Raw genomic sequence first — 65,114 nt, 5'->3', positions numbered from 1 at the left:
GGACGAAGGGAGCCTCATAAAGCTATAACCACAAAGGGAGATTTGGAGACTCGGCGTCATCCTCCAGCTGGAGAGTAAAAGGATACAACACTCAAGATCGGGATCGTTCTCAATTCCATGATCGAGACCGGAGCAGGGAACAACTCAGAGACCATTATGATAGCAGAAACAGGAAAGACCTGGCTGTGCGATCAGACCAAGTATCACCGGATTCACATCGAACAGTCTCGGATGCTCATAGATATCGTAGAAATGAACAGATGGAGAGAAGTTTAAGCAAACAACCAAGACAGGATGCAAGAATGGAGTCAAGAATGGAGTGGCACCCCGTCCGATCAGTAGAAGGGATCAGTGGGGATCAAGGCCGACCAACCTCTGAGAGAGAAACTGAGGAAGAAAGAAGACGTAAAATCATGGGGAAAGCAGTTGTGACGGAGAAAATGGTGCCGGAGAAGCCTCCGGCTCTCAAATATGGTGCTGGTGGGACTCTCAAAATCACTGAACCATGTCCAAGTGTCCATGTTAATCAGGTGTGTTCAGAACCTAGCAGAAGTACTATCACCCCTTCAGGAGATCAGCAAAGGCAGCAGCAGGGAAAAGAGTTGGATCGCCCCTCCATCGTTAGAGAGATGAACCCAAGGAAACCTGAGCTGGAATCTCAAAAAACTAGACCATATGAGCCAACAGCTACAGAGGCAGAAGAGGATGATATAGAGCTCCTGTCTGAGGAAGAGATAAATAAAATTGCTGAACAGTATGCTAGTGTTGATTTTGAAATGGATGAAGAGATGATGGAAGAAGATGATCTGCTGGATGAAAACATGGAGGATGAAACTCAAGTCCTTGATACTCAGGTGATGGTCGAACAAAACAACACAGACCTCCGGCCAACGGAGACTCTGAGATGCAACGAAGGGGAAAGAGACAAGAACGGGAAGCAAGGATCAGAAGAGGCACAAGATTTGGTGAAGCCCCAAAACAAGAGGAACAGAAAGGAAGCAAAAGAGAAGCTACAGCTACCTACCAATGGAAAACGCAGAGGCGCTACCAGCCCTGACGCTAAAGGAAATGAAGCCTCGAAGAAACTTGCTCTCAGGGGCCGTGCATCACCAAAAGGCAAACTAGTCAGGCACAGTCGTATCAATTCTTTGAGAGCTCAAGGCTCATTGGTGATTCCTCGTACTGAGGTGTATCCTTCGGTAGTAAAAGGCCGAAAATCTTCAGCTGTTTCAGGTTCGGTGGGGTCCCAGAAACCACCCAGGAAGATTATATGAGTGCCATCGCCTGGAATTGTCAGGGAGCAGGAGCCTTCCTGACAAAGCAACACCTGAGGGAGTTGCATCGCTGCTTTCATCCTTCTTTTCTTTTTCTTTCGGAAACTAAAAACAATTTTTCTTTTATGCAAGACTTTCAAATTGAGTTTGGTTATGATAATTTATACACCGTGGATCCTGTTGGTAGGAGCGGTGGACTTGCTTTGTTTTACATGAACGCTTCCGATGTGGTTATTAATTTCTCTAATACTCGTATGATTGACGTTGAAGCGCAGATCGAAGGACATAAAGTGTATATCACTTTCATGTATGGTGATCCGGTGGTGGAATACCATGAAAACGTATGGGAAAGATTACTACGAATGAGTGCTACTAGAACCGGATCTTGGCTTCTAATGGGTGACTTTAATGAGATCACAAGCAACGTAGAAAAGAATGGCGGGAAGAGAAGAACATAAGCCTCTTTCCTCCCTTTCAAAAACATGTTGGCAGGATGCGGCATGATTGAATTCCCTTCAAAGGGGAACACGTTTTCATGGTCCGGGAGAACGAGAGCTGGGCGCGTACAATGTAGACTGGACCGGGCGGTTGGAAATGAAGACTGGCACAACCTTTTTTCCCACACTTTTGTGGAGTATCTCTTGCGATGGGGGTCCGATCATCGACCCATTTTAGGGCGCTTCCTAACCAGAGATAAACAAGGAAGAAGAAACTTTAGATTTAACCATAATTGGTTTGGCAAAGAAGGTTTCGTTGACGCTGTTAAAGAAGAGTGGGAAGCGTTGAGAGGAGAACCGGATTTGGATCTCTTTGATAAAGTATGCAGGACCCGGAAGTCTATCTCGCGATGGAAGAAGCATCATCCCACGAATAGCGCTAAACTTATTGAGAGTTGAAAACAACAGTTGGATTCCGTCCAGAATGACGAGACTACATCCAGTGAGGAAGAATTAGAGCTTAAATGGAAACTCTGTGCGGCATATCGAGAGGAAGAGCTGTATTGGAAACAAAAAAGTCGGGTCTTGTGGTTACGGGCAGGAGATCGCAATACCAAATATTTCCATGCGAAGACGAAGCAGAGACGAGCTCGTAACAGAATTACTCGACTAAAAAATTCTATGAATCAATGGGTATACAAGGAAGAAGACATCGAGGCGGTGGCGTCTGACTACTTCCAGTAGCTGTTCACATCATCAAATCCTGAAACAATTGAAGAAACACTCCGGTATATTACCGCGTCGGTTAGTGATAAGATGAACCAGAGATTACTATGTATCCCTCTCGATGAAGAGATTAAGGAGGCTACTTTTGCCATAAACCCGGAGAAAGCCGCGGGCCCTGATGGCATGACTAGTCTCTTCTACCAACGGTTCTGGACCACAGTCGGTAATGACGTATGTGCCATGGTTCGAAACTTCTTTGAGACGGGGGAGCTAGACGAGCGTCTGAATAGGACCAACATCTGCCTTATACCTAAAACGGACAGACCAGAGTCAATGACAGAATTCCGTCCTATCAGCCTCTGCAACGTTGGATATAAGATCATTTCAAAGATCTTCTCTATCTAGACTGAAACATATACTGCCTAAGATCATCTCGAAGACGCAATCAGCCTTCATCACAGAGAGACTTATTACTGATAATATCTTGGTGGCACAAGAGATGTTTCATGCGCTGCGCACTAACCCGAGCTGCAAAGAGAAATTTGTGGCAATCAAAACTGATATGAGTAAAGCATACGATCGAGTAGAGTGGAGTTTTATGGAGGCTTTACGTCTGAAGTTTGGTTTCGATCAACAAAGGGTGGCGAGGATCATGACTTGTATAACTTCAGTGTCATACCAGGTTCTGATAAACGGAGAAGCTAAAGGACACATAACACCAACTCGGGGCCTGCGACAAGGCGACCCACTCTCTCCCTTTCTATTCATACTGGGTACTGAAGTCTTGATATCCCATATAAAATAGGCTGAGAGGAATCAAACCATCACGGGTATCAAGATTGCGAGGGCGATCCCTGCCATCTCCCACCTATTATTTGCTGATGATAGCCTCTTTTTCTGCAAAACGGAGAAATCCCAATGCGAAGAATTGGTTCGTATCATCGATGTCTATGATGAAGCCTCAGGACAACAACTGAATAAATCAAAATATTCAGTTCTGTTCGGTTCTAAGGTCATAGCGTCCACAAAAATCGATCTGGAAAGATCACTCGGAATAAACAAAGAAGGGGGAATGGGGATCAGGGGATGTATTTGGGTATGCCAGAGAAGATTTGTGGATCAAAGAAACAGGTTTTCTCCTTTGTTCAAGAGAGGATAAACGGGAGGATAAACTCTTGGTCGGGGAAACTTCTTTCAAAAGGAGGCAAGGAGGTCCAGATAGCTGTTCCAACTTATGTTATGTCCTGTTATTTGCTACCACAAGACACTTGCAAAAAACTTTCCGCCGCAGTGGCGCGCTTCTGGTGGAGTACGGACAGTAAAAATAGGGGTTTACACTGGGTGGCATGGGATAAGATTTGTGTACCAGAAGAAGAGGGAGGACTGGGTTTCTGAGACTTTCGAGATTTTAATCTGGCATTGCTTGCCAAGCAAGTGTGGCGTCTACTGACCTACCCAAATTCTCTTATAGCACGAGTCCTCAAAGGACGGAACTACAGACACTCGAATCCGTTGCGAACATGGAAAGCTAACGCGCCATCTTTCGGTTGGAGCAGTCTTATGGCGGCTAGATCAGTTCTAGTCAATGGGATAAGAAGAATGGTGGGAACAGGGGCATAAACAAATGTATGGGACGATGTTTGGATCCCCACGGAACCTGCACGAGCGGAGAAACCAAGGGCTGCGAGCTTTGATAAAGAACTGAAGGTGCATCATCTCATTGATTTCGATAAGAAAGAATGGAATACAGATTTTATAAAGGAAATCATAGCAGAGGAAGATGTTCCCAGAATCCTCTCTCAGTAGGGATCAGTAAGACAGGTCGTAGCGACGGATATAGCTGGAACCACACATCCTTGGGTCGATATACAGTGAAGTCAGGTTATGCTATCGCAGTGGAACAGCGAAGAAATCTGCAGAAGGAAATGCTCTTGGAACCGAGCTGTAACAACCTAAAGAAAAAAGTATGGAAACTGAAGGCCCCAAGGAAAATAAAGCACTTCCTTTGGCAAGCTCTGTCCGGATTTGTGGCTTCAGCGAGTAAACTAAAAGAGCGGCGTTGTGGCTCTGAGACTGTCTGTCAACGATGTGGTTCAAAACCATCAACCATATTCTCTTCGAGTGCCCACCGGCAGTCCAATGTTGGGCTCTGTCGATGATCCCATAGTCTCCGGGGTTCTTCCCGTGTACCTCTATTTATGTCAATTTTGATATACTGCTACAATTGGGACAAAGCTTAGCCAACCAAGACTTGGATACCTCAATGTTCCCTTGGATAATCTGGTATTTATGGAAGGCAAGGAATGATAAATGCTTCAATAACAAGGACACATCTCCATTGGATACCCTGCTTCTGGCGTGTCATGAGGCGGAGGCTTGGAAAATGGCACAGATTGATCCAGAATTGAATGGTGTAGAAGAAGAAATTGAAGGAAGGCAGCAAGAGAACGACGCCCAAGTCTTGAATGGAAGGTGGAGATGTCAAAAAGATGCGTCATGGGTAGAGCAAGCAGACGGGACGGGTCTGGGGTTCATCCTCTTTGATGGCGCTGTCGAGGTTGCTAGGGGCTAGAGAAAAATCAGACAGACGAGTTCACCTCTACACGAGGAGAATGAGGGCCTGGCCTGGGCAATGGAGGAATTACGGGGTCATGGATTCAAGCACGTAAGCTTTGAATCAGACTGCCAACAACTAGTGCAAATTTTACACTCCTCTAAGTCATGGCCGGCCTTGGAACCAGAACTGGATGACATTGAATCGCTCCGAATATCTTTTATTTTTTTTCTCTTTAAGCTTCATTCCAAGATCTTTGAACATCCGTGCGGATACTCTTGCAAAAGAGGCCCGATCACGAGAACTAAGCTTTGAGTTTGTAGACGTTTTGGCTTCTCAACAGCTAGCTCCCGAAGCTAGTATGTTAGGACCAGTTTGAGTTTTTGAATGAAGCTTTTGATGACAAAAAAAAAATTTAGATTTTCTAAAACTGATTATAATCCTGAGATGGCTAAGATTTAGAACTTCTTTTAAAAATTATGTCATTTTATTTCTGTTATAGTTATTAACAGTGTTAGTGTTGAAGTAAGATGGAAGTTTTTTTTATAGTTACTAGGGCCGGTATGCGCTACGCGCGGGATGCGATGTATTGTTTTAAGATACAAATTTTTGGTTAAGATTTTTTGTATGTTCATTTAGTTGACGATGTAATAATTTTATCGATTAGTCTTGTTTACAGCCATCAAACCATATATTAATTTGTAACAAATATGTTTGATACAACATGTAGAATGCATGAAACATTGATGTTGTTGTTGCATTTTAAGGTCGGATCGGTAACATCATTTCAAAGGATGGTTATGAATTTCTTAACTTGCTTGGAATAGAAGCAAAGGTTGCACTTGTTATCCATGACATAACAGGTTGTTGATGGTTTGAACTTCCGCATATTGTTTTAGTACAGACTCATGAAGACGATGTTGAATGGCCGTAGTGCTAGTCTACATTTTGTTATATATAATAATATATATTTTGTTTATACTATAAAAACAAAATTATACATTTTTACTCTTGTATTTATTGTTTTATTTTTTTATCTTATTTTATTTTGTTTTCTAACTATTATTTTGTGAACAAAATTGTATTATCTAAGATTTTGATTTTGTAACAATATCTTATCACTTAACTTGATTATCTTGATTAAAACAAAAAAAACGTCTGATCAACATTTTTTCCGTTTATATTGGTCTGATCAAAATTGTCGAAAATATCATTAATGAATTATGGCACTATTTTATGAGATTTCACTATATATTTATTTTTATGAAATTTCACAACATATTTTTAAAAGTTATGTATTTTTAAGTTATATTATTTATTTTTGGTAAATGAAATTTTTTATTTGGCTAACATGTTTGTTTTTTTTTTACTATTTTTCTAAATATATGTTTTGATTATGTATTAAATTCTTTATTTCTCAATTTTTTTTTTCATTTTCCTCTTAAGTTTAAATTTGATAACCAATTACGAACTAAATTTCAATAAGGATAAACATTGCGATATCTTATCTTACCAATCAGAAATAAAGTCCACTAAGCTAATGCGATACACAACACAAAACCTTAAGTATACAGAACCTAAATGAGTCCATGTACCAAAAAAATGGCGATTATTTTGTTAGGTTCAGTTAGTGCCGACGCCCATACTCAGAGGGACCTATTTAAAGATTTTTATAATTCAAATTAAGTAATGCTCATAACAAATAACCAAAGAAAGATTAAATAATAACATTTTGCTTCTAATTAAAGTACGTGGACTACAACATTATTGCAGAAAAAAAATAGAGCTTTGAAACAAAAAAATGGAACTCGATTGTATTTTGTGAGTTCCAAGTCTCCACAGTTGGAGTTATCAGTGTTTGCGAGCTTTCTTTGGACTGGGGTCTTTTCATCATCAATGGGAGTCTCGGTAGAGGTTATGACTGAATCAATATGTGTAGGCTCTGGTTCTGTGCTGGCTAGACGTCCTTCAATACCTGGAACAGCATCATATGCCCGTTTGTGTGATCCGAACACTGCAATTCATCACTGTATCTGGGACCACAAATTTTTTTACAATTACAGCTCCAGCTATATCATCAGAAACTCCACAGTTGCTATAACTTTTCTAATGTGAAGCTTAGAAAATGAGTTAATGCAGAAAGCAAGTAACAACAAATCTCTTATTTAGTTATTGTTAAATAAGAGACTTTTTAATAAGTTAATTGAGCGCAACATGAAAAGGGGAGACAATGCAAACAACACATGTATTTGGTCATGTTATTAGAGTGATCCTTATTCAGTGAATGTACCTGAGGGATGAATTGAGATAGTAGTTCTGTTTTGCATGTCGGAACCATGGCTCTTTCCATTTTAGACAGAGAATGAATGAAGTGAGAGAGAATGTCATTTACAGTAACAGGAATGCATCAGGTTTCGTGCTCTCTTAATCTGTCTGTGCAGGTCGTTTATTCCTCAATGCCACATCAGTGACACACTTCCCACATTATAGACACCAAATGCAGGCTCCAAGATAATATCGCAATGTTTATCCTTATTGAAATTTAGTTCGTAATTGTAGTGTGCATGAAGAGTAAAGCTTTGGTTAATGGGATTGAATCAATTCGATTTGTAACAGACGGACACGATATGAACAGTCAACGACTCGAAATTTGCAGACGAAACGACGAACCACGTACCGTTTCAGAACCGCCATTGATGGCTCACAGAATCAGACCTTTGCAGCGATGGCTAACCCTAAATTCGTGTGTTAGGAAGAAAGGATGGAATAACACGCAAATTTATTGAACGAATCAAATAGAGATAGCAAAGCAATATAGTTAACTTTTGTAGCCTACCCTGTCTGAGAGCCTATCCACCTTCCCTGTGAAAGCTTGAACTGCAGCAATTGCCTTTGCTATCTTTCGTTACACTCTCTTGTCGTTTGTTCCAAGGATGTCCATCTCGTCGCTTGTCTCGCCGCTTGCTCAACGCTCGTGACATGCTGCACACATACGCGTCACGAAGAGGAGAGACGAACGTCGTTTCTTCGCTTCAGTTAGGTTTAGACATTCATCTCAGCGGGCCAGATTCAGAGCCCAATCCCACAAAACACGATCGAAGTCCACGACGATAGAGTTAAATGATACTGTGTGTTTTGGCTCAGATGGACACGTGTCAGCTCCTGGTCGCCTGACTTTCCTACGTGGAATCTGACGTGGAATCTTAATTATATATTTTGTATGTATATTTTAGCATATAAATATTATAAACATTAGATATTTAATAAAAACCAAAACTCTCGAGAATTTCAAGCGGTTGGTAGCGGAAAACTCTGGAGCCAGCTTTTGAATTTATGAAATTCGGAACGGTTTGAAACGGTTTAAAGCGATTTGAGTGATTGTTGCAAACCGCCGACAACCGCTACCAACCACAAAAGCTGCGTTTGTAAGTCTATTTATAGTTTTTTTACCTGCGTCCAGCGTAGGGAAGAACTCTCCCTTTTTGAAATCTGCCATCATCTCATCAAGCTTGATTTTGAAGATCCGACATTCTAGGTCAGGTCGGCTATTAGCGGAATCACCTCCATACCATACGCATCAAGATGGTTACTGAGTTCCACCCAATTAGGATTAGCAGTGACAGTGATAAAGAGATGAGGATTCCCATACCAACGGCATATAGCCATTGCATCCTGATACTTTTCAGACATGTACCGGGGTCCAGCAGTGAAGGACGAAGGGAGGATGATCTTCTTACCAACTTGTGTAGCATCCGCATCGCCAGTTTCAACGGCGTCACATACATTGTTATACAGGTCTGCTCGGAGTTTTTTCTGATTTAGACTCAAAAATAGCGGAAAAACCAGTCGTCCTTAAAAGACATAAAAATTTAGAAGCATACTTTGAGTTTACTAAGTAAATGGTTTTTCAATGGCAAAAAAAAAGCTTGAGGAGGAATAATAGAAAATGATAAACAGTGAATGTGATACTGCAATGTTTTACAGTAGGAAAACGCTGTTACACTACAACAATCTGATCATTGAGGTGGTGAATTAAGAGAATCGCTTTTGACCTTTTATAAAAAGTCATTTCTTTGATTTTTCCACATCTGCTTTCTACATTTGCCCAGAGTTCTCCTCAGTTTCGTATCAACATATTTGAACCTGTTGAAAGACAAAAATTTAAAGTATGATAAAAAAAAGTTTGGAAGAGGAAACACACAGAGAGGAAGCTGTGTGTTCTTCAAGGGATGGATCGAGGAGAGAACAATAAGTTTTCCTCACAACAATGGGACCTTTACCTCGACGCTTAACAGAGGCTGTGCTGTTGATGGTGATATCATCTGAGCTCTGCATTGCTTCCCTGCCGGATATATTACTATCTCGATAATCTTTTGTTGACGTTGTCGCTGAGTCGGACAAAACTTCGAGAGGAGAAATGTATCACGGACCAGTACTAAACGTGCAGCGTGAACCCTTCTGGTAGCATGTATCTCATGGGAGGAAATAGCCAACTCTCACTGCAAGTATATACCAGTAAAAGTCAAGTGCCCATTTGTTTTTTGTTTCAATAAAAGCAAATCAAAGGGTAAGTATTTAACTTACTTCTAACTTCTCCCTACTGACCATCCGCTCTTACATACGGCGTAACCTCTCAAGTTCAACCTGAGAGAGATATAGCAAAATGTCCAAAAGTCAAAAAAAAAAAAAAATTGCGAGAGAAAGCAAAACATGCTTAATGCAGCAATGGTAAAAACATGTATCCTTCTCTAAGAACTCTTACCCTATTATGATTGAGACTTTTCAGTTCCTCTGCCCCCTGCTCTGCCTCCATGTTTCTGAGATTTAGCCTGCCAACAGTCAGACATCTATAAGCAAACGAACTTCAATTGTGGTGCTACAGCAACCGATTCTTACTCTGAAAAATTTATTTGCTTGATATGATTGTGAGTAAGAAAGTGATGATTTTGACGGATGGAAACTCACCTATATATAGAGCTTCAGATGCACCGACTTTAAGGAAACTGAACGTGAAATTGTCAAAGATCGGAAAACCTACGTATATCATTTTTTCATGATTTAATTAAGCAAGAGTTTCAAATGTATGAGTTTAAAATTTATGAATGTGGAGGCCGTAAAACTATTAAAAACAAAAGATATAAGATCAAGAAACCTGCATATATCTAACGTAAACAGTTCGAAGTTTATGAATGTCAAGGCCGGAAAACTTAGAAAAAAAACTTGAGATTTAATATCGGGAAAACTAAAACTTCAAAAAAAAAAGAAAGAAAGAGATTTAAGATCAGAAAACCTTGGCATAAGGAGAAGCATTTCCACCCCATCAACTCCCCACCACGTTTGAAGGTTCTAGCTTCCAAAAATCTCAGAAGCCTCACTTCGACGATAGGAGAACGGTGGCCACCTTTAGATCACGAAGAAGAACAGATGGATTAGCCATATAACTGAAAATAAGTTTTGGGGATTATCACGAAATGAGAGATGTTCAAAGGTTGAAATATTACATAAAATCTCTTCGAGATGATTCGGCTGAGACGGCATAGTATATCTCTTTTGCTGGTTATGGTCCGAGCAGATCGAAGAAGATGATGGAACCCCTAATTCCGTAAGCCGCCTCTATGTTGTATCTCGCTATGGGCCTTGCTAATCTATATTCGCATTTTTAAATGAAGGCCAAGTAAAGCCCGTTCAGAAACAAATCAAAACAAAACTCGTAACTATTAGGACACTTAAATGAAACGCAGAGTTTAGTATTAGATGGGACACGTGTCAAACATGAAGAGAGGGAATTGTTGTGCTGGCATCCCATGTGGCATAGCTGGGAAGGATTGAAACCTTTTTTTATATATAAAGATATATATACTCATAGATATTGAATTTGTATATATTTATTATTTGAAAATTAATTTTGTAATTTTAATATTGTTATCAATAAAATACTATCATTTTTAGGGATTTTTAATCTTAATGTTTTATGTTAAAAACTGGGTTTTGTACATGAACCACTTAAATATTGCCATAGATATATTTTCCTATATTGTTATCTATAATATATTGTTATCTATAATATATTTCCTAATACAATATATTGTATTAAGATTGTTTTAAGAGAAATTTCCTAGGATATACCTAAAAATATTTTTGTCACAAATATAGATCTTAAAAATAAAAATGATCAAAATAGACTTAAATGTTTTATGAAAAGAAGTAAATATACACTTATACCCATAAGGTTAATTAATCTAGACATTAGGGTTTAGAGTTAATGGTGGGGTTTAGAGTTTATGATTTATGGTTTAAAGTTTAAGGTTTCAGGTTTAAGGTTTAAGGTTTAGGGTTTAGAGTTTAGGGTTTAGAGCTGAGGAGTGGGGTTTAGAGGATAAAATTTCAAATTTTAAAAATAAAAAAATTTAAAATTTTCAAAATAAAATTTGAGATCTATTTTTGTGATAAAAACTTTAAAAGATCTATTCGAAAAAATTGCCTTTGTTTTAATATTGGATTGTATTATAAAAGCTTTATTTGGTGACTATTCCGTAGAAAAAAAATCATGTTGAATTTGCTGTTCCTCGAGATTAATACCAACTGAGTTGAATATTTGTCAAACTAGTATTAGTTAATGGGTCGCACTTCCTCTCTTTTCTTTCTATATGGATGAACCAATGAACAAATATTTTATTCTCTTAAAACCGATGAAGAACTAGTGGAAACAATAATTAAGTTTTAAAAAATAAAGAAAAACAATATAAAATTTTCATATTCCAAAAAGTGGTGCATAACTAACATCCTATTCACTCAACATCTATTATTAATCTAACCTCATCATGTACAAATAAAAAGAAACAAAGAAGGTTAAACTCAACTCTTCAACTCAAGAAGTTAAAATTTTATGCTTTATATTTTCCTTAAAAATTTGCTTCAGATTTTCTTTTAGGAAAAATGAACTTTTGGTAGTTTGAACAACATCAGAGATATACCCATAGAGTTAATTTGTATTATAAGTTTAAAGCTTAATAGTTTCATTGTATATATGTTTGGGTGCTAATTTATATTAAATAAATTCTGAAAACATTTGTTCATCTTTTTGTTTACCATTTATGTTTACTATTTGTTCAATTCTTTTTTTTTTTTGCATTTGTTCCTCTTTATTCAATTTTCTTTTTCAGTTCAATTCCTTAAATAAAATTTGTTCAACTTTTTTCCATTCATTTTATTCATCAACTGGTCACCAATTAAAGCCAATTTTTTTAAGGAAAAAAATTCTAAACAATAAAAATTAAAAAAAAAAACAAATGTAGAAAAGTATACTAGTAGAGATCTTAAGTAAACGAACATATTTACTTTTACTATAAAAGTAAAAGTATTTAATTTCTTTTAAATAATTGAATCTCTAAGAAGATAATCTTTATATTAATCCAAAAACACTACGTTTTATACTGAATTGATAATGATTACCCCTCTCTTTTTATTGCTCCGGTATGAGCCACATAAACAAGATAACTCTTTATATTGTTCTACTGATAATAACATAATCAAAGACACCATTCCAAATAATTGATTAGTTAGAATTTCATATTGCCTTTCAAAGTTACTATAATTTACAACAAGAACTCAGTCACTATCAAATGAAGAACCATCAACGATTGAAGCCGGAAACAACCGTCGCCATCATCTGTTTCTAGATATGTCAATTACATTTTCTAAACAGAAAGTACACAAAAACAGTTAGATAGTTTATCATATTTAAAATAAATTAGCGATCAAACAAATCAAATGATCAGTAGCAAAAAAAGAAAAGTATAGCAAACGAATCAAATAAACTGATGTCACAACCAATCAACGGCTTGAAACTACAAAAAGATCTCCGGCTTTGTTTTTTTTGACAAAAGTATATGCTATTTTTATATTGTACTAGGGATCTTCAACCCCGCGCTTGCGCGGGGTGCTTTTGCTTTTTGTTCCGATTTGGTTAGTCAGCATTATCCATCTCCTTTTTTAAATTGATTTTTATCATTTATTTATATAAGTTAGTCTATCAAACATGTTGGTTTTGTGTAAAACGAAAGTGATATAACGAAAGATCCCAAGCTCGAAGACGCCTTCATCTGCCATGACCATTGGTTTTGCATATAACGAAAGTGAACGTGTGAATGGTAAAATTTGACAGTCTCCCAGTGTCACCCCACCACCTACTTGAATTCTACTTTCATGCATTTCTTGATTCTCTGAGAGGTTTGGGATGAAGCGTCTTCATAGTGAAAAAAAACTTGGTATTTTCTTCTGAAGGTTCTAACGCTCTCCCACTTTTTAAACATTTCTCTTCTTGTGATCATTGATGGTGTTTGAGTGTTTTGTTCACAATCTTCATTCTTCTTCTAAGTTTTATATTCCTTTTGCTCTCATTTCTCTGCATGACTTAATACATCCGCTAAATACTGAAATAAAAATATTTCAAACATTGTTTATGTGAAAAATAAAATAAAATACTTTGCATTTAAAATTCTGCTTCTATTGTTCTTAATTTAGTACATAATTGCTAGGATTCTGAAGCAAGGATATGACAACGTCATAGGCAAGACCATAGACTGAATCTTTTGCCGCATACAATCATGCACAATAAGTGAATTATAGAAAAAATGTTACCTACTATCAATAAGAAAGTTGACAATCAGTACATGCTGTAATGATCACCCCGAAATCCGAATTTATATTATAATATGAGACTTTCGTTGACCCATGGAAGGAAAGAGCTAAGCTACGACTCCAACAACAGTTGTTCCACCCGTTTCAGCTACTCCGCCACCAGCATCTCCGACTACACCTCCACCAGCAGTTACACCAACCGTCTCACCACCACAGCTCCAAAGGTTGCACCAGTTATCAGCCCAGCAGCTAGCCTCCACAACCACCACAAAGCCCGCCTGTGCCAGCTCCAACCGTCTCACCACCGCTTGCTCCGGCCTCTCCCCCACAGGCATCACCTTCTGCACCACCAGCTTCACCGCCTCTAGCGCTTACACCAATAACTCTAACACCAGCATCAGCTCCTGCCAAGCACAAGAAAAAGCACAAACACAAGAGGCATTACCATGCCCCACCTCCAGCACCAACTCCTCCAAGCCTTCCATCTCGTCCAGTTCTAACAGATTCCCAGGACACGTCTACAGCACCATCACCATTTCAGAATGCGGTAACACTCTCTTACTAAAATACAATCTTTAAAAAGAAATGCACTATCACCACACTGAATTATATAACAATCTTTAATTTCTGATTTTACAGAACGGAGGAAATGCCTTGAACCAGCTAGAAGGAAGAGTAGCAATGTGGCTCAGCACTGTACTGGGAACTCTCCTCCTGCTGGCTATCACAGCCTAAAATCTCTAGCTTTCTTCTCACTATATCACCTATGTATCAACTCCAAAAGCTACATTTTTCCCCATTGTATACCAAACACATTTGATTAAAAAATATTACATTTTTTATCGGAAGTCATATCAAATTTGATCAGTACTTGAATCCTTGGAGGTTTCTTTGCGGAAGTCCTACTCAACAATGACCAAGATTGTCAACCAGCTTATGATGCTTAAGACATCCACCACACTGCCAAAACAAAACAAAAAACTCTTTAAAGACTATCATATAACATGTCTCTTCAGGACAATTAAGCAAACCAAAGACTGGTATACCTGGACAAAGACAATGCCACGTTCATAAGCCAAACGGTTGATAAGCCGTTTAGTTATCTCTCCGCATGAGTTGCAACTGAACTCCACTTGCAAACTCCTTCTTCTTGGTAGTTTAATATCTACAGAAGCAACCTGTTACCTGTCCCTGCATGCAATTAACCAAAAAAATCATCAGCGAGAGAAAGGCACAAAACACCAGCATCAAAGAGCAAACTTCTCATTGAGTTAACCTCTGAGGAGTCCTTTGATTCTTCTTCTTCTGGATCAGTGAGAGACCCTAAAACAGAAAACAACTGATTCCTTTGCTCGCGTGGTCCCTCCTCTATCATAGGAACAGTTCTTCACCTGGAGAAACATCAAAAGTATGAGACTTTTGTTGACCCATGAAAGGAAAGACCTAAGCTTTGGGACCTGTGATGAAGAGCTGGTGTAGGAAACAGCTAAGCTATGATTATCATCCTTCTACATGAGACAATAAAAAGATGATAATCAGAAACAATTAAATATAAAAGAGCCAGATTAACAGATTCGAAAAAGAGTCTCTTCTGTTCGAGGAATGGGAAACAAAAGGCATGAGAAATCCATGGAGATGTGGTTCTCTACCAGATTACCGATTACTAGCTTCAGTTTCAGCTTGCGACAGCCATGGAGTTTCAGCATTCAAATATCTCAACTTTTTTTTTCCTATATGCGCTTCATTTTTCTTTATTTCATGACGAGACTTTGAGAGTACTCAAAACAGAGTCACATATCTTGTAAATCAGGTTTCGTCTTGAATCTATTTATATTTAAAAAGATAAAAGAGATAGTCAAATAACTGTTTAGATAATCGCTTAAGTATTTACCATGGAATATTTAAGTAGATGATTTAGCCATTGGATGATCTTAACCTGAAAAAAAGATGAAGAATTAACCAAACTTGTCAACATCAAAGACATTTTAAAAAAAAATCAAGCAATAGTGAAAATCAACTCAGCCTTTTGATTAACAAACATCATTCAGAAAAATAAATCCCAATTGACAAATCTAGAGTGAATCTGTCAAAATCCAGAGATCAAGTAACTAAATTCAAGCACTCATGTGTATATCAGCACGAATCTTATTTTACGTAACAGAAACATGAACTCATTAAATCGACAAAGAGGAAACATATCTCATGATTACCTCCAGAAGAACCTTGCTTATCCATCACTTGTTGACACTCCTTTGTAGGGAAGACACTCGATCGACTCCTATTTTTTCGAGACAATATATTATTGGAGTTCATAAGAAAATTGAACTCTAGTGGAAGAGGAAGCGCCCTCAAACGAAGGATCTCGAAGGAGACGGTAACCCTAATCAACTAAAGGCGACACATAAGAGGACGGTAGCGGGCCGGAGAAACCCAAAACACGGATCAAAAATAATAGAGGTGGGTCATTGATTGTTGAAGTAAGGATAGAGATAACAGTAATTACAGAGGAAAGGATCGGCGGAGAGGAAGTGGAAGAGACAGAGTTCTACGACGTTCCAGACTACAATACGTGTATTATGTTTAAACTGGGCCATAGAAAATTTTTAAAGCCTACACGAAAAGGCCAGTTCTACTCTTTAAGTTAGAAGCAATGGCGAAATGTCGAAAGAGAACCCCCTCATTGGCTGAATTTAAAGATGACGTGGATAACTTATATGATGAGTATATCTCCTTTTTAGTATAGTATAGATTAGGATTTAAACAAAGATATATTGTATTAGGATTTATTTCCTTAGACTATTATCCATGATGTAACTTTTTCAATGAAACCGACTATGGATTACTTGCACTAAAAGTAATCTTTTAAGTTGAGTTTAACATATAAAATAATACCACGATGGAATTAATATATGAAAAAGATATGAAATTTATCACATGCCATACGCTTACGCGTTTCGTACTGCTTACAACTCGAAAAAGAAAAATTCCTTTATTTATTTTTTTGTTTAATTGCCATATAAAAGTTGCAAGAGAATCTGCCTTTTTTAGTAATGTTTCTTCTATAACACTGTCACTCATAGTCATAATATGGAAATACGAAAAGAAGTTAACTTTTTACTATTACTAGATTGAGTTTAGTATAGAATATTTCGGGATTTAAAGAAAATCTATTTACTTTTTTGAGAGCTCACTTTCCATATTCCGTTTACTTCTAGTAACGATAACAATGGACAAGTTACACCGACTGAAATTTCTTCTACTATATATATTTTAGTTATACACTAAACCGACACTAACAAATCACTCGGAAGATTCTTTCTTAACGATAAATACGGAATTATGGATCTACTATTATTTGAAGCTCTGATGCAACTTCCACCATCAACAAGAGCCACCGTTGTAAAAGTGCTGGATCATGCAAGCCAAAACCATCCTACTGATCATGATGAAGATTCTCAAAAAAGAAGATGCTTACAAAGAGAAGAAGAAGAAGAAGAAGAGTGTGCGACAGGCACAGTTTGTGTTGAGCCAAGATTAGAAAGCAGTGACCAGTCAATTGATGATGAATATTCTTCTTCTCGCTCTTCTAAGACGGTGACACAAGAAGAGTGTGAAGAGTGTTCAAGGGACGATGATGATGAGACAACTTCTCCTTCTTCTTCAGAGACGGTGGAACAAAGAATGATACTGTTCAAGCCACAACAAGAAGAGTATGAAGACGACGTCGTTTCGACCGAGCTTACGTTGGGAAGTAGTAGCGCAAAGCCATCACGGCAACAAGAAGAACCTTCCTGTTCTTCACCGTCTGAAGATGATACATCTGCTCTCTTACTCGTCGAGCTATGCCGCATTAGGCCTATGCAACTTCAAACACAAACTCAGACGCCACAGAAGTTTGATTCGTACAAATGTGATGTATGTGGAAAAGAGTTTACTTCGTACCAAGCCTTAGGTGGACACAAGGCTAGTCACCGAGTTAAGCTACAACAACCACTTGTTGATAACGCAAACGCAGAAGCTGGGGGACAAACGCGGCCGAGGATGGCCCCATCCGGTAAAATACACAAGTGTTCTATATGTCACGTTGTGTTTCCGACGGGACAAGCTCTAGGTGGACATAAACGCCGTCACTACGAAGGTGTTCTAAGCGGTAACAAACGTAGTCACGACGAGGTTATAGCGGGGGACAAGTCCAGTCCCAATCATGAGAGTGTTGAAACAAAAACGTCGTCGGGTCCAATGCAGAGTATTGTAGGCGATCACAAACGTAGTCACGACGAGGTTATAGCGGGAGACAAGTCGAGTCCCAATCATGAGAGTGATGTAACAAACATGTCGGGTCGGAAGCAGAGTTTTGTAGGCGATCACAAACGTAGTCACGACGAGGTTATAGCGGGAGACAAGTCGAGTCCCAATCATGAGAGTGATGTAACAAAAAATCCAGGTCGAAGTTTTGTAGGGTTGTTCGATCTTAATGAACCTCCGTTGCAAGAGTTTGATGATAACAACAGGCAAGAAGTTGATAAGTTTGAAAGTGCATTTGTAGCGAACAAGACGTTACAATTAATAAACAAGATTTAAAGTGTTGATTTTTTGGGTTCGTTCTTTTGTTGACCAACCTAACATATGATATTTGTAGTTTAGGATTTTTCACATTTTTTTAACTGTTTTGTTTTGTAGTGAATGTTATTTTAACTGAGTTGATTACTCTTTAGACCACTTTTCGATTTATCTTTACATTCAGAGCCACTTCTTACATGTGAGACATTTTGTTGTGGGCCAGCAATAAACTGTGGACAACTTTGCCCTTAATAGACATTTGATGCGTGGACGGATGATGTGTGGACGGGTGATGCATGGACGTAGATGCGTGGACGGAGATGAGTGTAAAAATTCCAGAAGTTTCATCAGAGCAAACTCCACAATAGCTGAGATTAATGACACAACCCCAACAACAATGTTTGTCTGTGGACATGAAAGAAGATTTTGATTATGTTGTGGATATGAACACTAACATAACCATGAATAAAAAACAAGAGAGATCTATTAAATTTGTGGATAGAAAATTGAAGCTTGATGTGGTGGATAGAGTAGTAACTCAAACACTAAACATTGATTAAAAAAATGTAACATATTGAAAGGCTATGATATGGATGTCAATGTGTCCACAATATCAAAGATGAACAAATTAATAACTTCAAACCAATTATGACCACATGCATGTCTAGGGAAAAAAAAACAAGCTTGAGTGATGAAAAAAAAGCTAAACAAACCAAAAAGTTAAAACGAGTCAGCTCCTCCTCCAAAACCATCGGTCAAAACGAGTCAGTTCCTCTTCCCGGTGAGCCACACCATGATTCCGAGTTCAACATCGTCGTGGATGAGCTTGGTGAAGGTGCATTGGTTCGAGCTCGTCACAATCCTCCACCATGAGATATGTAGTATGCTAAATTATGATTTTTAATCATAATTTTACTCATCCATAAATAGTCGTCTATATTTACTCATTCATGCTTACCCGTCCACACTATCTTCCCACACTCATCCACATGTGTCTTTCCATGCTTATATTCTACATGTAGTTATCCACGGTCTTCAAACATCCACGTATCATTCATCCATAACACAATCATTGAATACGTGTACAAGTAGATATTTTAAAATATAATAAAAAAATATATCAAAGTGGATATCAAATTATAGAGAATAAAAAAACATAATTTATTATATCAACAAAATTTGTCATATGTATTTTTAATTTAAAACTAAGCAAAAACAAAATATTAAAAAGTACATTAAATAATAATAAAGAAACACACTTTATCTTTTCTCTAGTCTAAAAAAGATCTAATTTTCTTTTTATTAAGAGCAAATCTGTATAATCTCTCTGTAGGTCCCATGAAAAAGTGTCTTACAAATGCATTGTGCCTTTGGATATAATTGAAAAGTGATAAAGTGTCTCTTGATGTAAAAAATTATAAAATTAATCGAAAACTGCATTGATTTTATAAATAATTTTATTTATCTCAAATACTATTGGTTAGAGAGGTATAATTAATATGTATTAAAAATGTTAAAATAATACTTATTTAGAAACGAAATGAATATAAAATAAAGAAAATAAATTGGTTCGTTAGTCTCACTTTCTTGCTGTACTTAATCGTATGCACTTTGGTTCTCTGGCACACATTCTACATTCTCTTTTACATGTACTGCTGTACTTTGCTATCGACAAACAGACAACGGGGCGTTTATGATGGCACGGGAAACTAGAAACGACAAGACATCTTAACATAAATAAAAAAACGGTAATAAGTCTAGAACTAAAAAGGCAGACGAGATCAGTGAGAGTGATACAACTGCTACATCTTTATTTGTACACAAACCAAAGAACCATTAGAATATAAAACTTTTTGTATACAAATCTAAAGCTTACTTACTTTTTAGAGGCATTACTACTTGCAATCTTACAATAAAAAAACACAAACGTAGAACTACCGGAAACAAGAGAGAGCAATAAGGATGATGATGATAAACCGCGAATCTCACCTTAATCTTGGTTTGAAAACGATAAGGACAGTGATTCGGAGGAATGAAAAGGCACACCGTGTTAGCAAATCTGTTCTTGTTGAGAATAGTTGGTTGTTGTCGTTGTAGTCAAAAAGAACAAATCTGTTCTGTTGAGGAAGATCAGTTTTTTCTTTCTACAGTTGTTGTTGTGAAGTCAAGCTGCTTGTGATTGGTCTTAATTGTATTATGTGCGTCTTCATGCTACAATCTGTAACCTGTTTGAGAATGGAGTAGTAGACATGGCAGATTAAAATATCTAAACCCGGAATAAACAAGAAGGTAATGATGAAGAAGATTGGTTACCTGCATAGCTGCTACTCTTGATAAGAAGCCTTGACATCTTTCAAGCAAAACCTTTTCCTTTGCAGTTACATTCACCGCTTCCACCATCACAGAATTCATTTCATCAACCTAGCCATGATCACCATCGACATAAATAACCTTTATTCATATAACCCAAAAGACATGTGCTTCTTAACTCGAGAGAGAGACAGAGCATTTTACCTTCAATGTAAGTGAGAATATGGAAGACGACATAGCTTGCATTACATCGACCGCTGAACTAATAGCATGCTTAAGATCTTGAATATCAACCTAAACAATTCGAGAAGCACCAAAGGTTCAAAATTTAAAGCCAAAACAATCATCTAAGTTCTGTAATGTCAGAGAGGTACTACTTACCACGGTTTTTCCAAGAATTGGTAGACGAAGCGTGCTGGCTTTCAAAGCTTCTGTTGCTCCCGACAAAGAACTTGAATGATCTCTGTCCCGGAGAGACCATTCTTCTAGGTATCCCATCTACAGTTTTAACAGATACACAAGCAAGTTTGTTACTATGTATACTAAAATCAATAAGGATGTGCTAGTATTATGGTTTTCAATTTGAAATAAATAAAAATCTCATGTTTCCTTGTCAAAGATTCAGAATATTAGGGGATGAATCTAAGCAAATAAGTCTACCAACCTTTAGAGGTGGATTTAACAGTTTTACCTACCATACATAAATAATCAACTAGAGTCCAGATTCATTTGCTTAACCAGTTACAGTACAATTTCCATTATGCACTAAACTGAGTTATATCCAAAACTTTCTTTTCTTGCTACAGCAAAGAATGAATCACTAAAGCCAAATTACACAAAAATTATCTGTCTTCTAGCTCAAAAATAGAAAGAAACAAATCTTAATCAAGACATTGGCACTAAGTATCACATTCTTACCTGTCCCCTGAGAATAGAAGTCAGTTTCAGTTTCTGCCTTAGCAAAAGCAACTTGATCCGCTTTAAAGTGACGCTGTGGCGCAGTTCTGAGATTGATACCCATGCATTCCACAGGTTTTTCTGGCAAAAGAGAAACAAAAAAGTGAATTTATAATCCATGTTATTGCCAGAAACCGATTTTAGTTTTATACTTAAACCATGTTCTTGAAAGATCTCAACCAACTATACTTAATAGACTACTCTTCCACTATTCTACTTCGGTAAGATTTCACATTCATGCTAATGTCAAAAATTATCTTAAATGATGGCACCTAGAATGAGCCTAAACTATGAGTTTCCACACATGTTGCATCATCAAGATCCGAAGTATAGGATGAACAAATCTGCAGCAGTAGCTAAAAGTCTATTCAATCCAGAAGGGACGGGACTAAAAAAGCCATACCTCTGCATTCAATCTTTGCACCATCAAAGTATACTCAGTCCTCGCATTGACAAACCTCCACTGAAGATAACGGTTATACAGAAGCCTCAACAAATGTGCATCCATAACACGATCTTCCCCGATCTTCCCTCTCCTTACATCAGCAGAGAAGCTAAGAATCGAAGGCGTGTTGTTGTTGCGGTTATAAGCGTTCATCTGAGCAGAAACCTCGTTCCTCACTCGAGAAGGGCTCGAAAGCGCCCTAGCTGGAGATGAAGTAGTCGTCGCCCAAAGCTTACTCGGTGAGGCAGAGCGAATAGCAGCACCTCTCACAGGAGAGGCCATCCCACGAGGAGATGATGAAGGAAGAGCATCACTACTAGAGAACCTTTTTGAATAACCACCAAACTTGGAACTGGTTTTCAAACCGGGGCTTGGGCTTGAGGATAGAGGAGAGCCAGGATCCTGCAACCTCCTTAACCTGCTATTAGTCTCTTGCCAGAACCTAGCGGAAGCCATAACATTACGAGGCAAGCTCTTTGACTTTGAGATTTCTCCATTACCATTAGTGCTACCGGAAGAGACACTATCAGTATCAGAAGCGGTGAGGTCAGAGGTTAAACCACTGTTTGGTCTTCTCCCAGTTTCCAAATACTCATCATCTCTACCTTCCATATCTAAACTCAACCTTCCATTAATAGAAACCTTAGATCCGAGCTTTCCTCTTTCGTTACCACAGTCTAAGCTTCTGGAAAGCGGGTTCGGGGGGACGGATCGAGAGGCTCCGGGCCAGAGCTGCTGGTCCAGTGGCTTGGAGTTCTCCCTCTGATCTCGAACCGGCGTGGATCTCCGCCGCTCCGGAGTAGGTTTCCGGTGAGAGACGGGCTCCTTCTTTTTGCTAATCGGAAGCGAAAAGGCCTCGCCTTGGAACGAAACCGACAAGCTCCTGGTGGAGGTGATGAGCATCTTCGTCGCCGCCGACATTTCGGTGACCGGAGCCGGGGAGGGTCGGCGGCGGTCCACGGATTGAGACCGTTTAGGTAGAAACGACGGCGTTTTGTTCGAATTGGAAGCGGAATTGGAGAGTAACGGAGATGGGTATCGCTTACTAGTCTTTAGAGAAGAGGAAGAGGACGAAGAGGAGGTTGTTGTTGTAGTGGTTGTGGTGGTGGAGGAAGAGAGGGAGTGAGAAGGAGAAGGAGATAAGTAGCGTGAAGGGACCTGTTTGCCTCTGGGTCTTCTCTGTCCGCCATTGTTGGGTCGATCTCGAGGTGGGTTTCTTGGGTCGGTGCCGGAGATTGCCGCGGCCACCATTGTTGTGCTTCCGAGTGAAGAAAAAAGCAAACTTTCCTTCTTCGTTGATCTCTCTCTCACATTGCATTCAAGAGATTCGTCTCTGTTTCTCTCTCTCCCAGACTCAACCAAAAATCGAAACTTTTTTCAAATCCAGGGATTTTCGGAGTTCCTGTTGCTTCACAGCCGAAGAAAACGAGAGAGAGAGTGATGGGGGAGAGAAATTGATAGTGGGGTTTGTTGATTTGGGGAAAACCTTTTGTTTTTTTGTTTTGTTTATGTGAGCTTTTAAGTCTCTTAATATTAGTAACAGTATACTCTTTCTTTTTAATATATAAGATTTATCGCTTTTTCGGAGGTTTACATCAAACTTTAGAGGCTTCGTTTTGCCTTAAACTAATATTTTATTGTTGTTAATTAACTACTGGTTTGGATGTTTATTCTTAATTTTTGTTGTGATGATTTTATCAGTAATAATTAGAGTATTTCATTGGGAAGGTTCTTATTTTGATATCTCACAACTTAAAACAAGCAGAAACTCAAATATTATTATTTTATTAATATTTGTATTTCGGATGTTGATTGTTTTACCTTTCTACAGTATTATTATTATTTTTTCAACAATAACCATAATTTGTATTATTAATTTTTATAAAATAACAAGAGACATAATCTGACTTTTTCTTTCGGTTTTGTGTATTCTTAGTGGAATAATTATTTTGTTCCTAGTCAAATTAGTGTATTTATAGAATCGATAGTTTTGGTAAGTTTTTGCTTATGATTATGAATTAAATTCAAGAGTTTTAATCCGTTGAGTCTTCAGTCTTGGTCAGAATATGTGTTTTGTTATGGTAAGTGCAGCCATTAAGCTAATTAGCATTATTATTTTTTTTTGAAATTGTGTAGATGTTATACCTCTTCCAGCTATAGTGGTTGATTTAACTTTAATTGTGTAAAACGAATTCACATAACTACCAAAGTAGAGATTGTTTCTTGTTTAATTCATCTATTTGGTCACTAATTGTTACTGATAAAACGTTTTATATAAAAGAAAATCTGGCTTTTCTTTATGCTTTTTTGGAAAGTGAATTGAATATTTCCATGTGCTTAAATTGATACTTTTCTTAGAATTGTCATTGAGGATTACTTTTCGCTCTCTTTTACTTGAGAGCTTTTCGTTGGCCTTCAAAGTTACCACCCCTAAGTTATCATATCTTAACCCACAAATAAATACTAACTTAACCAAACAAAAACATATGTGTATATATATATATATATAATTTGAATGAACAATAGTTTATAAATTTGGAAGACAAGAACCTTGAAAGTTGATTACTAAAGACGTGGTCGGTATTATCTAGTTCTTACGTTTCTAATATAACAAGGGATTAACCTCTATGTGACTATATGTCCAATGGACATTTTTAATTCTTGCTTTAAAAAATATAGTATATATAGTTTTTAGACGATTTGAGATATTGATGTGCACATATAATTTGGATGCATACCGAATTCTAGACAAAATAAGAACATCCTTAATATAATGAATCACGTTTCCTCTTGATTTGGTCGTATACAGTCAATATATAGTCAACTAGGTAGAAAACGAAAGGTCAATTTCTGCATTCCTAAATTTTATTTTGAAAGGAAAATTAGAAGCGTGTATGTAAGATAATATCACTGCAAGCAAAGTAAAGTATGTATATTGCGATTAACATTAAAGAAAATCAAAAGATGTAATGTCACTCTTAGCTTCCATTTACATATTCTTGCTTTGGAGTGAGTATTAGTTAGTCCATATTTAGTCATTTTTGCTTAGAGTCAAAGCTATCTTAAACAACTCTCTTAATCCTTATAATAACATAGTCATAGTTTATATTTTATCGAATTATAAACATTACATTGTTTTCGAAAGGTACATATATATATGTATTAACGTTTTTTTCTTGATATCCTATTATTATAAGTAGTAGTAATATGGTAATAGGAAAATGATCATGCTCTTTCTTGCTTAAATAATGCAGTATGTTAACGGTCCAAAAAAAATAATCAGTATGTTAACAACTAAAATATTTTATTAACAAAACCGACGATGCATCATGCGGGTTTAGCAATAATATGATTAATTTGATAAAAATGGTGATTATTTTATGGAGGACATACCTTAATCGATTCGAAAGCGGACACGGCACACACCCAAAACTCCGGGATCATGTTCAGCATGTATACGTTATATGTATACGTTAACTATATCAAAACTTCAAAATAATTGAAAGTACAAATTGTGTTCTAAACTTTATAGTTAAACCACTATACAAAAATGTAGAATAAGGTGTGGGGGTGACATCTCTTTGATTGTTATTAAATTGGAAATAGGGAAAAGACCCTTTAGTAAGACCCATCTCTCTCTTACACACAAATCACGATCTAACTACTTTGACAACTTCATTACACTAAAAAAGCAATAGCGTGTGTATAATGATTTTCTTTCTTATCCGCGTTAAGTTTTTTTTTTTTTTTTGATAAGTACGTGAATTATCATAAAAATGAAACATTGTTTGTATATGTACAAAAGGTTAAAGCTACTAAATCAAATGATGCCAAAAAAAGATAAAAAACATCACAGGATTTTCTAGGAGAGTTTATAAAAACTCAACAGCACTAACACATAGCTAAGAGAATCTCAGCCAAGTACACATAAGAGAATGGAACTTCTTCCTCCCCTTCCTTGCTAGGATCGCGTTTCTGATATGACGATCTATGTCCTTGAAGATGCGGTCAGTAGACGAGAAGACTGCATTGTGCAAACGGTTGTTTCTCTCAAGCCACAGGTGATAGATGACTGCATGAGCAGCCAGCTTACGCAGAGTCTGAGGGCAAGTAGAATCCTTCATGCGAAGCCATTCTATAAGCGATGTCCAAGTGTGGAATAAGAAGGGTTGATAGCCAAGCCTTCGAATGATCATTTTCCAAAGACGCTCACTAAACCTGCAGCGGAGGAAAAGATGGTCTCTGTTTTCGTCCAGCCCGTTGCAGAAGAGACAAGAATTCTCAACGTTATGGTCCCAAGCTGCAATGCGAGATCTTGTTGGCAACCTATCTAAGTGAGTAACCCACATGTGGAAGGCATGTCTTGGAACGTGGCCACCAAACCAAACCACTGATTCCCAATCAACAGTACTGGACCTATCTCTAACAGATTCCCAAGTTCTAGCAGTGTTGAAAGAGTCTAAGTAGAGGTCATCAACGTACCACTTGTAGCAGTCTCGCACTGATGAATGTGAAGGAGGCTGGACGGAGCACAAGATGATATGGAGCTGCTCTGCCTGCGGAGACCTTGCTGGTCTCAGAATCCAACCAGTGTTGGAGCAACAATCTGCCACTTTGGCATGAATGGGGACACCAAGTTGCCGCGGTCCGTCAAAACCCAGCAAGTTAATCAGAGGGCCTATCGGTAGCCAAAAATCAAACCAGAAACTGGCTTGCTCCCCATTGCCAACTTCACACCTTAGGAAATTTTTAGCAAGTGGCCTGAGTTTCAAAATAGATTTCCAGATCCAAGACCCCTGCTTCTTTTCATCTAAGCTCCAAATGCTGAGTCCTTTAAGTCGGTGGTGTTTAGTCCAGGAGGCCCAAAGTGACTCAGGCTCACTGTGAAGAAGCCAGACCAGCTTAAGGGAAAGAGTTTGGTTCCATATGCTGAGGTTTCGAAGTCCTAGACCACCTTCAGAACGAGGGAGACATACCACATTCCAAGAAACCTTTGCTGCCGCTTTACTAGTGATGTTTCCATTCCAGAGGAACCGAGAACATAGGGATTCAATAGCCTTAATACAGCCCTTCGGAAGAACAAAGGATGAAAACCAGAAGTTTAGGGTACCAGCAATGACAGTGTTAAGTAATTGGCGTCTCCCTGCGAAGGAAAGAGCACGGGAGGTCCAGGAGGAGAAGCGCCTTTTAAGCTGGTCCATAAGTGGCCTGTAGTCGCAGATACGGAGCTTGCGATGCATTAGAGGGAGACCAAGATAGCGGACAGGAAGTGATCCCAGAGATAAGCCAAGACTTGCCAAATCTGCGGTTTCCGTCTGGCTCAACCCCGCCACATACAGTTCAGTTTTGGCCCTGTTCATATGTAAGCCCGACCAAGAAGCAAAGCTCTGAAGGGTTGCTGCTATTTGCTGAAGAGAGCTCTGTTCTCCATCAAAGAAAACCATTATGTCGTCCGCAAATGCTAGTTGAGAGATAGCCGGATCATTCGCTGATGGATGGTAGCCAATGTCACCATTTACAAAGTTCTTGTTCAGGAGCTGTGCGAACACTTCCATAGCTAGGACAAAGAGATATGGGGAGAGGGGGTCACCTTGACGCAGGCCGCGAGAACCTTTAAAATATCCCCCTAGCTCGCCATTTACTGAAACTGAGAACCTGGTTGTTGTGATACACTGAGCAATCAGGTTGATGAAAGATTCAGGGAAACAAAGCGCCTTGAGAAGCATCAAAATAAAGTCCCAATTAAGAGAATCAAATGCCTTTTTCAGATCAACCTTGAGAAGAGAGCGCTTGGAAATATTTTTCCAGTTGTAACCTTGAATAAGCTCGGTGCCCATAAGAACATTTTCCACCAGTAGTCTTCCCGGAATAAATGCAGATTGAGTATTCGAAATTACTGACGGAAGTATTTGTTTCAGCCGGTTTGCAAGTAGCTTGGAAATGACTTTGTACACTGTGTTGCAGCATGAAATTGGTCTAAAGTCAGAGACAAGCACTGCATTTTTCTTCTTGGGGATGAGAGTTAGAATGGTTGCATTCCACTGCTGTAACATTTTCCCTGGGGAGAAGAATTCCTGGATAGCCATAATCAAGTCAGGCCCCACTGCTTTCCAATGATGAGTAAAAAACTCTGCTGGATAGCCATCCGGACCCGGCGCTTTGTTCCTCGGTAAAGAGAAAAAAGCTGATTGGATGTCCAAGCTTGTAAACGGAGCTTCCAGTGATTCCTTAACTGAAGGGGAGCATCTGTAGGAGATTAACTGAGATAAGTCCTCCAGAGAAGAGTCAGTGGAAGGAGAGACACCGCCAAATAGATTCTCGTAATACGACACAACCAGGTTCATAATATCCTCCTTCGAATTAACCACATTACCATAATCATCCTGCAAGAAAATAACCTGATTCTGATATAGTCTTGTTCTGACCTGGCGGTGGTAAAAGGTAGTGTTAGCATCTCCTTTGTCAAGCCATGTTACACGAGACCGCTGGAAAAAGAACGACTCTTCCGCCCGAGCAAGGTTGACTCATTTGTCATGAGCAATTCTCTCATTTAAGCTCGCCGTTGGCGTTGGAGAAGACAAAACAATCTGTTGACACTGAGAGAGCTCTTCAAAAGCTTCAGTTACTCTTTTTTCAATTCCCGAGTAATTCTCTTGGCTGAAAGCTCTAATAATGCTCTTGAGTTCCTTGAGTTTCTCTGAAACTCTAAGCATCATCGTGCCATGGAAAGGCAGGGAAGACCAGCACTCAGCTATAAGCGGCGCAAAATCTGGGTTATCATTAAGCATTGAGAAGAATTTGAAAGGGGCCTTTTCCTTGGGTCTGGTAGTATCAAGAAAAACACAGCAGGGGCTGTGGTCGGAGATGCCAGGATCCCCAAAGACACCAAGTGAGTTTGGAAACAGCCTCAACCAACTATCATTAACAAGAATTCTGTCCAGCTTTTTGGATATCACACTTTCACCTTGGTTGTTGGACCAAGTAAATTTGTTGCCACAGTAAGGGAGATCAGACAAATCAGTAGAGATAATACAGCTGAGGAAGTCACGCATACCCCGAGAGGAAGAGATGACCGCAGCTTTTGAATGATCTGAAGGGTCCAGAATCTGATTGAAGTCTCCTAGGACAGTCTAAGGACGTTGGGTGATGCTAGGAGAAGAGGAGAGGAAACACAAGTCTGACCAAAGGTCACGACGAATTTTCCTATCATTAGAGCCGTAAACAAAAGTAACAGCAAGCTCGGTGGAGACAAAAGGAAGCTTAACCGAACACGTGACGCATTGAAGAGACTTCTGGAGCACCGAAACAGAAACAGAAGGATGCCACAAAAGCCAAATTTTACATCCGCGTTAAGTTTCCATTGCTTACTTTTTAATAGTATTCTTACTCACAGGCGAACAATTTGTATACTAGGCTATGTTCGTTTAACAGTCATTGCGAGATGTGACATAGTTTTCCCGCAACTGTGATTGTAAGTTATAGTTATTGTTCGTTTTTTTAATCACATGACTTGCAGCGATTAATAGTAAATCGTTAATTCCGATTTCTGAAAAACCATTTAAATTTTTAATTTCTGCAAAATGCAGCTAATTATAACAAGCAATAGACAAACAACATTCGATTGCAAGTGGCAGTGATAAACAAACAAGACATATAATATAGCCGAAACAATATTTGTATACTAAATGAATTTTGTAAAATATTCTTAACTCATCTAGCATCAAAGTAATTTGATTTTGTAATTTTTAACAATATGATACATCACAATGACAATTCGTTAGACATCATTTTATGGATGATATAATTGTTGGATGGTAGTTGATATTAAAAAGATATGTACTATTTTTTGATAAAAGGACATTATAAGAGTTTACATAGAATTCAAACGTTAGGTCTAATATATAACTACACGCATGTATTGTAGTCGGTGTTTTATTAGCATGCTTGTAAATCTATATTCATTACTATACATAAGGGTTCTTAATTTTGAAGTTGTTTATGGATTTACTATTTGTTTATCAGCTAAGTTTCCTAAGATCATGTGACTTGAAGCATACTTCACAGATTATTGACTAATCATATTTGTTTATTCACTCGGGTGACAAATATTAGTTAGCCAACTTTGAAAGTAATTTAAAATATCAAAACCCCTTTTGACAAATAATTAATAAGGAGATACTAATGATTTAATACTGTCACCTTTCTACTTTCCAGACTTAGAACATACTTTCCACTTAATCCCAACACATTCTCATTCAAAAGTTTTTTTTTCCTTATTCACTGTATATGTATCTTATATATTCTTCCTTTTCTATTCTTCTCCTAGTTTTTGAGATTATAAACCTAAAAATAGACTTGTATTGTGATTCATCTATACAGTGACTTGTGCGCAGTTTTCCGCATGCCTACCTATTTTCAAGGATTTGCTACTTCTTTTTCCTTTTAAGATGGATTTTACTAAATAATGTGAATTTTTCTGTGAACACTACAAGAAAACATGCATTTTCCGACCACGGAATCAGTAGCTAATCACTCGTAGACTTGCGTTTTGAGACTATATAGAAAATTCCAGTGTATTTCAGATAGTCTTGAACGAGTAGGTTCTGTAACAACTGTAATGAAGAAATACAAATTGTAGTTAATCCCCACATAGAATATTCTCTATATTTAATTACAAGCATAGTTCTTGAGACTATCTGCTCAAACTTCAACATTACTCGATTATTTAAAATATGGGGTTTGCACAAAACATGATACACATGGAGAGCTGGTATAAAATATTATAAAATTACTTACGATAATTAAGTAATTATTTAGTATAGTTATCCAATCATGCGTGCCCTTGAATCAAACCAAGATGTGATTTAAGTACTTGATTTTGGTTGTTCCAAAGTTTCTTAGAGGTAACGTTTCACAAATTGCAAAAAAATATTAAAGGCAGAAAAAATAGACGAAGGAAACTTAGGAAACTTAGCTGATAAACAAATAGTAATCCATAAACAACTTCAAAATTAAGAACCCATATATATAGTAATGAATATAGATTTACAAGCATGCTAATAAAACACCGACTACAATACATGCGTGTAGTTATATATTAGACCTAACCACTACAAGAAAACATATTTTTTACTAGGGCAGTATTCGTTGTAAATTCGTCGTAAACGGGGTGTTACGACGAATTAACGTCGAAAGACGTTTCGTTGTTAAACGTCCGTCGTAACGGAGGTTTCGTCGTAAACGATTCGTTACGTTTACGACAAAATATATTCCTCGTAAAGCGCAGAGAAAGAATTCGTCGTAAACGACACGTAAGCTTTCGTCGTAAAGCCCACGTAATTATTTCGATGTAAAGCACACGTAAATACTTTCATTGTAAATCACTCGTAAATATTTCGATGTAAAACCCTCGTAAATCTTTCGATGTTAATCACTCGTAAACATTCGATGTAAACTCCATGTAATGTTTACGAGGAGTTTACATCGTTTCTTATTATATTATTATTAATTAGTATATAATAAATTTTAATTTATATTTAATATTCAGAATTTAAAATAATTTAAATTTTAAAACGAAATATGAAATTGAAAAACATATTTTAAAAAGTCATACAAGAATATTTAAATTCATAATACAAACAGAAAAATAAAAAAAAAACTACATATTCTCGAAGTAGTTGGTGAGGATGCTCGGCTGTTGACGGGTTGGATCGGACTCTTGGGGATATCGTGGTGGCATTCCAAGAGCGGCTCGTCTCTCACTCAACATTCTCTGCATAACCGGGTTTACCACGGCCATCACGTCTAGCAAATCCTCAAGAGAGTCTAAACGAACCTGCTGGCTATCCATTCGAGCCTTCATCTGAACAGTCTCTTCATCCCGTCTCGAAGTGTATGACGAAGTTGCCCTTGCAACTTCGTTAACAGAGCCTATACCGACTATCCGTCCTTTTTTTTTAGGAGCCACCTATAAAATCAAAACATATATTAATATAGTTAATTATGTTAATATATTTAAAATAATGTAAACAAAAATTTTAAGTTGTACCTCTTCGAAGATTCTGTCGACCTCTTCGGTGGACAATGTGACTGGTAATCCATCGGGAGACTCCTGTGTTAGTTACGTCTCCCGTTCTTCAATCCGACCAGCCACTGTTTGGAAGAGTTTCTCAGATGCAGGATCCACAAAAACTCCGTCGGATGTGGCGTGAGTCATCTTGAATAGGTCAGACAGAGAAGGTAAGACTCCCGTCTTCTCGAACTACAAAAAAAAAAAAAATTAAATATTATAAATTATATTAATTGAATATTTTAAAATATATATTTAAAACAAAACTAACAGCTTCTAGACGGACTCCTGCATGAGATTTTTGTCCGGTTTCGTGAAGCATGGGCAAATGACCATCTTTATCCTTCGTCCTTCGAGAAGCCGAGCACGAATTGGCCTTTTTGATCGAAGAGGGGTGCTCCCAATAGGCGATGAGGCCATCCCACACATCCGTCGTGAGCTCAGTGGGCTTTCCCTCATACCCGTAGATCTCCCACTTGTCCTTCCAATCAGAGACTGTGTTGCAGAGGCGGATCTTTGCCTTTGCAACGAATTCTGCCTTCACCCTCTCGGTGATTCCCAAAGACCAATGCCACTTTTGCTGAAACATAAAATTTTTGAAAAAATTACAATTAATAATAAATATGAAATATATATATATATATATATATATATATATTTAAAAGTGAAAATTTAATTAAATTTAAAAATCTTACCGCAAAACATTTAAACCACGTGATCTTAACGTGATTTGGTGTCTTGCTCCAGTTCGGGTATGCCCCGTCGTAGTAACCCTTAATCGTCGCCGAAACGCTCCGGCTAACACGGTTGTTAGCCCCAAACCTGAAAAAAAAAAAATTTAACCGTTAGAAAATAAAAATTAATTAAATTTTAATGTAATAAAAATTAATAACTTACCAATAAGTTCATCGGGGTCTATCGGGGTCTAGAACATCCAAACCCTCCCGTCCAGGCTGGGCAAGCAAATCCTCCACCGTATATCTCGCGAAGGGAGCATATGAAGGCACACTCAAATCCGGATGAACTGCACCTTCTAGGACAGGCTGAGGTGCAGCCGCTGGAGGAGGAGGTGGAGGCATCTGCGGTGGAAGAGGAGGACTCGAAAAAACTCTCTGAGAAGTCTGAGAGTCTGGAACTGCATCGGAAGAAGATGTATCGGAACCATCGCCAAACAACTGGGCATAAGTAGGTGCTGTTGGTTTCCTTCTAGGAGCTATCTAAAAAAAATTAAATAAATTTAATCAATTATGACGACATAATTAAAAAATTATTCTGTTACCTAACTAATCACCTAAACTATAGTATTCCGTCATCTAACTAATCACCTAAACTAATTATCTAACTAATCACCTAAACTAATTACCTAACTAATTAATAACCTAAACTAACTTAAAAATAAATAAAAAGGAGGAAAGAGAGTGTACCTTAGAGGGAGAGGAGAGGAGTTTGGGAGGAATGAACGAGGAAGTCTCGTCTCGGCGTCTCAATATATAGAAAAGGATTTGTCGTAAACGCGACGTAATATTACGACGAAGTTACCAGGCCCGCGTTTTTCGATTTACGACGAAATTACGTCGAAACGTCGGTTTACGACGAATTTACCAGGCCCGCGTTTACGACGAAGTTACCAGGCCCGCGTTTTTCCATTTACGACGAAATTACGTGGAATAGATAACCATTTACGACGATTTTACAACGCTTAACCTAAACTTAACAAACAACTATTCTGAACCTCTATTTCTCATTCAAACTAATTTTATTTTTGGCATATGAATACACTTTTCATAATGCTCAAAAAATAGTTCCAAAGACATTTTGTCAAGAACCTTTCTTTTCCAGAACTTATGTTCCAATTCCAACTAGACGGCCTCAATCGAGACAACATGAGTAACAAAATTCTAAAAAAGAGAGCTTTTTATGAAGGGAGGTGATTGAAAAAACAGAGCAAATGGGTTTCAACAATTATCTGGTGGAGAATTGCGTCTGCAGATTTGAATATTCAACGTAAAAAAAAAAATCATTCTGATAATCTGTAAGATCAAATCACTCTTAAATGTTCAATTCTCTGACTTGTTACGTCCAGCTTTGATTTCGTCCCCTAACATCATTTGTTTCACAGCAACGAAAAGGTAAACAATTTAAGTAAGAAAATGATGCATCACTCTTGCACTGATAAAAGGATGATGATAATAATATGGAGCTTGTGTTTGATTTTCTTCTCCTGTTGATCACCTTTGTCTTCCAGATCAGAGGGATGCTCTACGGGAGCTCCAGAGCGAGTTCCATTTCAGTGGAATGTCTACTGATCCGAAAAGGTGGAGGAACAACACAGATTGCTGTTCTTGGGGTGGTATCTCTTGTGATCTGAAGACGGGCATAGTCACTGCGTTAGACCTCTATGGCATTTCTCTCAATGGACCTTTGAGATATAATAGTATCCTTTTCAGACTAAAACATCTTCAATATCTATATCTTGGCTCTTATAATCTTTCGGGTATTCTACCAGATTCCATGGGCAATCTCAAATATTTGAGGGTTGCGAATTCTTCGAGAAGATTCCATATTCACTTGATAGTTTCGGGTAGTTCGGATACTTTCAAGTAGTTCATATACTTTATATATATATAATTATTATTTTTATATACTCGGATATTTTTATAAATCATATATGCTGTTATCAGACTGCCTATTTGCGTTACATGGCAAACATGCCTGATCATGAAAGTTATATTAATTGATTCACATCTTTCATGGAACACTACAGACGATAGCTAGCATGATACACTTAAAAGGCTAAAACCTTCTCCTCACCCTGAGAAGAATCTTCCCAAACTCGAGGGCCATTGTCTCGCAAAATTCTCTTTGTGTATCTTATTGGACTCCAAGTCTTTAACAGGCACCCACGATTCTTGTCATAAGGAAACCAAAACTCAAAAGCATGTTATTGCAACAAATGGCAATTAACATGGGTGAGTTCGCTTTTTTTTTTTAGCTTTTCGTGGTCAACATTAATTTGAATGTTTGATTCATTTGGTATTAGTCTTATTTGATTCATCTTATTTCTCGACCTCAAATGCTTTTTCGACCGAGCATTTGATTGGTTCATATATGTGTTTAATTTTAGCTAATACTTTTTTTAAAAAATGTCTTACTAAAATATTAAAGCATGTTTACCAAAAATCAATAAATATATTCCACTTTAATGTCTATAAAATCATATTTCTTCAACAAATATTTTAGATAAAAGAAGATGAATTACCTCATATTTATGCTAGTTATTGCTATGTGTTTTGGTTTGAATGAAGGTCAATGTTATAGTAACATTTTAGAATTACAAAACCAACTCAAGCCAAATAGTATTCTAAAATTTAATTGCTCAGCCAACCATGGACATGTTGAGCCTCTCCACGATGTAAAATTCAATGAAAAATATCAAATTGTAGTTTTAGAGAGAGGACTAGGAGATAGAATTGTATGGCGTTGCCTCTTACGACATGGGAATAAAATGGAAAATTCTCGAACTATATGGCGCGCATACAGAGGAGCCAGCAGGCCTCGATGTAATGAAAAACGTTCATGGATTGCTAGAGTTGATGGAATTTACATGGAGAAAAATACTAAACCAGAGGGCTCAGATATCATTGGATTGTTACTAAAAAATAAGTTTTATCTTCCTAAAAGCTATTTACATTTGACGCTAAGATTAATTTTGTCATATGAGATAAAACATCATATCATTTTGAAATAATAATAATATACAAATAAATGTATTATATATATATATATATATCAATTTATTATTTTGGTAATAAATTAATTTATAATTTATTTTTTCTAGAATGAGAATGACCAGTAATGTTTAGGTGTTAATATTGTTTATTTCCAAAAACTCATGTAAAACATTTGTTTGTACAATGTTTACCCAAATAATTTCATGGTTATTGTCATGTTTATCACTACATTTGGTAAAACTAATTTTGATAACATTTCAAGAGACAGTTTTTGTCAATAAAATGAAACACTATGTACAAAACAAGTTTCATAAAAATCAAAGAATTCAACATTTTACGAAATAATCTTTGGAAAATAAGTGACCACCACTTTGTGGTTGGGAACTGGTATGTGAAGAGGAGGAGATGGCTTATAAAGGGGATTTGAGTGCTCATACTTCTGTTGGGAACATTTGTGGTTATTTGATAGTGGCTGGTGTTAAGAAGAAGAGGAAAGTGTAGAAGCAGATGTTGAAGGCGTAGGGGAGGGCTCAGGTTTAGGGTTAAGGTTTAAAGAAGTGTTGGGATTTTGAAAGTTTGTATGATTCATTGTGTTAGGCCATTTGCGTTGTATCTCTTCATCTTGAAGCTTGTCACTTACACGTTCTTGTATTGGTTACCGTTTTATTGAGCCAAACAAGTAAGTTGTTTTCAGTGAGATCAGAGAACTTAATGTTTCTATGTATTGTTTCTAGAGTTATTCTTGGGTTCACTCCCTAGGGTGAACCTTTAGATTCATCAACCAATAGAAAATTGTCATTTTAAATCTAGTATCTTTTAATTAAGAAAACCAAATAACTTGGCAAATTATATTATTTTTTCAAAATAAAATTTAAAAATAAATAAAAATAATATATAAAAAACGAATTCAAAAAAAAAATAATGTTGTCAACAAAACACTAAACCCTAAACTCTAATACTAAACCCTAAACTTAAATCCTAAACCCTAAATCCTTGGGTAAACCCTAAATCCTTGGGTAAACCCCTAAACCTTTGGAAAAACACTAAACATGTTGTCAACAAAACACTAAACCCTAAACTATAATCCTAAACCCTAAACCCTTGGGTAAACCCTAAACCCTTGGGTAAACCCTAAACCCTTAGGTAAACTCTAAACCCTTGGAAAAACACTAAGCATTTGGATAAATTCTAAATTATAAATCTTAAACACTAAACTCTAAATCTTAAAAATAAATATTTTTTTTTAAATAATCTTTTCTTAGAACTATTGTTATTTTTATTTATTTAATTTTTTATTTTTTATTTTAAAAGCATAATATAATTTGGCAAGTTATTTTGTTTCCTTAATTAAAAGATACTAGATCTAAAATGACAATTTTCTATTGGTTGGTGAACCTAAAGGTTCACCCTAGAGGGTGAACACAAGAAAAAATCTTGTTTCTATGTATAATACGGATCAATATTCCAATTATCTTCTTTAACCTACCTATGACCATATATATACCGTCTCAAATATTTTATTAGCCATCCCATAAAAATTTTAGGCTTCTTTAAATCTGTAAGACTAAAAGCAAGATTTAGGTTGTCCAACAACTTTTTTTTAAATGGGTCTGCCCATCGGAAAAAAGAGTAATATACTTACAAGAAAAAAACAGAATTGTATTGGTGCCAAAACACAAATTTAATCATATATAAAATTTTAATTTTATAATACTATATCTTGCAATTATCGAAGTATTTTCCTCTTAGATTCACACAAGTGTGGAGAACACGATTAGGCCTATAACTTCCGCTGCGCCTGGTGCCTTTCTTTTCCCAACAATAATGTCACCATCAACTGCAATTAATATAATGGATTGATGCTGGAAATTTCCATCAGTTACGGAGTTTCAGTGGAGGAGATTAGGGCTGGGCAAATAAACCGAATCCGAAAACCTGAACCGAATCCGATCCGATAAAAATGAATCCGAACCGATCTGAACCCGGCATAAATACCGAATGGATCTTGTTTTATGGTATTTCGGGTTATGAGTATTATCCGAACCGAACCTAAATGGATATCCGATAGAACCCGAAACATTCAAAATTTCCAAAAAAAAATTGTGCCAAACATGATCTCAATTCCTAATATTTATTCAAAAGATATTGAACATCTAAAATAATAACCTATTATATGAAGATTGATGGTTGAAGGTGGCGGTTGAAGGTTGAAGTTTTTAGATTTTGGTTTTGTTTTCATTGAATAATATTTTTTATTTAATGAGAACTTGGTTTTCGTTTTATGCTTTCATTTTTTTGGTTTTCTTTCGATCAATAACTATGTTTACCTTTCATTTGATTTTGAATGATCACATTTGATGTTCCTTTCTTTTTTTTTGAACCGATTTTATTTATGTTTTGGTTACAAAATAAGTACAAATCAAGTATTTTAAAACCGAAGAACCGATTTTACTTATTTTTTGGTTACGAAGTAGATATAAATTAGGTACATTTAATCCGAAGAACCGATTGGGACCCGAATCCGAAAGTACATCGGGTTGTACCGGTTTTTTGAAGATTTACTAACTTCGACCCGAACCCGATAGAACCCGAACCGGTCCCAAACCGAATCTTCATATAATCCGAATGGGGCTGATTTTGATAAACCCAAAAAACCGAAACCCGATTGGACTAAACCGAAAACCGATTGGGACCCCGAATGCCCATGCCTAGAGGAGATTTGTGTTGACTAGTTTGTTTAAAATTAGTCAAATCTGAATTTGATTAAAATAAAAAAAAAGTCTATTTATCAAATTCAAATTCCTTAAAACTGAGTCAAGCTCAATTTTATTTTCTCCAATACATCTAAATGCATTCAAGGTTTTCAATTATAAGTATATATAAAAAATTATCTCATATTTTCAATGTGAGATATTTTACAAAAAAAAAATTATTGCAAAGATTGAAAATATATTAAATTTAATCAAGTACAAATCAATATTTTTCAAACCTATAATATCCTAAACTAAAACTATTTCGGATTCAACCCGATCTTAGACATGTAATAAACATGAATCGAACTCGAATAAACCCAAATAAAATCTGATCTAGACTTTTATAATAATTTATATTTAAATAGAACTGTTCATGAACATGAAAACCTGTAACCTTAGAACCCGAACTGAAACTCGATTGGGACCCCGATTGCCCAACCTTATTCTATAATAGACCTAGATATTTCGGATATCGGTTCGGTTTAGATATTTCGGGTATCGGGTTGTTCGGTAGGTTGCTAGAGGATCCATTCACTACATGACCTATTTTTGGTTCGGTTTGGTTTGGATAGTATCGGGTTTGGTTCCAGGTTCGGATAGTAAAACAAGAAACCGGAAAATACCCAAAAAAAATTTGGTTGTCATTTGGTTTCGGTTCCAGTTCGGGTAATTTGGATAGTCCGAGTAAAATATCGGTTATTTATGGTAAAAGAACGAATAATTAAGATAAAATTCAAATAAAATTTTAAAATATTTAGAAATACAATGTATATTTCAGATAAAACTATCGAGATACTTTTTGATAGTTTTGGGTAGTTCGGATACTTTCAAACTATTATTAAGATAATTAATATTTTTATATACTCGGATATTCTTATAAATCATATATGTTGTTATCAGACTGCCTATTTGCGTTACATGGCAAACATGCCTGATCATAAAAGTTATATTAATTGATTCACATCTTTCATGGAACACTATAGACGATAGCATGATACACTTAAAAGGCTAAAACCTTCTCCTCACCCTGAGAATAATCTTCCCAAACTCGAGGGCCATTGTCTCGCAAAATTTTCTTTGTTTATCTCATTGGACTCCAAGTCTTTAACAGGCACCCACGATTCTTGTCATAAGGAAACCAAAACTCAAAAGCATGTTATTGCAACGAGTGGCAATTAACATAAGTGAGAATCATGCAACAAATTTCTCTCGGTGTAACATGATTCGGATTGTATTCCTGCATTTTAGGGTTATGTGCACATAACCCTAAAATGATCGGCCTCACATATAATCGTTTGCTTTTTTATAGCCTACTTAGTTCCGGTGATAAAAATAAGGGAAGCCAAGAATAAAAAGCATATTATATTATCACATACATGACAAAACTGGAGGACATTGACGTAACCAGGTCCATAAGTTATCAAAGTAAAGAATATGAATCCAGAGAAACTTGAACATCATCATCAGCTCCATTCTATAATTTAGAATTAGAGAAGCTGTGGGTACATACGCTCGGGCCATTTGGGATAAGCACGCTTGTACAAGTTCATGCACACGACGTCATGTTGCTGCACCACTCCATTGAATATGCATTTCATTGCCCCTGTGCAAAGTCCACATGTATAAGCAAAAAGATTCTACAAACCAAACTCAAATCTCTCTCTCTTCTTAAAATAAGAAACAGTGTCTTAAAATAAGAAACAGTGTCTTACCATGTGTACCCACGGGCTCCTTCACGCGACCACGACGCCCACATTTAGACCACACTTCTACAGGCTGCACATTAAAAAAAACATTGTTTCATCCCCAAGCTTTTAGCTTTTACTATCTTATTTTAGACAAATAATTGAATCCACCATATTTTTCCTTCTCTTTCTTACCTTAAACCATCTCACGTCTTCCGGGTTATGGAACATATATCTCACTGATGCTTTCATCTTTGATACTCTCTGAGGATACCTGAACCAAGCCAAATTCAAAACTGGTTAAAATTACTTTAAACTATAATTTGTATTCTCGGTTCACATGACAGAGCTTTGGTATGAACGTAAACTAGAATATGCGGCTGTAACTGGAAAGTGATAGGTAATAAGTAAAAAATTACCCAGTTAATATTATCTTCTTTAAGATTATTTTGTTGGGTTCAATGCTTTTCAAGGAACCAAGAGCAGCAACGGCAGGAGCATCCGACACTTCAGAAATCTTCAGAACTACCAAAGGAAGTGATGGGAAAGATATCGGGCCGTATACTGAAGCCAATGAGAAACGCCCCGGGTGCAGAAACCGCTCCATCTTGTGCTTGTCTGAGCTGAAATTGTCGGTTGAAAACACTGGTCTGGAAAGTTTAACAGGAACCCCGCCATTATTATTGAAGATTGTAAGCAAGAAAAGATATTACACTTTAGATGAAATGAATACAAATTTGCAAACCTTGCAACGAATTGGCGGAAACCAACATGGAACATAAGTTCTTCTTTAGTTTTGATAGGATCTTCATAACCATCATACTTCTTAAGGCTGCGGAGGACAGTTAAAAGGGGATGAGAAGTTAGATAAGGAAACAAGATCTCATCAACAAACAAACAAAAACAATAAACAGTAAGATGGTGATTACCTAAAGTGCAGAACTGACATCTTGGATTCATGCTGTAAAAGCCCAAATGCTATAATGGGTTTCGAGCTCACAAGGGAGGATAGTTTAGAGGCAGCAACAAGAGGCACTTCCTTAATATGCAGCCGTACATATGATCCAGTGGGTACACAATCATCTCTGCTTTCTTCTTCCATCTTCAGGGCTTGCTTGAGTACAAGCTTTTGAGTCCTTGCGAGATTATCAAAAGCAAAGATTCTGGCATAGTCCTGAGGTAGAGACTCCTGCATTTGCCAACAAATAACAAAATTTACCAGCACTTTACAGTGTAAAGGAAAAAATGAGCTTCACGTCAAGATCAGTGTAACTACATTTGGATCCCACGAGGACGTTCTGAAGGATTTGAGACCCCTATACTTTGCAAAACGTTTTCTTGCAGGCTGATCAATGGGAGTCTCTACTTCATCAGGAAATTCTGAAGAACAAGTAAAAGTAGAAATCAATGAGGACTTGAGAGATTCAGATACTCTACAAGGACTCAAAATGAATATGTGCACCACACACACAGACATATATGGCCCACAGAGAAAATAAATCTACAAAAGTAAAACGTTTTGACCAACCCTCATCCTCGGCATGTGCCTCTTTTATTTTCTTCATTTGATCCTCATACTGCTCCCTTGTCAAGTTTTCATCATCCTGAACCATGAGCAGATTGGCTTATGACTTTGGCAAGATACTCAATCTTAATATAAAAGCAGTACATGGAGGAAAAGCTTACCATCATCTCGGAGTCGTTATAAGTTTCATTATCCACATCCCGCAGTGTTTCTTTATCGTCCTCAAAATCTTGGTCTTGATTGGAGAAGTGATCCTCTTCTTTATCCAATACCATACCATCATCATCGGAATCACCATTATCAGAATCCTCTTCATCTATTTCATCGACAATCCAAGCAGCCTGCGAATCAAATCATAAACAATAAAAAATAAGAGGGTCAGCGAAATGTGAAATATTGTGGAGGACAATTCCACCAGAGACAGGAATAGTTAAAAATGGGGCTAAAATCATCTACAAACCTGATATTCTGACATCCCTCGTGGCAAAGTCCTCTTCTTTAGCTTTCCCTGTTTCTGATTTCTGTCCGCCTCAGCCATCTCTGCCTCAGTTGGCCATGTCTACACAATTGGAGCGGCACACAATAGGTGAATTTTCAGAAGAGATAACAACACAAGCAAAATGGCCGCTTCATCTGTTAAAGAGCTAATCAGACTTACCTGTTCCCCTGCTAAAGGATCTGGAGTGTTTTCAGCACTTAAAGGCTCTTGTTTCATGGGATCAGGATGCAGAGACCTCAATACCTGGTTAGTTCCAAAACAGGTAAAAATGAGTAAATACCCTGACAGAGCGAAGGCCATGGTATAACATCATAAAAGCACAGTAACAACTTTATTCTTATTAAGATAAGAACTTAAGAACAAGAGGGGTATCATATATTCAATACAATACGTTATCCTGACAGACAATTCCAACAACCATATAGGCTGTTCGCTTGTCACTTTATTTGAAGGATGCTGTTCTAGCATTCAGTACAATGTGCCCTTCAAGGTAAAGGGCAAAAAAATTGTCGATAGTTAATGAAAATATCATGTACCTCTTCATCATGTGAATCATCCAGTTCCATGGAATTCTGTTTTTTCTTTTCATTCAATGGAAATGGGTCCTTCAGGACTTCAAGTTCTGAGAGCTGAAAATCACCGATGCCAGAAACATGGACCTAATATAAGAAAACAATTTACGGGATAAGATATTGGTATAGCACAATGGAAGAAAAAGAGAGCAGGGCGGTTTGATTACCAGCTGATTTACAGATAGTTTGCGAGCACGCAAGTAACCAGAGAGAAGTAGAGTGCATTTTCCTGAGCTTTCATTAGTCACTACCATCCCAACCTAAATATACAATTCAAGAATATGGAGATAAATTACTTTAACGAATTTACGAAACCTTTTTCTCAGTCAAATTAGATGTTATCAATAGAAGCATTAAAAAAGCACCTTCTCAGTCACAACATACGGCCGTTGACTTCTCCAATGAGGCACAGTAAGCCTTTGTGCCTTGAATAACCACATGAACTGCAAAAAAAAAACACCAAGAAGTGTGTGTTTGCATCATCTACACCTAGCTATAGGCTATTTAGAATTTTGGAGACACTAAATCTACTGAAGATAACTTAATAAAATAATATAACAATCAACAAATCTGACCTTATGCAACTCATCTCTGGTATCTGCTGGATAAAACTTACAATCCTCAGGAAATTCAGAAGCCAGTTGCGAGGCACACATCTTTTTCAGCTCATTTTTCTTTTTCAACTCACTGGGTAAATCCTGCAATCAATCGAGAAGATAAACTTCAAAGCAAAGCTTGAGGGACCAGAGAGAGACCCTGGTATAGATCAATTGAAGCAAATAACTTACACGAATCAACACAGTGGTGCTTGGTAGACCAATAGATCTAAGCACAGAAAGGCACTGACTTCCGAATGAGTCTATGAAGCTAGAGACATTCTCTTCCCATGGGGAGTTTGCAGATACAACAAAAGCCATCAAATCAGCAACCTATTTATCACCAGTAAAAAATAATAATAACTCAGTTAGCACCTATGGCAAACTCTGCTCGCGGAAGAAACAAACAAACTCATGCCTTGGCCATTTCCATGCATGTCAGAAGATCCCCGTGAGGCGCCTTCAACACCTGTGATATACTCAAGCACATGAATTCGAGTCAACCAGTAATATATACACAAAAAAGAACCAATATAGTAAGGGAATACACATACAGTTGCTCTTAGCTTATACTCAGAAGATGCAACTGTTGAAGAAGAAGAACCATCACCATTAGATAACAGCTTTAAAACGTCATCACCAAGTGAATTCAAATCCACAGAAGCAGAAAGAGGAAACAAGACCTATCATCATCAAAGAACAAACAAAAGGCTGTAACTTTCTGAGCACCAACGTTAATAAAAAAAAACAATAAGCAAGACTCACGATAACACGAGGAGCACTGGTTGATCCTCCTGAAGCTCTCTTCTCCTTCAAAACCGCTGCTCTCTTCTGCTCTCTGAGCTAAATACACAGTAAAAGAAAGAGAGAGATTCAGTATCATTCAAATGTTGTAGTTAATAAAAAGTGAGAATCATCACCATCTTGCCACGCTGAAGACGAGCAGCTCTAGCACCTTTGACATGGTTACCCTCCGCTTTACCAATCCGGCCGCCATCTGATTCAATTTGCAGATTTTTTTTCAGGTTATTCTGAAGATGGAAAGAGATGAAATTGTTACTACCTTGAAGGGACGTTCTGTGGAGATTTCGGGAAGATTTGGAGGAGAAGCGAGTCTTGTGAGCCTTATTGACTTGAACTCGAGAGCGCCCCATGGTGTGTGTAACTCTGCAAACAACGACGGAGTAGTGTTTTTGTTCGTTCGTTTTAAACCCTAATTTTCGATTTTACTATTGGGCCTTATTGGACAAGCTTTTAATATTTGATTATAAGCCCATTAAGAACCTATTAAGGATTTGTCTTTGAAAACAAAACACCCTTAACCTAATGTTATAGGAGTTCAGAGCATCATTAACCCTAGCAACCTATTAAGAGTGTTTAATTTTTCTTTTTAAATTTTTTTTTTCTGATTAAAAAAAAAATTAAAAAAATGACCAATCGCAGGTCGCCACGTATCAGTGAGGTCCGCAAGCACAACAACACTTAAACAAGAAACTGCTTAGATTTTTCTTGGAACCCACTCATTTGTTTAATATTTTTTTTAAGCACTCCTCCCTCAGTTTCCCCTGGTTAACGATGATTATTCGATAAAAAAATTGTAGTAAATAAAATAGAATGAATCCGTGTGGTTGTTACGTGTCATACCCTAACGTCTATTTTTTTTTTCCTATATAATACGTAGTTCACTAATAATCATGAGTTGATTATTCTTTAGGACACATTTTGAGTTATAGATACATTCCACTTGTGACACATTTTTTTGTGGGGTTCATTGGATTTTTGGACAACTATACCCTCGAGGGAAAGAAAAAGTTAGTTTTTTATTATTTTTTACTTCATGATTTCATTTGCTTTTATCTCAAAATCTAAAATATATTAAATAAAAATAATTGTCAAGATAAACTATATTTAAAATTTTCAATCTCTTTAAGTTACATTTTCATATATGTATGGTAACTTGTAAACAAAATTAATTGTGGACGTGGATTCCAAAGCGTAGATAGTAGAGTTATACACTAGTTGTGGACATGAACACCTTAACTCAGAGGTCATTGCTTATACTTTTAAGAGTTTGTTCTTCGCTATAGCCTCCGGTAAGAAGAAACCCAGATAACCATGTTTCCACTGTTACTCCCACTGTCATCGGCACTGCCGATACCATCACCACGATCGAGATTTGGTTCTAACTCGTTAAAGGTCTCATCTTTCGATTCGATGTACATCGATCTGCTAGAGACTTCCTCGTGACCACATCCAATACAACGCAACTAGCTCTCGATCTTCGATAAGACAGCTCGATCAGAGATGTCTTATCCATTGGAGCTCGATCAGAACTGTCTTATCAGAGATCGAGAGCTAACTAGTTGCGTTGGATTGAATGTGGTCACATGGTAAATCTTCAGCATCCAAAAATGAGATTTTTAAACCGCTAGATGGTGGTGGTGGCCTCGGCGGTGCCGGTGACGGTGGGAGTAACGGTGGAAACGTGGTTATGTGGGTTTTTTCTTGCGAGAGACTATAGCGAAGAATAAGGCTCTTAAAGGTATCAGCCAACAACTTTCGTGGTAAGATGTCCATGTCCACAACTAGTATATAACTCTACTATCCACGTTTTGGTGTCCACATCCACACTTAATTTTGTTTACACGTTAATATATATATATATGAAAATAGATCTTAAAAGATAGAGAATTTGGGATAATTCGCTGCTATCTCCTTTATTTATCTATCACAAAGACACTAGTGGCACGTTTTGATTTAAAGGTAAACTTCTGAAGGATTCTTGGTTTTATTTTGTGGCGTTTCAAACAGACAATGAATCTCTTTTGAGTTTGAAAGAGGGGAACAGATAGTTTTGTACATTATGGTTAGTTAAAAGCGTATGATTCAGAACAGAGGTTTTGGGGGAGTGGTGAACGGTATTGCTGGCTGAGACAAAACGTGTAGGGGTGGTCAGGGACTGCGTTTTGCGGAGGTTGGTGTTTTAAAGAGGGAAACTGGTTCTCTGGAAAGACGCCAAGGAGAGGGAAGATTTAGGGTTAAAGCATGCTGGTGTGATGATCATTAATTATTTGATTGCTGAGAAAAATTTTCTCATTATGAAATCTCTAGCTGTTATGGTTTGATGCAGGAACCCTCCTTCGTATAAAATCAAACAAGTATTAAAAGTTGAATATCAGCTTCATTCAGCCTGTCCACGTCGGACAAGAAACCAATACCAAGCTCATCTCAGCAATACCTAATCTCCGATGAAACCCATATCGTGGCGACTCTTCTTCGTCATCATCATCGTTTGGAATCACGATAATTCACCTTTATTACAACCCATTCTCTCCATCATTCAATCCCGATAATTCGCTTTCGTTTCAACTCCCTTTGTTTAACCTTCTATATAAATCATATTCTATAAAATTTTTGATTAAAGCAAACTACTCTTCAAAGAGGGAATATAGAGATTCATACGTTGGTGATGACCAACCACTGAATACCATAGCCGACGAAACCCGGGTTGGCTAAGACTGGTGGTGAGGAATCGGCGGGAAAAAGTCAGCTCCCGTCGCCTTTTACTTCAACAACGTCTCATCAGTGTTTAGAGAGATAGTTATTTGCTTAGAGATGCTCCTCATCGACGACAGGTATGCCAATTATCCCTTATTTTCTTTTTTATCTGAGCATATAACTATCTCTCTAAACACTGTGTGTTATATTGGAAGTCCAATTCCGCTTGAAAGATAGGAACCTGTATGATCTGTGTGCTTCGTTTTGATGATTATGAGATTGAGATTTGGATTCATTTTCGTTGATTTGAATTTAGATAAGCAGATACCTCATGGAGCAAAACGCTTGCGTTCTTCGTCGACAGGAAGGTCATCATCATCAGTGTTCGGTAGATCTATAGCTCCGAATGCATCTCCGGTTTGGATGCCACCTAAGGCGTCGTTGAAACCTCCACTTGATCATCCCTATAATACAGAGATAACAAATGAAAGAAAAAAGATACTAACTATGATGTTGTGCTTGATTCATTAAAATTTAATGTTTTTTTTTTGGTTCAGATACTATGGTGATTTACCATTGGTTCGTTCGAGAAATAAAGGGTATCAGCGGGAAGCTTCAGCTGTTCGTGATGAAGTATGTGGTCAATGTTCATTACCATTTTTTTTTTAATTGAAAAAAATCACTAGATTTTGACTTGAGGCTTGACTCTATTATGTTAATTGTAGCTGGATATGTTGCAAGAGGAGAATGAGACTGTATTGGACAAGGTTCAATGTCTTTGTCACTTTTTACATAAATACTAAGCTATTCTCCTCTGTCATTCGTAATAATTGTTCTGGAGGCAGCGGAAGCCAGGGCTAGGGAGCTGGAGAAACAGGTTTTGATTTAGTTTGTCATTAGCAACCTCCTCACATCTATTTTTTTACAATATTCACTGAAAAAAAAAGTCAACCATCTTTCATTCTGTTGTTGAAATGATCATATTAGATGGATACTCCACTGTTCTTTATGTGACATATTTTATCAGTATTTTGAAGTTCCATGCTAATCATTATAAACATTATCCCATGATGTTAACTCTCAACATTGTCATGTTGCGATACCACCACTCAGAGCTTGAATTTAGATAAACCTGCAAGGAATTTTATGTCTTAATATTTTCCTTTTACTGATTTTGTGTCTTTGATTCGAAGAACCAAAAGAATAGATGAGGTTGGACTATCTCTCCGAGGAGCTGATTTCAGATAACCGTCTATCTCCAAAATCATGGTATTCTCTTCCTAGAATCTTCATTAACTCTTAAACTTAGTTTCGAGACATTTAAAAAGACGACCACATACATTTGAGTACAGATTTTAACACTCACAACTTTTAACAACCAACAGTAAATAGGAACCAACTTTTAGCACTAGATTATTTAAAAACATGTAACTGGAAAGGTTCATTTGGCTTGGAAATCTTCTTTCATGTAATGACTGTCTTAGCGAATGACAGGTGTGCTGTTGGGAACTGCTATAGTTTGCGTAAAGATCATAAATCTATTCTTAAGATGTTTCAGAAAGCTATTCTACTGAATGAAATATCGAGATATGCACATATGCTTTATGGTCACGAGTACAATTCTTTTCTATTTCCCTCTCTGTTATTAGTCATATCCACATTAACAAATCAAACCCAAGACTGTCCCTTCTCATTTGTATTTATGTTCCCATGTAGCGGTTTAGTAGAGGCCAGTATATCCATCTTCTAGGCTGGGAAAAGACGGGGACAAACTGGAAGCTGAAGTGACGAAACATGTTCCTCTTTTAGCTCCAGAGATTTTGCTTTGCTTTACTTTATATTGTTTCTAACTATCGATTTTTTAATTACAAGGTAAGGATGAAAAGCTAGATGGACATGCATGTATATATGAGCTGTGAGCAAGTTTTCCTGTGATATATTCCAGAGGACGTGACGCAAACTATGAACAAATAAATCATTTGTGAGGTGATGAGGCTCTTTTTTTATCTTCTTTTTAACAACTTATCCTTTGTCTTTTTGACCGACAATTTACTTTCTCGGGTGGTTTTGGGTGTGCCGTTCGGAGTCGAGAATGATAAGCTAAAAGGATTTCTTAGTTAAAAACTTAAAATGTATGCAGTCTTCTTTTTCTTTGTTGGACATCCCCATAAAGTATAGACTATTTTTTCAAGTACCAAAATATAATTTGAAAGTAGTAGAAATATTGTGTACACTCTGATCTAATAAAATTTTAGCTATTATCCCTAATTGTTTACTACGCCCAACTCTTTTTAGAATACAAATATAAAATATATACTTTTCCTCATATCTTTTTACTCTTCTCTCTCTTTTAGGTAAACTGGAATTATGTCTTTTTTTTTAAACTCAGAGAGAAATCAGATACCAGAAATTTTCAACTTAGTATGGATTGTATTATTAATTTTCCTCACTATTTCCCTGCGAGGAGAAGTATCCTGGAGGTAGATGTTTAACTAATATTAAATTAATATGTAACTTACAGAGAAGACCTATTTTTTTATAGTTTAGTCTTCAAAATTTACCATTTGCTTGAAACTTTTTTTTAATTACAAATACCTCCAAGATTAAATCAATATAATATTATATGTAAACAACTACAAAATTCCAGAGAAAACAAAAAAAAATCATGAGGATTTTAGCAAGAAAACTCTTCTGTCGATAAAAATGAATTCTTTGCAACAACATCTAGATTGAACATTACAGTAAATGTCATATCATTATTGTAGTAATAAAGTGATCCAATTGGAGTTCTGTGACCATGAAACTCATTTGATGTAAGAGAGAACTAGCATACAAATTAAAAGGAAATGATAGGTGATCAAAGTAGAAAGAAAGCAGATGATGAATATTTTACCAAACAGTAATCAGGGGTTTAGCCATAAAAAAAAAAGAAATATTGAAAAAGGCATAATAGATATAAACATATTATGACTTGGACATGTGTAGCATATAGCTAATACAAAATATATTAGTCTAGCAAACATCATTGAACAATTTAATGAGTTTTCACATTGTAACATTGAGACAAAAAAATAACATTCTCAAGGACCTTTCGCACTAAATTTAGATATTTAAAATACGGTCTCTTTTCAACAATAAAATACTATAATAAGACTGCTTTCACAACTATCATACCGAGGGATACTTTTAGCAGGTCAAGTAAAATGATGATTGCATATTTTTAAAACACAATTTTGAAAGACTAAAACAATAGTGGCTAAAAAGGTAAGCTTTGCCAAACATAAATTCCACCACAATTCACAACTTTTAGGTCTTCAAAAACGATGGAACGTCTAATAATTAACACCATCTAAATTAACAATACATGTAATGTGTTAAAATTAACTTATATTAATGAATAACATGAAAAAAAAATCATAACATTCTAATCAAAAGAATCTTAGCAAAATGATAAAAATAAAAGAAATATAACAAAAATAAAATAAAAATTATGCTAATAAAATATAATTTTATAATATAATTTTTTTTAGGATTGATCTTTTTAATTTTTTCACCAAAAGAATTTTCAATGAGTAACACGATTAAAAGAGATTTTATTAAAAAGTAAATAGATATTTATACTGTTGCGTTAACTAATATAAACTTAGAGTCTAGATTTGAGGGGTGAATTTTGGAGATGAAATTAAATTTTAAAATAAATAAATAAATATTAAAAATTAGAAATCAAAATTTTTAAAAATCAACGCCTTTCAAAAAGAAAATTTGAAATTTATAAAAATCAAATTAGAAAACATATAATTTAAGAACTATAATTTTTTTTTTAATTTTGAATTTTTATTATTTACTTAAATAATTATTTATATTTATATATCTATAGAGCAAGGGAGGGGAAAGGTAAAAAGATATTTTGCCTCCTTAATTAAATATATTTTGATCATTTCCTCTTCGGAACTATGAAAAAAAACTTAAAAAATATTTAAGAGAATTGTGCTTATAATTAATTTTACATTATAGATTTTTTTTTTTTACTAAAGTCAATACAGCAAAACCAAACATATTTAAAATGGTTTCAGTCTTTAAATCAAAATTCAGAGATTAATTTCAAATTGATAACGTGAACTTAGAATAATATTTATAAGTGTGTTATTGGAAAAGAAATCTTTTATACATATGTTTGTAATAATTTTGATTTTTTATTCACGCATGTATACAAACAAAATATTTCATCTATCTTAGAGTATCTATTGTTCTAGACTTGGACTTCTCAAAATACATATGTGTATAAATATATTAATATTTAATTATAGGTTCTTAACTTTACAAAAAACGTAACTCAAAATATTTTTTTTCTGATCATTTGATTTGTAGTTTCCGTAAAGTTAATAATTCTACAACTAAATATTAATATAATATATACATAAACATATATGTATTTTGAGAATTCCAAGCTTAGAATCTTCATTGAAGGTGCTTTTATATGCTACCATTATAATTCAAAATAAGTTTATAAATTCAGAATGGTTCTACAATATCTTATATTCACAAAACATATTCAACTGAAATTTTATAGAGCAATTATCCGCGCGTAGCGCGGAAAAACGATCTAGTTAATATAAAGAGACAGAGTGTCTTTGTTATGCTTTGTATTAACAAATGTAACAGAGTCTTTTTTTCTTAACTCTGTTGAGAGGTGAGGATCGGTTTGTGTAAAGATTTGAATATCTCAATGGGAAGTTAACGAACCAAAATCATTTGATTCCAGTTTTTATCTTTTAAAATCACTTGTTGTGCGAGAAAAGTTCACCGAACTTCACAAACGAGAGTTTGGAACCTATAAAGAAGAGCAACCAATCCAAACAAGCAAGGGTCATAACTGAAACACTGCACAAGTGATCCATTCAAGTTTAGAACCTCTAAAGAAGAGCAACCACTCAGAAAGCAACCGCCTTGAATGATGTTAATGGCCAAATACAGTTATATTTAATTTAAGTCATGTCTTGAAGTTTAAGTCACAAAATTTCCAATATAAATATATACATTTTCTGTTTTGCTAATGGAAGATTGCTGAATTCTTCTTCTTTTGTATTTCCCTTTCTTCTTGCTCTGCACTATGTAAACATACCCACCCACTCATGAAATCATGAGTTGCTTCCCACGTTACGTTGTCTTTGATCTTTATGCTTTGTATATTGACAAGTGTAACAGAGAGAGTATTTTGTACTCTGTTGATGTGGTGTTGGCTGTGCTAGAAGCCTAGAAGATGCAGCTTCTGTTCGCAATATTCAGTTGTATAAATATTGATTAGAGTACAAAGGGAGGAAGCTCACTGCTGAGTTATATTGAATTAGTTCAAACTTTTAACTGATAATTACCAGAAAAAAATAGAAAACGTTTGGAAAGGATCTGTTCTAACAAATTACCACAAGAAGAAGTACACAAACTCAAATTTCACTTGAACATACATTTGATTACATTAGTTCATTTAAGACATTGAGACACAGACCAAACTGGTTTAGAGTTGGATCAAATCTGAGGAAACTGATCCAGAGACGAAACTGCTTTCTCCTCAAATTACATGTCTCTAAACAAGATTTACTTAGTTGTTAAACAACTGATCGAGCTCCTCATCATTAAGCTCATCATCATAGGATATCAAGCCTTCGAAAAAAGTATCCCAATCAATATCCATCTTCTCTTCTCCCAAACTTCCTGCTTCTACTTCAGGTAATGATACAAAGTTGTTGTTGTTGTTGTTGCAGGTTTTGTCAGATACAGTTTGATGATCCTCTTCTACTTTGTCATTCTCGCTGACATCATCACAATCTTGGAGGAGCTGAGTAAGTTCCATCTCGCTCCATTCATCCAAGTCAGGTGATTGATCGAGCGTTGTCAGGGTTTGATCCTCCAACCCCTTCACAAGCTTCATGAGTACTTCCATGGACTCCACCGCTTCCATAAGTTCCTCCGGATTCTTCGAGTTGACAAGCTTGTCGTCGTCCCACCAAAACCCTAACCCTAGATCCTTGCGAGCCACGCAAATACCTAGGTCTTCTCTCGTCGCTTTGGTGTCACGCGACGAAACGGGAGGGAGTCTCTGTCCGGCGAGATAAGCGGAGACGACGGACTCAACGGAGGAGTGACCAAACGAGAAGAAAGAAGCGTTGGAGTTCGAAGAAGAAGACGGTGTCGCTAAGATAGCGATTCGAGCGTCGGAGAGAACGCAAAGCTGAGCCGCTTTGCTGTAGAGACCGTCTCTACGTTTCGAGAAAGTTGTGGCACGCGAAGCTTTGTTAGTGATCTTCTTCATCTCAGGCTTCCTCTTCGTACCTCCTTTCACCATTCTTTTTTTTTTGTTTTCCACGAACAAACGAAACCCTAAAACTTTGAAATCGCAACGAAACGAAACTAAACAGAGAAAGAAAAGATAGCAAAGTGAGGAAAGCTTTCTCTGCCTGGTGGTATATATAGGCTCCGTTGTCGTAAAACGGATTAAAATTCCAATATTTTGATTTTTGGTACCGAGACCGGTTCGATTAAACCAAATATATTTAATTCGTACCGAGACCGGTTCGAGTGATTGAAAAATAAATAAAGACCCAAACTGATTGGGGTTATTCTCTCTCCCCCAAGTCACTTATTGTCTTTCTTCTCTCTCTAGGTTTCGATTAGGGAATTAGGGTTTCTAATCTCTCTCAATTGGATTCGTTCTTCATCTCCCCAATCGACAACCATGACTGAGGTAAATCAAAACTCGCATCTTTTTCGAGAACCCGTATTCGTTGTTGTCTCCAAATTGAAATTGATCCGAGTTTTGTGTTTTGTGTTTTGTGTTTATAGTATTGGGTAAGTCAAGGGAAGAAGTGGTGCGAGTTCTGCAAGATCTGGACTCAGAACAACGCGACAAGTATCAGAAACCATGAGCTTGGTAAGCACCACCGTGAGTGCGTCGAGAAGAAGCTCACTGATATGCGTGAGAAGAGCGCTGCCAAGGACAAAGAGCTCAAGAAGAACGAGAAACTCCTTCAACAGATCGAAGCTGTAAGTAGTTTACTCATCTTTTGTTTCTTTGTCCATTAATTGTTATTGATTTTGTATTTGTTTCAGAAAGCGACTCGTAGCTATCAGAAAGACATAGCAACTGCTCACGAAGTTGCCAAAGCTAACGGTGCACCTGAGGATGGTACACGCGGTAAGTATCATCTCCTCCTTTTGTCTCCCTTTAGCTTAAGTTCACGGTTGTTGCTTTAGCTTTTGGATCTCTGGTTGTGTGTGTGATCAATGAAATTGAATTTATACAGTTTGCAAAAAGACTTTTTTGACTTATTTAAGTTTTAATGCGAATTAACTACTCTATAGAGAATCATCATCAGTGAGGGAAATGGTTGCTTCTTTTGAGTCACTCTTCAGGTTCTTTCACCATTTTGTTTTCAACTTTTCTTTGCTCATAGATATGTTTTTCGTCTCATGTTTAATATTGTTGTTATGGCAGATTGGGTTCTTGACGCTGCTTCGGGATATTATTACAACCAGATCAATGGTCTGCACTATGACTCAAAGTCTGGATTCTATTACAGTGACTCAATAGGTATGTATGTAATTTCAAGCTTTCTTTCACTTGCTTCTAAACATATATATATATATTTTCTCTGTGTTGACTTACGTTGGTAATGAAACAGGACGTTGGGTGACACAAGACGAGGCTTACGCCGCGGTCAAAACTTCATCAGATAAAGACACTAAAGTGCCTCTCGTTAAAAAGCCAGTGCCTTCTTCAGAAGCTGGACCAAGTGTGGCGAAACCGCCTGGGAGGGTTGTCTCGGCTACTTTAAACCCGAAAAGAAATGTGAAAGGAGCTGCCTCGTCTGTTGAGATTGGCAACAACAAGAGAAAGAGAATAGATGATAAACCGAAGAAAGTAGTATCTGCAGAAGAGAAAGCTGCGTTGAGGGCGAGAGAAGCTGCTAGGAAACGAGTCGAAGACAGAGAAAAATCATTGCTTGGCCTTTACAACAGACCCTTTTGATTAAACCATTGCCTGATGCTCTCTGTAACAGAGGCGACCGATGTGGCGGTTGTTTTCGTTATTCCTTTGTAATGTTCAATCCAAAATTCTCTGGTGTTTCTCGAAACTTGTGTTCTTAACTGTTGTTCCAAATAATTAAATTCTTCTTTGTTGTACGATCCTATTCATTTTGTGGTCAGGGAAATTCTTAACTTTGAATAAAGTTTTTAGGAAAGCTTCTCGGGAAAATATATTTATCGAACTTATAGAAAATCAAATATCTTTGCTTACGCATTTTGGGTTATTCTTCAAGAGTTTTTAGGTTTCGTGAATCAGTCTTTTAGAAAATGAACCACACCCAACTCTAAATATCAATGTTCAAGAAATTGGTAACCAGCAATTATACATTTAATAATTTATAGAGATCATTGATTAGGTGTTTATACCAATTTTTAACGCCAAACCAATTTTTGTAAAGGTCGCTGAAAAATAATAATTCGTTTAAGTTCGATTTGCCCCTATGCGTGCATCTACTCACCGCATAAATCGATTTTTAGAGCATTGCTAATTATTAAGTTTTTTTTTAACGCTAATTGGAATTAACTTCAAAGGGGGAACCATATAGGTTTAGAGTAATACAGACCAAAATTGGTCGAAAGCGACAAAACCAACAAATGAAAGCTAAGAAATAGAGAACAGAAAATAAGGGGGAAATGCAGGAAAAGATGTCAGTACACAATCCGCAGGACAAAGCTCATTGAGGGCATTTAGACACCGATTTTTTAGAACATTGCTAAATATTAAGTTAAAACTTATCAAAGCACTGCAAAGTGCAAACAAGTAACTGATCTAAACGAGTTAGAAAGTTACTTATCGTTGACCAAACCCTGGCTTTGAGGAAACTAACATGATAAATAACTTATATACATTAAATAAAAATAACTTATATACGTTAATAAAATATATTTTAAACTACATTTATTTTAATAATAAAAATATAATTCATATATTGATGTAAAATTTTAACATTCGTAATTATTATCTATTATTATAAAACACAGTTTACTTTTTCTGGTGCCTCCACGTCGTCTGCCACGTCACTAAGTCGAGCTCCCACGGTCTTCCACGTGTCCAGCTTTTCTAGACACTGCGTTTCATTAAAGGATTCTTTTGGGCTACCGTTAATTTTGTGGGCTTTTGGCATAGCTGAATAAACCCAGCCCTAATTATCTTCTAACATGTCCAATGGAAAATTAGGGTTTATCTCCGCCATTGGAGAGATCAAGTTGCTGAGTTCGAGTTGATGAATCTGTTCGTAGGTTTTCGATCGCGTCGTCTGATCTTATTTCTCATCAACCGAAACGCTCTCAGTTACAGATTCGTCGCATTAAACCTCTTCTTAACTCCATCAACCATATCTAGCCTTGAATGCGAATTTCCCTTCTGCAAGGCGGTGTCACCGAGCGTATAAAAAGGTAAGCCTTACCCCTCTCAAAACCATATTCTCGATCTGTTGATTCATGGGGAAATGGCTAACTCGAAAGTTCTTCTTTCTGATTTGAAATCCGGTAGTTGCTGCGGTTATGGGAGGCGAGAGACGTCAGGCGCGGTGGGGATTTCTTCTCGCTGACAGAGGGAAACCGGAACTGTTACGGGCTACATTCAACCGATTCTTCTGGATTTCTTCTTAGATCGATATGCTTCTCCTTGATGCCAAGGTAGCTCCGGGGATTTAAAAAAACAAGCCCAGCGTTTTTCCTTTAAGATTTACAAATCTTATACCATTTGAGTCAAATCTCATAAGTAAGATTTTTGCTTGAGTAGATTTTAGTTTTCAACAATGTTTTTGTTTTAAAAAGTAGATTATTGTATGATAGTTTTAAACAATCTGCAGGATATTACTGAAGAAAACAAATCTTATCCATGCCCAACGGAGTGGTTATTCGGTGTTGACATTGTAAGGAAATATGAAGAGTCTTTGTTTTTGGATCATCTGGAGATTCATTTGAGAAGAAAAGGAATAGAGTTCTTTTGGTTCGATGGGAAATTGGATCAGAAGTCCGAAGAGAAGGTGCTGAAGGATTCAATGAAACCATCACAAAACAGTAAGTAAATGGATAAGTTTCTGATAAAAACTTTGTTTGAATCGAGCATAAAGCTAAATATATTTATGATTATATGATGTATCAGGTTATGCTTCTGTCTCTGAAACCTGGAGTCAAACTGAATCTAACCGCATCTTCACACGTCTTCTTAACGGTACCATTTCTCTTCAACCTTACGTTAAAATTCTTCTTGATTATGGAGAGATGATGGCTGCTCTGTTTTTTTGAAATGCTTATGATCCATCAGCAGAAGAGCAATCGATCATATGAGAATTAATCGCGTAGACATAGCAGCAACACTGTTTAGAGTTCCGTGAGTGAGAACAAGATCATAATAGGCGGTACAATGCCTGCTTATTGAATCTTCTCTTGAACGGGACCCGAGAGCAGCTGTGGCAGCATTGTTCAATCTCTGCATTGATCAGTGAAAACAAAGGCATATAGATGATAGCCGACATATTAGCTACATTGGTTGAGATGCTAAGCTTTGACAATAATCTTGAACCCATGATAGACTGGCGGTGTATGTTTGATTGTAATGATAGTTACATGGCTGTGGTTCCCATTGTTTGCACAATGCCAAGAAGATTGATAAATCCCTCCGGCTTAGAAAGAAGGTCAAACCCACTCAAGGTTGTGAGTTTTCAGTTAAAGAATAATAAGATGCCCGAGCCAAAAGTTCCGGTGAGGTTCGATCTTGATGATCATGAGCACGAACCAAAAGAGAAGTCTCTAGAAGAAAGAGAGGGTTTGAAAACTGTTGAAGGGGAGGTGGAAGTTGTGAGGTTCAAATCAAGCTGACGAAGCAAAAAGCTCTAACTAAGGCTATTAGCTAACTGGGAAACGAGAGCGTTTGAATTTCAAGCATGTGGTGGACCAGATCGCAAGTGTTTCAGTTCATCAGCCTCAAGTCGATGTGGTGGTTGCTCACAGTGCTTTCACCTCTGTATGTTACATTTCAAGCTTTTGTGGTTATGCTTAGATGCTGGTGAAAAACATTACTATAAATGTACACATTTTAGAGATTGTAGTTAAACAGGATATATTGAAGGATTGTGGAAGTCGAGATAAGAAAAAAATTATATTTAGGATTCAAAGAACCAAACAAAGCTACTGAGATTTTGTTGTAAACGGAGATACCATAACATTTCTATTACACAGACGTTAATGTGGCGTGGACACTTTTGCTTCTGCAGTTTTGTTTCTAAGTTTTTTTTTTTTTTTTTAGAGATTTAGAAATTCTCCCTCTATATGTTTTCTACAACACATTCCTTCACGAGATAAGATGAGTCAAACTTCATTAGATTTTTTTTCCCTTTATGGTTGAAATTCTAACCATGTGACCATATTTCTTTCACAAAGTTCTCTCTGTTGCAAGTTAACTGTAACCGAAAAGGTGTTCTTACAAAATATTTGTACTCTTTCTCACCTTTGTAATTTTTTGTAGGAAGATCTAATTGGGCCTTGAGTTAATTGTTTTATTAAGGAGGACTAGACAAGAATCCCAAAATCTTAAGAAATTAATTATGTTTTTAGAGATTTAGAATTTCATGACTTTTTTTGTTCACATATTATTCTGTTTCTTTAACTTGGTGAAAATTTAGTAAAAAATAAGAATAATAAATTAGTTTTAAAATAAAATAATTAGAATATTTAATAGAAAATTTTCATAGGAAAATAAGAAAGATCTATTTGGGATATTAACTTTTGAATTTCATCAAATTTAAGCCACTGAAAACTAATGATCTCAAGTTTTTATTTTGACATAAAAACTGAAAATTTGATAGAAAACCAAGATTAAAAGTTAATACATAATTGATATATATTTTCAAAATAAACATAAAACAATAAAATATAAAACAAACTGACCAGTTACAATTTAGTGAATACATAATATAAAATTATATAATATGAAAATATAATTAAGAAAAATATTAAGAAAATTTATAAGAATACATAAATGTATTATCTCTTCATTTTTATCAAAAAAAAAGAGTTTTTGTTTCTCTTTTTTTTGTCGGCTTCTTTCTCTTTTTAATCATTAAACTTAAGTTAAAGAAACAAATAATATGCTAAAAAAATACAACAAATAATTTACACACAATTAAAAGAAATAGTAAAATATATCAAATAAAATATAACAAATAGAAAATAATATAAAAATTAAGAATATAACAAACCTATCCCAAATATGAAAATAAGAAATATTTATTTTCACAGTATGAAAAATAGTCAAAATAAAAACAATCTAACAATGAATATATAAGAATAGAAATAAAAATAAATGACCTAAAATAAACATAAAAAATCTATACTCTAAAAAGGAACATGTCTTCATTAAAACTATTTCAACAAGCAATTTACAAAAAAAAAATTAGTTAATCACAACTAACTAAATATTAATATCACAACATCAAACATTTTAAATCAGACGAAGTGATAAAAATGAATAATTTCTAAAATAATATTTCATACCAAATATATGACAAAATACTTTTAAAATATTTAACAAATTATACAAATATTCCGCGCGAAGCGCGAGCTTACCCTAGTTTATATATAAAAACATATTATTTTAATTGATATAGAAAAGTTATTAGGTATCATAAAATCTTACCAAAATGAATATTTAGTGAGAAAATATAGGTTTAGAGTAATACAGACCAAAATTGGTTGAAAGCGACAAAACCAACAAATGAAAGCTAAGAAATAGAGAACAGAAAATAAGGGGGAAATGCAGGAAAAGATGTCAGTACACAATCCGCAGGACAAAGCTTCATTGAGGGCATTTAGACACCGATTTTTTAGAACATTGCTAAATATTAAGTTAAAACTTATCAAAGCACTGCAAAGTGCAAACAAGTAACTGATCTAAACGAGTTAGAAAGTTACTTATCGTTGACCAAACCCTGGCTTTGAGGAAACTAACATGACAAATAACCTTAAAGAAACTGAGAAATAAAGTTCAAGTTTAAGACAACCCCAAAGTTTTGACAGAGACAGAGACACAGAGACAGCAAGATAAAGCAAAAATTCAAATCCAGGATACAAAACCCTCTTTGGACACTAGAGGTTTTAAGTTCTGTTGTTGAGAGAGCTAACCTCTGAACCAACAACTAATCATCGGATCGCTTTTGACATTTCCGATGGCTTGTTTTTCAGAAACCAATTCCCACAAGTCCAGGACACAGGGTTTTTCTTTTATGATAGTGAAGACATGACCAAGACTCGTTAAGAAGCTCCAGGGACAGCAGCAGCTTCAGTAGCATACATGTTTGACTCCTGGTTGGCATATCCGTTGTTGTTGTAACCTTGTCCTCTTGAGTACCCTCCGTTCCATTGGTGGCCCGAGTCTCCTCTCCACTGTCATTTCAAGATTTTGGAGTTGAACAATATTAGTAAATGGAAATAATAAACAACATTCAACAAAACAAATCTAATCACGATATTGGAAACTGTTCTGGGAGATAACAAGTGGGCCAAGGAGACAAGCATTAGATTTGCGAATCAAAAATAGTCAACACGGGAAGGTTCCACTAGGTCTCTATGGCCCACAGTACACCTACTATCCAATGTCAACCACTGACTTTGGCTTTAAGGATCTCTATAAACTCTATATACTCCATGGAGACAGAAAGAAAAAAAGACCCAAAAGAACTTTAAAAGTAAGTTTGACTTGGACAATAATAAGAGAAATGCATTATGCATACAAGGTTATATTAAGATTAGACACACTAATCCTACTATAGGTTTCTTGTACCTGTCTGTTTGGGCTTCTTCCCCAAGATAGCCGGACAGTGTTTTTCCCAATGACTGTCCCGTTCAAGCTGCCGATGGCTTCCTCGGCACTCTGCCTGTCGAAAAACAATGGCACGTCACTGTTAAATAGAACAAGTCCCACACAACTGGATGAGTAAGCAGACAAGCACAGAACATGTTCATACCTGTTACCAAATTGGACAAAACCGCATCCTTTTCCTACAGGGATCTTCACAGAAACAACCTCCCCAAACTGGGAGAAAGGTTGCATGAGGTCGTCTTCAGTGACATCAGCATCAAGCCCACCAACGAATATCTGCAAATGTAATAGAAGACAATAAGCCGTAAGCTTAGGATAGGAATAAAAATAAAAAAATATGTTTTATATTTTAAAAATGTAATAAAATATATTTTTGTATTTTAAAAATGTATAAAAATAAACTCTTTAAAAATGTTATAAAAGAGTTTATTTTTATACAGTTTTATTTTTAGTTTATTTTTATTTATAAGAGATAGCAACGAGAACTCACTGTTGAGTTATTTGAGTCCCCATCAGACATCGAACCATTTCCTCCATGTCCACCAGCCAGTGTCAGAGCTAAATTCAATAAAAACATTAACATATAACTTTAAATATTAAACTAAAATCATCACGACAACTAAACGTTACCATCACTTACCTTGTGAACCATTTTGTTGACCATAAGCAGCAGCTCTTTTAGGCGTTGCAATGCCCACACGCATCTGCCTGCTCGAGCAGAAGGCACCATTCATCTCAGTCAACGCCCTTGACCTCTCGCTCTCATCACCAAACCTGACAAACCCATAGCCTTTGGACCGCCCAGTGTTGGAATCGATCACAACTTTTGCACCTTTGACAGACTGATATCCAGCAAAAGTCTCCAGCAGTGTGGCATCAGTGACATCTGGAGCCAAATCTCCTACGAATATCGACAGGTCAGGACCGCCGTTCTCTGATGCTCTCTTCTCACCGGTGCTGAAAGACGCCCAGTTTAGACGGAAGGGCTGCTCTGCGTTGGGCATGGTTACGCCGCTGTAGCTCTGAAGAACTTCTTCAGCTGCTGAACGTGAAAGGAACTCGACAAAACCGTACCCTTCTGATTGAGAAGTTTGCTTGTTTCGTATGACTTTCACAGATGAAACCTGAAACAAGAAACCAGACAAAACATGAATCCATGTCGGAAAAGCTAAAAGAAAAAAAAAGACAGAACTTTTTAAAGTTGTTCTTTTAAAGGTCAACCTAGTTCTACTTAGTCCTGGGCATATTACGAAAATCGGATAGAAATGTACAAAAGCCCAAAAGGTTTCTACTTTTCTAAACCAGGAACTGAGAATCAAAAAACCCGAATTATTCAAATATTTTTTGGTTTTTACAGTTTTCGGGGTTTTTTGGATTTTCATAATCGGATTCCGGTTACGAAAAATCCGAAACAGAACCAAACTATTCATAATCGGATTCCGTAATTTTTTTTAAAATTTATTCTTTTAAAGGTCAACTTAGTTCTACACAGTCCCGGGCATAATACTAAAGTGGAACTGAACCAAAATAACTGAAACCGGATCGAAAATTACAAAAACCCAAACAATCCCTATTTTTCAAAACACGAAAATCCGAAACCAGAACGGAACCGAGAATCGAAAAACCCGAATTACCTAAATATTTTTCGATTTTCCAGGTTTTTCGTTTTTTGACTTTAAACTTGAACCAAATCCGAACTATTCCTAATGAGCTAATGAGGTTCCATTTCAGTTTTTATAAAAAAAAATAGAAACCAAATCCCAACCCAATTTGAACCTGACATTACCCGAGCCGATCCGATCCGAAAAATGTTACTAAAACAGGTCCTAAACATCCCAACCCAAAAATCGAACAACCCAACCAAAAACCTGAATGCCCAACACTAGTTCTACTTCTACATCACACTAAAAGTCAACCATATGGCTTGTATGTTATATTTAGATCTGGTAATGGATGTTACATCTATCACTTTCAATATCAGAATATAAGAAGATTCAACAATGAAAGCAAACCGATCTGAACAACATCATCACAACAAAGAACCAAACCACAAGAAAGATTCAAGAAGAATGGTAATAACCTCGTTGGTGTGAGAGAAACATGTATGGAGATAAGTCTCGTCCATCCAGTGAAGAAGATCCCCAACCCATAGAGTCTTTACATCATCTCCACCAGATCCACCACGCTGCTGGTGATTCTGCTGCTGCTGTTGCTGATACGCAGCGTATTGAAACTGAGGATGCTGGTAGTGACCTTGGCCGTAGGGAGCGTACTGGTGAGGATACATCATCATCTGTTGCTGCTGCATCATCGCCATAGCCGCAGGGTGCTGCATCATCGCCATCCATTGTTGCTGTTGTTGCCACTGTTGTTGTTGCTGCGGTGGTGGCGGAGTGGTTTGCTGCAACGGTGGGGTTGTTGCGGCTGATGACGAATCTGGACCGTTGTTTGTCGTCTGCATCTTCTCTCTCTCTCTGGATGTGAAGGAGAAAGCTTAATGGCGGAGAGAGAGGGTTGGATTTGGTCTTTCGAAGATAATGGAGGCGGAGAGAGAGAGAGAGAGAGAAGAGTGTGTTGTGTAGATTGGGAGGGTTTAAGACTTAGGTCTGGACGAGAAGTGGTGGGAACGTGGGGCCCTGTTACGTCCTCGAAGTTAGATCTAACGGTTCTGATTCGGCCGTACTTTTAGGGTTGACATGAACTGATGACAGTTGATGATGTAAGTCCTAAATCGGGTAAATGAACAAAAAATCCTTCAACATTTATTGGGATAAAAATACATACATCTCTACAATAAAACTGAAAAATAGTAGTAAATTTTTTTTCGAATTTTTTAAATTAATTAATTATCAAAAAAATTGCAAAATCAAAATTTGTTAAAAGTGACCGACCATAAAACAGAGCTTTTGAATCTAAAGAAAACAAGGCTTGCAACCAAAAATCAGAATATGTTATCGACATAAATAATTATTGATCCGTAACTCTCTTCAATATCAGGATTGAGGTATATTAGTGTCACTTGACCATCGGATTGATCTTGGTATGTTATTAAATTTAATTAGTGTATAAATGACCAAAAATTGTATCATCATAACATAGAGGTTCCTTATATAGGAGATTACACCGTCATAGATAAATGGAAATATTACAAATCATAATTTCTTGGTTATAGGTCATCCACAATCTGGTTCATAACACTCCCCTTTGGATGCCATAACCATTTAGAGCTTGTAATGTGCTTTAATATTGCCTCATTAAAACCTTATCAGGAAAATCCAATTGGGACAAAACTATGGTGAAGGAAAAAGAGTACAACACACATTATTCCACCTTATTTGGACATTACTGAAGTTCCCTTGGATCTCTCCAATTTTCTGCAATCCGTGGGTGATGAAGATCTTGGGCAGAATATGCTTCGTCTTCGAACATGATAGTTGATTCTTCTTTACCATCGGCCATGCTACAATCTGATCGAACATATTGAGTCATCGACCTCAAATACACACACACAAAATCTTGGATGATGTTGCTGTGATATGCGTGTACCACCATGTGTAAAACATAACCTGTTTGAAAACAAATCAACAAAACCAAATAACCCCTCTTTGGACTGGTTAGTATAAAATAAACCAAAATCAAAGGCTTCTTCATCGTCCTTCTTATGGACCAATCAGATCAGTGTCTAAAACAAGATTTCTGCATCGTCCATCTCATGACTAAATGAACTTCTTTATCGTCCACCTTTGGATTGAATGGATCAGTGTCCAAAACAAGTGATCTCACGCTCATGTACTAGATAATGGGTGAGACTGGTCCATATTAAATATCTTGAGTACCCTTTTCTGTATATACTATTTGATGCACAAGGATTTCATTGTTAATGTACTCAAGCTGTAATCCCAAACAAAACTTTGTTTTCCAAGATCTTTCATCTCAAACTCTTTCTTGAGATATTCAACTGTTTGGGAAATTGTATCCAGAGGTTCCTAGGATATTCAGATCATATACTTTGATGATTATCAATATTGTTCTCGAGAACTTGCTGTACTTTCAGCTCAATACCCTCTAGTACTTTCATTATCCAGTGGACCATATAAATATGCAGTCACTACATCAACTTGTTGCAAGTCTAATTTTCTCTCTTATATAGCCAGACTTATGAGAAATCTAAAAGTAGTTGCATCCACCACATGGGAGTATGTCTCCTCATAATCTATTACTGGTCTTTGTGAGAATCCTTGTGCAACATCAGCTTTATATCTCACGATTTTTATTCCTCACAAGACCCATTTATATCCACCGGTTTTAACATCATATGGCGTCTTAATTATGGCCAAATACGCCTTTCTTCCTTAAACTATTTAAACCCACGTTTCC

The 65,114-nt window shown here is 36.6% G+C and overlaps 7 protein-coding genes, 2 long non-coding RNA genes and 1 pseudogene across 10 annotated transcripts; 5 read left to right on the top strand and 5 right to left on the bottom strand.

Annotated features, from left to right (window-relative positions):
- Nucleotides 1-6,648: 6,648 nt before the first annotated feature.
- On the bottom strand, nt 6,649-10,652 carry LOC106424369. The gene is made up of 10 exons (XR_001284872.3): nt 10,493-10,652; nt 10,282-10,392; nt 9,957-10,025; nt 9,754-9,820; nt 9,576-9,635; nt 9,272-9,490; nt 8,442-9,134; nt 7,828-8,181; nt 7,282-7,726; nt 6,649-7,024 (listed from the first exon to the last, which is right to left on the bottom strand). It is a non-coding gene; the product is annotated as an uncharacterized LOC106424369 (long non-coding RNA).
- Nucleotides 10,653-13,098: 2,446 nt separating this feature from the next.
- On the top strand, nt 13,099-15,478 carry LOC106424389 (annotated as a pseudogene).
- A 1,090-nt stretch (nt 15,479-16,568) lies between these two features.
- Nucleotides 16,569-18,330, top strand: LOC106424388 (zinc finger protein ZAT1-like). Its single transcript, XM_013865145.3, has one exon. The coding sequence runs from the start codon at nt 16,971-16,973 to the stop codon at nt 18,210-18,212; it is 1,242 nt and encodes a 413-aa protein (XP_013720599.1). The 5' UTR covers nt 16,569-16,970; the 3' UTR covers nt 18,213-18,330.
- A 1,571-nt stretch (nt 18,331-19,901) lies between these two features.
- LOC106424351 (QWRF motif-containing protein 2-like) lies at nt 19,902-23,402 on the bottom strand. Its single transcript, XM_013865114.3, has 6 exons — nt 21,862-23,402; nt 21,420-21,539; nt 20,883-20,999; nt 20,706-20,795; nt 20,505-20,612; nt 19,902-20,416 (listed from the first exon to the last, which is right to left on the bottom strand). The coding sequence occupies exons 1-6, from the start codon at nt 23,152-23,154 to the stop codon at nt 20,336-20,338; spliced, it is 1,809 nt and encodes a 602-aa protein (XP_013720568.1). The 5' UTR covers nt 23,155-23,402; the 3' UTR covers nt 19,902-20,335.
- A 10,202-nt stretch (nt 23,403-33,604) lies between these two features.
- Nucleotides 33,605-36,527, top strand: LOC111206825 (S-protein homolog 14-like). The gene is made up of 2 exons (XM_048761690.1): nt 33,605-34,101; nt 34,218-36,527. The coding sequence occupies exon 2, from the start codon at nt 35,223-35,225 to the stop codon at nt 35,718-35,720; it is 498 nt and encodes a 165-aa protein (XP_048617647.1). The 5' UTR covers nt 33,605-34,101; nt 34,218-35,222; the 3' UTR covers nt 35,721-36,527.
- A 3,276-nt stretch (nt 36,528-39,803) lies between these two features.
- On the bottom strand, nt 39,804-44,546 carry LOC106424427 (pre-rRNA-processing protein TSR1 homolog). The gene is made up of 21 exons (XM_048761689.1): nt 44,397-44,546; nt 44,254-44,330; nt 44,099-44,176; nt 43,888-44,016; nt 43,752-43,802; nt 43,526-43,666; nt 43,313-43,435; nt 43,103-43,180; nt 42,905-42,997; nt 42,702-42,824; nt 42,325-42,408; nt 42,127-42,225; nt 41,828-42,007; nt 41,670-41,745; nt 41,418-41,521; nt 41,071-41,330; nt 40,887-40,973; nt 40,561-40,791; nt 40,337-40,415; nt 40,169-40,232; nt 39,804-40,059 (listed from the first exon to the last, which is right to left on the bottom strand). Exons 1-21 carry the CDS (start codon nt 44,485-44,487, stop codon nt 39,944-39,946), a joined length of 2,364 nt encoding a protein of 787 aa, XP_048617646.1. The 5' UTR covers nt 44,488-44,546; the 3' UTR covers nt 39,804-39,943.
- Nucleotides 44,547-45,496: 950 nt separating this feature from the next.
- Nucleotides 45,497-48,852, top strand: LOC106424432. Its single transcript, XR_007325394.1, has 5 exons — nt 45,497-46,968; nt 47,148-47,464; nt 47,557-47,708; nt 48,025-48,100; nt 48,326-48,852. It is a non-coding gene; the product is annotated as an uncharacterized LOC106424432 (long non-coding RNA).
- Nucleotides 48,853-48,875: 23 nt separating this feature from the next.
- LOC106424384 (agamous-like MADS-box protein AGL97) lies at nt 48,876-53,193 on the bottom strand. The gene has a single exon (XM_048761686.1). The coding sequence runs from the start codon at nt 53,169-53,171 to the stop codon at nt 52,428-52,430; it is 744 nt and encodes a 247-aa protein (XP_048617643.1). The 5' UTR covers nt 53,172-53,193; the 3' UTR covers nt 48,876-52,427.
- A 220-nt stretch (nt 53,194-53,413) lies between these two features.
- Nucleotides 53,414-55,017, top strand: LOC106424431 (zinc finger protein ZOP1). 2 transcript variants are annotated; one of them, XR_002659570.2, is made up of 6 exons: nt 53,414-53,570; nt 53,669-53,869; nt 53,936-54,020; nt 54,188-54,238; nt 54,321-54,416; nt 54,508-54,742. XR_002659570.2 is itself a non-coding variant. In XM_013865187.3 (5 exons), exons 1-5 carry the CDS (start codon nt 53,562-53,564, stop codon nt 54,852-54,854), a joined length of 738 nt encoding a protein of 245 aa, XP_013720641.2. In that variant the 5' UTR covers nt 53,417-53,561; the 3' UTR covers nt 54,855-55,017. The 2 variants fall into 2 exon arrangements, 1 of the variants encoding a protein (XP_013720641.2); XM_013865187.3 differs by lacking the exon at nt 54,188-54,238 and having other exon boundaries at nt 53,417-53,570; nt 54,508-55,017.
- A 4,858-nt stretch (nt 55,018-59,875) lies between these two features.
- Nucleotides 59,876-63,324, bottom strand: LOC106424428 (polyadenylate-binding protein RBP47A). Its single transcript, XM_013865185.3, has 6 exons — nt 62,818-63,324; nt 61,378-61,861; nt 61,228-61,295; nt 60,883-61,013; nt 60,699-60,792; nt 59,876-60,301 (listed from the first exon to the last, which is right to left on the bottom strand). Exons 1-6 carry the CDS (start codon nt 63,196-63,198, stop codon nt 60,170-60,172), a joined length of 1,290 nt encoding a protein of 429 aa, XP_013720639.1. The 5' UTR covers nt 63,199-63,324; the 3' UTR covers nt 59,876-60,169.
- Between the last annotated feature and the right edge of the window lie 1,790 nt (nt 63,325-65,114).

The sequence above is a fragment of the Brassica napus genome, chromosome C6, assembly GCF_020379485.1.
Source record: "Brassica napus cultivar Da-Ae chromosome C6, Da-Ae, whole genome shotgun sequence".
Classification (NCBI taxonomy): domain Eukaryota; kingdom Viridiplantae; phylum Streptophyta; class Magnoliopsida; order Brassicales; family Brassicaceae; genus Brassica; species Brassica napus.
Note: the sequence above shows the minus strand (reverse complement) of the source record. Positions and strands in the feature narration are given on the sequence as shown.

Coding starts and splice junctions, on each gene's coding strand:
- LOC106424388 (XM_013865145.3), top strand. CDS start 16,971: ATGGATCTACTATTATTTGAAGCTCTGATGCAACTTCCACCATCAACA.
- LOC106424351 (XM_013865114.3), bottom strand. CDS start 23,154: ATGGTGGCCGCGGCAATCTCCGGCACCGACCCAAGAAACCCACCTCGA. Junction 21,540..21,861: donor TGCAAAGATTGAATGCAGAG/GTATGGCTTTTT, acceptor CTCTTTTGCCAG/AAAAACCTGTGGAATGCATG. Junction 20,613..20,705: donor TATTCTCACTTACATTGAAG/GTAAAATGCTCT, acceptor GATCATGGCTAG/GTTGATGAAATGAATTCTGT.
- LOC111206825 (XM_048761690.1), top strand. CDS start 35,223: ATGAATTACCTCATATTTATGCTAGTTATTGCTATGTGTTTTGGTTTG.
- LOC106424427 (XM_048761689.1), bottom strand. CDS start 44,487: ATGGGGCGCTCTCGAGTTCAAGTCAATAAGGCTCACAAGACTCGCTTC. Junction 42,409..42,701: donor ATGATTCACATGATGAAGAG/GTACATGATATT, acceptor GGAACTAACCAG/GTATTGAGGTCTCTGCATCC. Junction 40,060..40,168: donor GGAGCCCGTGGGTACACATG/GTAAGACACTGT, acceptor GACTTTGCACAG/GGGCAATGAAATGCATATTC.
- LOC106424384 (XM_048761686.1), bottom strand. CDS start 53,171: ATGGTGAAAGGAGGTACGAAGAGGAAGCCTGAGATGAAGAAGATCACT.
- LOC106424431 (XM_013865187.3), top strand. Junction 53,870..53,935: donor TCCTTCAACAGATCGAAGCT/GTAAGTAGTTTA, acceptor TATTTGTTTCAG/AAAGCGACTCGTAGCTATCA. Junction 54,417..54,507: donor CTATTACAGTGACTCAATAG/GTATGTATGTAA, acceptor GTAATGAAACAG/GACGTTGGGTGACACAAGAC.
- LOC106424428 (XM_013865185.3), bottom strand. CDS start 63,198: ATGCAGACGACAAACAACGGTCCAGATTCGTCATCAGCCGCAACAACC. Junction 61,296..61,377: donor TCAACAAAATGGTTCACAAG/GTAAGTGATGGT, acceptor TATTGAATTTAG/CTCTGACACTGGCTGGTGGA. Junction 61,014..61,227: donor GGGACTCAAATAACTCAACA/GTGAGTTCTCGT, acceptor TTACATTTGCAG/ATATTCGTTGGTGGGCTTGA.